The sequence below is a fragment of the Megalobrama amblycephala genome, linkage group LG24 (genome assembly GCF_018812025.1).
Source record: "Megalobrama amblycephala isolate DHTTF-2021 linkage group LG24, ASM1881202v1, whole genome shotgun sequence".
Lineage (NCBI taxonomy): Eukaryota > Metazoa > Chordata > Actinopteri > Cypriniformes > Xenocyprididae > Megalobrama > Megalobrama amblycephala.
In genome coordinates this window covers 22,035,516-22,107,604 of record NC_063067.1, presented here as the reverse complement: position 1 = coordinate 22,107,604, position 72,089 = coordinate 22,035,516, and the positions used below count along the sequence as shown (strand labels likewise).

General features: G+C 41.1%; 3 protein-coding genes and 2 pseudogenes across 3 annotated transcripts; 2 read left to right on the top strand and 3 right to left on the bottom strand.

The window, feature by feature from the left end:
• Window positions 1-31,505: 31,505 nt before the first annotated feature.
• On the bottom strand, window positions 31,506-38,133 carry LOC125260786 (ankyrin repeat and IBR domain-containing protein 1-like). Its single transcript, XM_048179313.1, has 5 exons — window positions 38,051-38,133; window positions 37,621-37,823; window positions 37,354-37,454; window positions 32,352-32,522; window positions 31,506-32,246 (listed from the first exon to the last, which is right to left on the bottom strand). Exons 2-5 carry the CDS (start codon window positions 37,793-37,795, stop codon window positions 31,803-31,805), a joined length of 891 nt encoding a protein of 296 aa, XP_048035270.1. The 5' UTR covers window positions 37,796-37,823; window positions 38,051-38,133; the 3' UTR covers window positions 31,506-31,802.
• Window positions 38,134-38,184: 51 nt separating this feature from the next.
• Window positions 38,185-39,280, top strand: LOC125260455 (NEDD8-like). Its single transcript, XM_048178835.1, has 2 exons — window positions 38,185-38,493; window positions 38,753-39,280. The coding sequence occupies exons 1-2, from the start codon at window positions 38,346-38,348 to the stop codon at window positions 38,875-38,877; spliced, it is 273 nt and encodes a 90-aa protein (XP_048034792.1). The 5' UTR covers window positions 38,185-38,345; the 3' UTR covers window positions 38,878-39,280.
• A 3,292-nt stretch (window positions 39,281-42,572) lies between these two features.
• LOC125259775 lies at window positions 42,573-45,815 on the bottom strand (annotated as a pseudogene).
• A 5,545-nt stretch (window positions 45,816-51,360) lies between these two features.
• On the top strand, window positions 51,361-52,925 carry LOC125259774 (ubiquitin carboxyl-terminal hydrolase 12A-like). The gene is made up of 6 exons (XM_048177699.1): window positions 51,361-51,697; window positions 51,784-51,914; window positions 52,011-52,081; window positions 52,187-52,306; window positions 52,395-52,490; window positions 52,743-52,925. The coding sequence occupies exons 1-6, from the start codon at window positions 51,666-51,668 to the stop codon at window positions 52,923-52,925; spliced, it is 633 nt and encodes a 210-aa protein (XP_048033656.1). The 5' UTR covers window positions 51,361-51,665.
• An 18,931-nt stretch (window positions 52,926-71,856) lies between these two features.
• Window positions 71,857-72,089, bottom strand: part of LOC125260273 — a 5,007-nt pseudogene continuing 4,774 nt past the window's right edge.

Below are 72,089 nucleotides of genomic sequence, written 5' to 3'. Positions count from 1 at the left end.
AGACGGTGCAACGCACACTCAATAATTCCACATCCAAGGACGGGCTTCACTCCATGGAACGAGCACGGCTCACACAGCGACTGTCAGCAGACCCTCTCTCTCTCCCACGCTCCTGCTTCTCCTGGCATTTTATCCTGTCTCCACGCCAATTACTGGAACAAGAAACAGGTGTTCGTGATTTACATTCAACCCGTTCAATCACCGCACATCCCCAGACGCTCCCTCCTGTTGCAGACCCCGCTAAACCACGCCCCCCTTGCCACAATGCCATTCTTATTCTGATGTACAGGTATAACTAGGAAATGTTCTCGGTTCCGGCCGACCTAATTATTGCAGCGTAACAATCCTTTAACGGATTTGAAAAATGTTAATGTATTGATAATGTGTTATGTGTATGCAAGAGCAAAGAGATGTGTTTTTAGTCTAGATTTAAACTGACAGAGTGTGTCTGCTTCCCGAACAATGCTAGGAAGATTGTTCCAGAGTTTAGGTGCTAAATAGGAAAAGGATCTGCCGCCTTCAGTTGATTTTGATATTCTGGGTATTATCAACTGGCCTGAATTCTGAAATTGCAATAGATGTGAAGGACTATAATGCACCAAGAGCTCGCTTAGATACTGGGGAGCTAAACCATTTAGAGCTTTATAAGTAAGTAGCAAGATTTTAAAATCTATACGATGTTTAATAGGGAGCCAATGTAATGTTGACAGAACTGGGCTAATATGGTCATACTTTCTGGTTCTAGTAAGAACTCTAGCTGCCGCATTTTGGACCAACTGTAGTCTGTTTAAAAGCCGAGCAGAACAACCACCCAGTAGAGCATTACAGTAATCTAGTCTTGAGGTCATGAATGCATGAACCAACTGTTCCGCATTTGTCATTGAGAGCATATGTCGTAATTTAGATATATTTTTTAGATGGAAGAAGGCGGTTTTACAGATACTAGAAACATGACTTTCAAATGAAAGATTGGTATCAAAGAGCACACCCAGGTTCCTAACTGAGGACGAAGATTTAATGGAGCACCCGTCAAGTGTTAGAGAGTATTCAAGGTTTTTTCGTGAGGAAGTTTTTGGTCCAAAGATTAGGATATCAATTTTTTCTGAATTTAATAATAAGAAATTTCTTGTCATCCAGTTTTTAATGTCAGCTATGCATTCTGTTAGTTTTGTGAATTTGTAGGTTTCGTCGTTTAATTTATCCAATGATAAATTAAAAAGCAGGGGTGACAGGGGACATCCCTGACAAGTGCCCCTGCCAATACAGAAGGAAGGAGAAATAGAAGCACCAGTAAGTACCCTGGCTGAACAATTAAAATAAATAGTTTTAACAGCTTGCAAGATAAAAGAGCCAAATCCAAAATGCTCTAGGACAGACCACAAAAAATTCCACTCAATTCGGTCGAATGCTTTCTCTGCATCCAGAGAAAGAACTGCAGAAGAAGCTGTATAGGAGTCTGCTTGTTGCACAATATGAAGAAGCCTATGTATATTGTCCGCCGCAAATCTCCCCCTTAGAAAGCCAGATTGATCATGGCTTATCAAATCTCCTACACATCTATTCAATCTTAGGGCCAAAACTTTTGCCATCAGCTTAGAATCTGTGGACAGAAGGCAAATTGGCCTATAACTAGAGCATTCAAGTGGATCCTTCCCTTTCTTCAGCAGCAAAACTATTAAAACTGTGTTTTGGTCCCTATGTAAAGCACCTGTTTCTAAAGCAAAGTTAAGAGAGTTGAGAATCAAGGGTGCTATTATATCCCATAATATCTTCAGTAACTCTGGGGGAATCCCATCTAACCCAGGGGCTTTATTAGTGCTCATGGAGTCCAGGGCAGATTTTAATTCCCAGATTGTCAATGTGCTATCCAATATATTGCGTTGAGAGTCATTTCATTTAGGAAGACTGATGTTTAAGGAATAAATCAAAATTAGTTGGGTCAGTGCTGGATTCGGAAGTATACAAATGTCTTTCTGTAGTAAATTGATTTAATTTTCTAATTAAATTTTACGGCTCTCTCTATGCTTTTTATTAAAGGTACAATTTGTAAGATATTCACAGTAAAATATCCAAAAACCACTAGGCTAGTGTTATATATTTTGTCCAGCTGATTACTAACAATATCTCTAATGTTTTCAACTACTTGTAAATCATGAGAAAATTCCTTCAAGCAGTTCCTTATTTACTTCTTGCATGTTTTATGGTGGATTGTGTTACTTATTTATGGAACATAATTACTGTTTACCATCTGCCGCTGGTTCTGTCGACAAGGACAGCTCCCGTAAACGTAAGCGTACGGGCCAACCAAACGACCCAAGAAGAGTTTGGGACAAGAGGAGAGAAAGAACGAGGATCAATATCGGTGTTGCGTTTTCTAGATGGAGAGAGCTTCGCGACAAACTTCACCTAGAAAGAGATGCTGATCTCGCTTGTGTTTTACTCGACAGGTGATCTGTTTTGACTGTATGTTTACAGAAAACGTATGACATTATACCGATCAACACGATTAGTATTATGGGGCATACACGCCAAACACGGGACATCGCATCTGTAGATCCGCACGAGGACACGTCTGATCCATAGTCTGATAGCGCCTTTGCATTGACTTTGTATGTAATCTACTCGCGCAAATCGTTGAACTCGCGTTTGCTATGTATGCCCAATTATTGTGTTTGAGTGTACACGAGTGTATATATTTCACGAGTTCACACTTACAAATAATCAGACAGAAAAATGTATGTGTAGTAGTATGCGTATTTGGCGTGCTGTCCGAGGAGAGGGCTCCGGGCTCGGTATTTTGGCCCGAACCCAGATTACTCCCCCCCATTCTGGTTAGTATTCTGGAAAGTAACCAGAGCAGGTGTGAGGAGACGGGGTGGTGGAGGGATGCTGTCAAACTGTCGAGGAATATGGGTGAGTCGACCGTGTCTTATATATATGCTTTCACTTGTGCTGATTGGGTAGATATGTTGATTACTGATTGCTGACAGCTGGCCGAGATGACGTGATGATTAGTCAGATTATTTGAACGTTGCTCCTCCCGAATTTTGTTAATAAAACATAATTTCACGAGTTCACACTTACAAATAATCAGACAGAAAAATGTATGCGTAGTAGTATGCGTATTTGGCGTGCTGTCCGAGGAGAGGGCTCCGGGCTCGGTATTTTGGCCCGAACCCAGATTACTCCCCCCAAAAAATTGCAAACCAATGCAGGACAGCAGCCGGAACATTACTGATGACCCCCAAAATTGCCTTGCTTAGGCTGAATGTGCTGCTAGAAGGGTTAGTAAAGGACCGGTAGAGTTATCGTCATATGGATGAAGACATTGGACAGCGCTGAGCTCCTGTGGGAGCAGAGGTGACATCACTGCTGCGGCAGTGGAGAAATGGCTTGAAGAACTGAGCTCCTGCGGGAGCCGAGGTGACATCACTGCTGCGGCAGTGGAGGAATTGGCTTGAAGAACTGAGCTCCTGCGGGAGCCGAGGCGACATCACTGCTGCGGCAGTGGAGGAATTGGCTTGAAGAACTGAGCTCCTGCGGGAGCCGAGGTGACATCACTGCTGCGGCAGTGGAGGAATTAGCCAGAACTGAGCTCCTGCGGGAGCCGAGGTGACATCACTGCTGCGGTAGTGGAGGAATTGGCTTGAAAAACTGAGCTCCTGCGGGAGCCGAGGTGACATCACTGCTGCGGCAGTGGAGGAATTAGCCAGAACTGAGCTCCTGCGGGAGCCGAGGCGACATCACTGCTGCGGCAGTGGGGGAAATAGCCAGAAGAACTGAGCTCCTGCGGGAGCCAAGGCGACATCACTGCTGCGGCAGTGGAGAAATTGTCCTGAAGAACTGAGCTCCTGCGGGAGCCGAGGTGACGACACTGCTGCGGCAGTGGAGGAATTAGCCAGAACTGAGCTCCTGTGGGAGCCGAGGCGACATCACTGCTGCGGCAGTGGAGAAGTTGGCCTGAAGAACTGAGCTCCTGCGGGAGCTGAGGTGACATCACTGCTGCGGAAGTGGAGGAAATAGCCAGAAGAACTGAGCTCCTGCGGGAGCCGAGGCGACATCACTGCTGCGGCAGTGGAGGAATTAGCCAGAAGAACTGAGCTCCTGCGGGAGCTGAGGTGACATCACTGCTGCGGCAGTGGAGGAAATAGCCAGAAGAACTGAGCTCCTGCGGGAGCCGAGGCAACATCACTGCTGCGGCAGTGGAGAAATTGGCCTGAAGAACTGAGCTCCTGCGGGAGCCGAGGTGACGACACTGCTGCGGCAATGATAGAAAGTTTCCGTTGTATTGGAATGATGGTATTAGTTGAGTTGGATATGGCGGCTTGCAGGTATGTGTGAGAGAACGAGCTGGAGATAAAACTAGCTGATAGGGGTTCGTTGGGCTTCTTCAATATGGAAGCGATTAGATTGGATGTAGTTCTTGAAAGCTTCTGATGACCAGTGACCAAATGTTTGAATCTGATGCTGGGAGAGGCCTTTTTGGGTGGCTGTAGTAGCTGCTCCTATGCAGAATGGATTGTAGGGTTCTAGGGGAGACAGCTTGAAGAATGTAGTTGAGAGAAGTGTCAAGGATAGTTTTAAGTAGGTGGTTTATGGAAATATCAGCTCTGAATAATAAGGTACAGGGGTTGAGAATGGGTCCACATTCCAGGCAATTCTTGCCAACAGCTTGAATTTCTAAGAGGATCTGATGTTGTTGGCAACGGGGTTTGGTTCCAAGGCTGTAGCATTTGGTGGGATGGGCATCAGTGTTGTAGTAGACAGGGTGAACGGCGTTTTGCTTATGGGAAAGTGCAAGGAGGAAGAAAGGCTGGGACCGAGGCCGTTAGCGGAGGCAGCCTCACGCTCGGGACGGCCCCTGGAGCCAGGGGAGGGATGAGGAGGTTAGAAAAGAGGGAAACTGAGAAATGGAAATTGAGGTGTCCGGGCCTGCACCGTTAGCAGAGGCAGCCTCTTGCTCGGGTTGGCCGCTGGAGCCTGGGAAGGAACAGGGTGGTTAGAAATAGAGGGAAGCTGGGGAAAATAGGACGTCTAGGCCTGCGGCGATAGCGGAGGCAGCCTCACGCTAAGGTCCGTAGTTGACACTGTAGACCAAAGACAAAAGAGAGGTAGGGTGAAAGATGGTGGGATGAAATGGCTGAGACGGCTGAGCTTGCTCCGCTAGTAGAGGCGTCATCACGTTAGGAGGGAAGGCATTCACCAGAGGGGCAGGCATTGTTGGATGGTGTGCGGCGCCGGTGAAAGCCACGGTGTGTGGCTAAGCGGAGGGAGGAGGAAAGTGGGGAATCTGGGGCACGACCCAGGCTTGCTGCTGCTGTGGCCTGACGCTTGTTTCTAGCACATGAATTGAAGATACAAGAGTGAGGATGTAAGATGAAAGACTGGCCTTGTGGAATTACTCGCATCATGAAGTTTAAGAAGCTGAGCGAAGATAGTAATTCCTGTTTAGAATAGTTTGGACTGTTTAGGAAGGTGGAAGCGAACATGAATGTCCTATTGATTCCTATTGATGCCTGGAAATTAACTGTATTCGATTTAAATCCCAGAAATTCAATGGACGTGGCTGGACCCATCGTTTATCCGGGGCGACTGGAAACCTGAGCTCAGCGAAACAGTGCAGGGCCGAGAGATAGATTATTAAACTTTGTACATATTCTTATTTTCTCAGAAGCAGCCTGAAATCCTTTAAACCTGCATATATTCACCTCTGACACAATGGTTTGATACTGTAAATGACAGTACTGTTTGTACTATCATTGCTGTTTGATGATCATTCAACATCAAACAAAGTACAATATGATTTGGATGATCCTTGTTCTTTAGCTGTTGCTGGTTTGAGTCACAAGCGCCTTAATTTAGTGAAGCTCAAAAGAGACCCATTTGTAAAAGACAGAGCTTTGCATAATAAAAATGTGCACCTTGAATTTATTTAATTGTTTTCAACAATCACTAAAATTGTACCATGAACACACTGCTTGTATAACATTGTTCATTTATATTTATTTATGTTGGTTTCTTTTCTATCCAGACCTGGAAATTACTCAAATTCCATACTTCCAAACTGCAACGTAATAGTTTATTCATTGGTTATCTGTCTGGTTTGTTAAGTTACTTACAAATTATGCTCGTTATAAAACAGATACAGATGAAAAGGGAACGGTAAGATTTATTTAAATGCATCAAAATAATGATTTGAAAATAATTTTTCCTACCAGTCTCTGCGTCTCCAATATTGAAGCAGTGGTTATACTTAAACAGAAATACATATTATGATTAAGTTTCTAAGCGATTTTGTTGATAAATCGCTGGACAGCGAGGACAATAAGTTCCGAGTTTCAATGATTCTGTATGCATGTAATATTAACGTCATACGAGCATCAGCTGATTGAGTGTTTAAACCACAATCGTGCCGTAATTTAGAACGGCAAACTTTACAGAAAAGTTTAAAACGTGGATTCCCTCGATCAACATTGATACAGATGGCATAACTGTGGAAATTAATTCAGTGACAGAAAACGAGAAGGATTTTAACTGTGCTTTTGCTGGGTTGAGCCGATGGGGTGGAAAGTGTCAGCTGGCTGGGACTGATATCTGCACTGCGGCGCGGCTTTGCTGAAAGGCCTGCTGCGGCGGCCTGATGCTGGAGGAAGGCCTGTTTCTTCACGGGAAGAGGCGAAATTGCCCGAGACTCGAGCTTGGTGCTCGACTGCCTTGTTGTCCATTTCTTTATGGCGGGAAAGATAGACTGGGCAGAACTAGGAAAATACACGGAAGGAGATCACGGAGGTTTTGACCGCAGTGACGAAAGTCGGCCTCGGCGTCTTGGCATGCGGGGACCGTTTTGTTTGGGCTGAAGTGCCCCCGAGATGAATCGGCGGCGGTGTAATTGCTCCTAGTAAGGCCAGAGGATTGTGGCAAAGATACCTTGTGGACGAAAGATTCTTCATCGGACACACAGAGAATAATTTCGGACACGGTGGGAACTTAGGGCGGGTCAGATGCTGTCAAACTGTCGAGGAATATGGGTGAGTCGACCGTGTCTTATATATATGCTTTCACTTGTGCTGATTGGGTAGATATGTTGATTACTGATTGCTGACAGCTGGCCGAGATGACGTGATGATTAGTCAGATTATTTGAACGTTGCTTCTCCCGAATTTTGTTAATAAAACATCATTTGTTGAACAAGTGGTAATCGTTTTCATATCATCTGACTAAACAGTAATCAATTAATTTGTTAATTGTAATGAATGCGGACTCAGGCAGGGATCCATTTGCAGCTTTTATTAAAGTGAGAGTGGTCGTACAGGCAGGGTCAATCAGGAGCAAACAGGAACCACAAGGGACAGGCAGAATCGTGGTCAAGGAACAGGCAATGATCAGGACAGGCAGATATCACTCACAAGATGGTATACAAAGCACAGGTCAGGACAGGCAGCAATGGGTCAACAACGGGTAACAGGCAGGAACAATAACAATAAACAGGCAGGATATAAACGCTTAGAATTGTAACAGGAGTTAGCAAGACTTCGCGGTGAGGTGGTGTGTGTGAAAGTCCTTTATAGTCTTGGTAATGAGCTGCAGCTGGGTGTGGTGATCAGTGTAGTGTGCTAGGCTGTATGTGGCAACAGGTGATTGGTGTGGAGTGAACATGTGACTGACAGGGAGGATAGTGGGAAGTGTAGTCCGGGAACTGACAGGAACAGACGATGATCATGACATAATGCCCCCCTCCCGGAAGGCGCGTCCTCGCGACATAAACGGAACAGCTAGGGAGGGGGGGTGGGTGCATTGGAGACCTGCATGTAGACAGGAACGGGGTCCCCAATGCAGGTCCAGGAACTTGGGCAGCCACGGAGGGTCAGGTGCCACAGGTGGCCATGGCGGGTCAGGTGCCACGGGCGGCCACGGCGGGTCAGGAGTCTCTGGCGGCCACGGCGGGTCCGATGGCTCAGGCAACCACGGCGGGTCAGGTGGTTCGGGCAGCCACGGCAGGTCAGGTGGCTTGGGCGGCCACGGCTGGTCAGGAGCCACAGGCAGTTCGGAGGCCGCTGATGACCACGGCCGTGCAGGGCTCCCACCCACAAGCTCCCCACCCTTAGGTATACTACCCCCCAAAAAAAGTTCTTGGGAATTTCAACGGGGTCCGTAGCGGGCTCGTGGGCAAGGAGTTCGAGTGGCTCCGGCAGGGCAAGGTGTTTTGGCGGCGCCGGCAGGGCAAGATGCTTAAGTGGCGCTGGCAGAGCAAGGAACATGGGCAGCGCTAGCAGAGCAAGGAGCTTTTACATCATAACCTCACAATAAAAAATTGTGCTGTCAATACATATGATACATATGGTAAAGCGGAAGCATAATAAAAGTCCCGCTGCTCGTGAGGCGTGTGTTGCGCAATCGCTCCAGCAACCCCATTCAGCTCCCACAACACTCAGTCCTGCTCTGTTTTATACTACAGTAACGTTAATAATCGCATCCATTAACATGTTTTCTTCCCAAGTCCTATTGCACTGTCTGTTGAGGTGGAGACCACATGTCCCAAGATTCCACACTCAAACTTGCCGTCATCAAGCTACGCCTTTGTTTTGAATAGGCCTCTAGCGACCTCTAGCAGACAAAATTATTACATACTGCACCTTTAAAGGATGAAAAGCTTATACATTTACCCCTAATAAAACATTTAGTAGTTTCCCACAATACCTGGTGGTTAGAGACTGAATCTTTGTTGATCTGCAAAAACTCTGTCAAGGAGCTGCGTAGTTCAGCCACAAATGTACAGTCCTGTAACAGGGAGGTTTTAAATCTCCAGCTCTGGAAAAGTGGGAGTGTAGAGGGGGGAAGAGGAGGGGGGAACAACCAATGAAGCACAGACATAGAACACACTCATTATACTGAATAATGAATATTAATATATGAGCACGGAGAAAATGACAACAAACTCCCAAGCACAAGGGAGAAATGCGAAAGAATATTTAATAGGGCTAATAATAGGCTACTTTGATTACATTTACGAGCACTGCAGTCTCAAAATCAGTCTTTTAGAATAATTGTGTCGTCGCGTTCAGATAGGCTACACCACTGTATCAGTGTCCAGTTTGCACATATAATTAATTTAAAGAAGACTTGATGAAATATGTGTGCATAACTACACCCTGCTGGTTAATGTTTGGTGCAGGAGAATGTGTGAAATAAAAACTTTAATCACGGATACTTTATTCTGTATGAGCTATGTGTCACGTGTCTAGTGTTATTAAACTCATCGCGGAGCTCCGCGCTGAAACCGAGCATATGCACGCTCCGCCTGTATATCATAAAAACAATCGTATTTTTCATGTGTTCGTATTCAAACTCCAGTTCTGACCGCATCGCGAGCAAAATACAAACAACATACGTGCTGTGCTGAGGGAAACAGCCTACGGCTCGCGTGTTTGAACGCAGCTAGAGCAGGAAGAGGTGAATGAACAGCACTTTTGTGACATTTGAATTCTCCGCTGTAATGCGATCTCACGCGAACATATTTTCCATTTGTGCTGGTAGATCACAGCAAAACAATCCACATGCACACTAACCTCTGCTCTGGTCGCGTCTCAGGAAAACACACTGTGTTGAAGCACTGAGGAAACGAACACCAACGATATGTCTCTGAATGACAAGAGACCGAGGCGAGAGAAGTGATACTTCCTCATGCATAATACTGCAATTATAATCTTATGCATACTACAGTGCAGTGATTGGATTGAATGAGCTTTATGTCATGAATATATATGTCGAGAATCTACGTCAGCATGTTCGAAGGTACACGATGACGTCAGATTTTGTGACGTTGCTCCGACTTTTCAAACAGGAAGACAGAAATCGCTCTGAAAAATGCAAAAATAACTATTTTTCACCTATGAATAACATTAATGAGTACCTTTAGTGTTTTCAATGATGTGCAGCCTATACATATCTGTTTACATCTCAAAAAAAGTGTTTTGGGGTTTCATGACCCTTTAAAGATGTAATTACTGGAGAATGATCAGATAAAAGAAGTGGCAGAATATTAACTTTACTAATAAAAAGAATAAGAGAAGGGGACATAAGTAAATAATCAATCGTTGAATAGCTCTTATGACGAGCTGAAAAAAATGTATAATCCTTAACACCGTCATTTTGTAAACCTCAGACGTCACATATGTTAGTGTGTCGCAAAAATGAATTAAAACACCCAGAAATGATTGAATCAGCCCTAGAGGCATGAGATCTATCTAACTGGGGGTCCAACACAGTATTAAAATCGCCCCCTAGCACCACAAGACAGTCCTCTAAACTCACAACTAAACGTAATAGTACTTGAAAAAATAAGGGATCACCCTCGGTGGGTGCATATGCAGACACAAAAGCATATTTAGTATTGTTTTAGTAATTTAGTATTATGGAACCAACAGCATAAGTGATTCAGCCTTCTGTATCTCCACCCGATCTTATAATTGAAAAATCAAAATTACGCTTAGACACAATCAGAACCCCTTTAGTTTTGTTGGCGGCCGAAGAGGAGCATATAACTTTAAAGTATCTATTTTGAAAGCGATGCACGTCAGCTGCTTTCAAATGAGACTCTTGTATAAGGGCGAGATTGTCATTTTTGCATCTTAGGTAATCTAAGCATTTAGTTTGTTTAACAGGGCTATTTAACCCATTGACGTTCCACGACAATATATTTATAGTCATATATTACTAAGGAAGAGCAGACCAACCAGAACTGAGGCGGGAAGAGAAGATAGCGGTGATCCCCCAGAAAGATAGCGGAGATCAGTACAAATGCATAAATGTACATGTTCATAAACATACAAACATTACACATAAAAATACATGCATAATACAAGTTAAACTTACTTGGACGGTCTTGGGCATAAAACAAAAAGCAAAACAAGAACAGTAACAAAATGGGCAGTAAGCAAAGAGTTGGAACACACTCTTCTATCTGCCCTGAAGTAACATTATTTGGATACGCGGCCAATTTAGCAGTGCGGCTCGTCCGTCATCACCCAACCCAGTCATTTTCCGGATGAAAAGACAATCAAATTTTCTCAGTAAGGTCCTCCATAGGTACTGCATATTCGTCTTCATTCACCTCAGATTCTCATGACGCAGCCGATACAGCTCCTTTCAGAGAAGATTTTACGGCGGGATCCAGATTGAGAGCGAACTTTTCAACCTCCGCTGGTGTCTCAAGAAGTGAAATCTTCCCTCGATGAGTAACTTTCACAACCACGGGGTAAAGCAAAAAGGACGTTATTTCCAGCTGAGTTAGCTTCTTTCTCGCAGATGTCATTGCTCTCCTCTTAGCCGAAGTATGGTGTGGCGAGGGGGGCGTGGTTCAGCGAGGTCTGCAGCGGGAGAGAGCATCGGGAGATCTTTGGTGAGTGAGCGAGTTAAATGTAAATCACGAACACCTGTTTCTCGTTTCAGTAATTGGCACGGAGACAGGTTAAAACGCCGCGAGAAGCAGGAGTCGGTGAGAGAGAGGGGGACTGCTGACTGAGCTGCTGGTGCACGACAAGTTGGAGTGAAGCCCTTTGTGGATTGTATATGCCGTGACTGGAGTGAAGCCCTTTGTGGATTGTATATGCCGTGACTGGAGTGAAGCCCTTTGTGGATTATTTTGTTTTGTGCCTTGCACAGTTTTTGTTTGACATTTCTGAATTTTGAAATAAAGCTCAGTCAGCAGTTAACCGCCGACCCTGTCCCCTTCCTTCCTACACTAACGAACATTGTTTGTACTACACTGGTGCTGAAACCCGGGAAGGAAGCTGGGTGGCCTCCCCTTCGACATTTGCGGAAGTCATCGCCTCCCTCGCGGTCCTGCATCAGGAGCAACATCAGGCCCTGCTGGACCTGCGCACCGACCAAGAACGCCGCTTTCAAGCCATCGTGCAGGCCCAGCAGGAGGACCGCGAGAGGTTCCGGAGCTGGATTGACTGGGAGGTTCGCCAGGAGACCATCGGGCAGCCGGCTGCGCCTACCCACCTGCCGCTGAACAAAATGGGGCCATGTGACGACCCCGAGGCCTTCCTCGACTTGTTCGAGTGGTCAGCCGAGGCAAGTGGCTGGCCGCGGGACCAATGGTCCATGAGGTTGGTCCCGCTCCTCTCGGGGGAGTCGCAGGTGGCGGCGCAGCAGCTGCCAGCAGAGAACCTCCTGGTTTTTGACGATCTTCGGCGGGCCATCGTCCAGCGGGTCGGCCGGACCCCCGAGCAGTATCGTCAACGCTTCCGTTCTCTGGACCTGGGCGAGTCCGGCCGGCCCTTCGTGTTGGCCCAACAGCTCCGGGACTCATGCCGCAAATGGCTACTGGCTGAGGGAAGCGACGTGGACCTGGTTATCGATCGCGTGGTACTGGAGCAGTTTATCACTCGGCTCCCCAAGAAAACCGCCGAGTGGGTCCAGTGCCACCGCCCCACGTCGCTGGACTCAGCCATCGAATTGGCGGAGGACCACAGGGTGGCGTGCCAAGGGGTCGGCGAACCCCTACCATCTGCCTCTCTCTCTCCTCCTTTTAATTCCCCCTCTCTCTCTAAACCTGTCCCTCTACCCAGGTCTCGTCCGCCCGGCCCGCCACGTGTTCCGCCCAGGGGGGCGGGACTCCCTGCCGCCAGGCCGGACTCCGCTCCTGCTTCTCCCCTCTCTCCGCGTCAACCATTTAACCCGCTCCCTGCCACAAGAGCGGCGGGCAGGTCTGGGCCGGCCTGTTGGCGTTGCGGGGACCCGGAGCACTTTGTGGACAGGCGTCCAGTGATGGAGGTTGGGACGGTGATTAGCGGAGAGGATGATCTCGGGCCAGAGGCGAATATCAGAAAACAATCCCTCGCTCTGGCCCCGGGGGGAGATCACCTCTCGCCCTCACAGCTCACTGATTTATCCAAGTTACAAGCAGAATTTGCAGACGTGTTTTCTCCCCTACCGGCCGTACAAACCTCATTCAGCACCACATCGAGACAGAGCCGGGCGTGGTGGTTCGCAGCCGGCCGTATAGATTGCCTGAACACAAGAAAATGTAGTTCAGGCAGAATTAGAGGCTATGCTTGAAATGGGAGTAATAGAAGAGTCCAGCAGTAATTGGGCGAGCCCGATAGTTTTGGTTCCCAAGACGGACGGCTCAGTTCGGTTCTGTGTGGACTACCGCAAGGTGAACGCAGTGTCGAAGTTCGACGCGTATCCAATGCCTCGGGTGGACGAGTTGCTTGACCGGCTAGGTACGGCTCGATTTTATTCGACACTGGACTTAACGAAAGGGTATTGGCAGATCCCCTTGTCGCCATTATCCAAAGAAAAGACAGCTTTCACGACGCCGTTCGGATTACACCAATTCGTTACCCTTCCGTTCGGGCTGTTCGGGCACCGGCTACCTTTCAGCGTCTCATGGATAAAATTTTGCGGCCCCATGGTGCATATGCTGCTGCCTATCTGGACGATATTATCATCTTCAGTAATGACTGGCAGCAGCATATGCAGCATTTGAGGGCCGTCCTGAGATCGCTGAGGGGGGCCGGGCTCACAGCCAACCCGAAGAAGTGTGCGATTGGGCGCGTGGAAGTAAGGTATCTGGGCTTCCACTTGGGGCAGGTGCGTCCCCAAATTGATAAGACGGCAGCGATTGCGACCTGTCCGCGCCCCAAGACCAAAAAGGAGGTTAGACAGTTCCTCGGGCTGGCGGGATATTACAGGAGGTTTGTTCCTAATTATTCGGCCTCACCAGCTCATTGACTGATCTAACTAAAAAGGATGCGCCAGATACGGTCCAGTGGACGGAGCTGTGCCAGCAGGCCTTCACCCAGGTAAAGGCTGCTCTATGTGGCGGGCCATTGCTTCACTCTCCTGATTTTTCTCTCCCTTTTCTGTTGCAGACTGACGCGTCGGACAGAGGGCTGGGTGCTGTCCTGTCCCAGGAGATAGAGGGTGAGGAGCGGCCGGTGCTGTACATTAGCCGCAAGCTCTCAAAGAGGGAAGCTAAGTACAGCACCGTTGAGAAAGAGTGTTTGGCTATTAGGTGGGCCGTCCTCACCCTCCGCTATTATCTCCTGGGACGGGAATTCACTCTCTGTTCGGACCACGCTCCCCTGCAGTGGCTCCACCGCATGAAGGATACCAATGCGCGGATCACTCGTTGGTATCTGGCATTACAGCCTTTTAAGTTCAAGGTGGTCCACAGGCCGGGTGTTCAGATGGCTGTGGCCGATTTCCTCTCCAGGAATGGGGGGGGGGCTGCTGGCCGGACGGCTCCCCGGCCTGAGTCGGGCGGTGGGGTATGTGGCGAGGGGGGCGTGGTTCAGCGAGGTCTGCAGCGGGAGAGAGCATCGGGAGATCTTTGGTGAGTGAGCGAGTTAAATGTAAATCACGAACACCTGTTTCTCGTTTCAGTAATTGGCGCGGAGACAGGTTAAAACGCCGCGAGAAGCAGGAGTCGGTGAGAGAGAGGGGGAGTGCTGACTGAGCTGCTGGTGCACGACAAGTTGGAGTGAAGCCCTTTGTGGATTGTATATGCCGTGACTGGAGTGAAGCCCTTTGTGGATTGTATATGCCGTGACTGGAGTGAAGCCCTTTGTGGATTATTTTGTTTTGTGCCTTGCACAGTTTTTGTTTGACATTTCTGAATTTTGAAATAAAGCTCAGTCAGCAGTTAACCGCCGACCCTGTCCCCTTCCTTCCTACACTAACGAACATTGTTTGTACTACATATGGGTGCTGTAATCTGGGAAGAAAAGCAACTGTGTTCACATATGAAGAATTTGTCCAGGGGCACGGGCTTCATTCAGGATCGCATTCCGATCTTGATAACGTAGCAACTTGAAGATGAATGTACGAGGGGTTGTTTTTGAGCGTTCGCCGCTATATATACATGGTGGGCTCTTTCAATCTCCATTATTTTGCCGGCAAGGGAGGGAATCCATTTAGGGAGCTGATTTTGTATAAATCTTAGAGTGTCATCTCCTTCCACACCCTCTTTTAGCCCTACTAGACGGATATTGGACTGGCGACTTTTATCTTCGATTCTTGCCAACTTTTCCTGAAGGGAGTCCACCGCTAGCTTAATCTCAACGGTGTCTTTTTTTGCATTATGGAGGGCTGCCTGTCAAAATTATTTCTTATCCGACAAACGTCCTCTTCCAGACCTCCAAGCCTCTCCGCAATCGGGGCAAATTCTTCTTTAAACAGCTCTCTAATGAAGCTGAGGTGCATCTTTTGCTCATCGGCAACAATGGCGCGAAGTTCCCCCTCAGGAACACAATTAGGGTCTTTAACTCGCTTTTTCTCCAGGGAAGCCAGTGTTAATTGACGTTTTGCCATCTTTATTCATTGCCCCGTTAGCAAAGTAATCAAAAACGAATCAAGCGTTGATGGTTTACTGAGAACAGATAAATTCAGGATACCGAGTCTGGGAGCAATCAAACTACACCGCCATTGCTATCGGTTGGTCACGTGATCTCCTCCCGTTATTGATTTTTTTAATAGAATACCGAGAGACAAACTTCAGTGCATAAACATTACAAACTTTTACTCCAAAAGTGCGCACATATGGAGAAATACACGTTTACCTCATATTTCATTACCAGGGCCGTACACTGAGTTTCATAATTACTGAGGTCACAACAGTAGTTTGGCAGGGGGGTTCGGGGGCATGCTCCCCCAAGAAAATTTAGATTTCCCTCGTGTACATATGTGCATTTTAAGACGTTTTAAGGCCAACAAATTGGATAACAATAGCTTTAAAACCATGTCAACAAATACATACATGCATGCACAGTTTTGAGGCAGCTTTAATCGCATGTTTGGTAATTTCTTGATTCAATTTACAACAGAACAACGACGGTCATTGCTCGTAGTTTCTTTTGCGCTTCATTTAAGCTATAATAAAGTAATTATGCAGGGTGCGCCGGCGCATTTGCGCATGCAATTCTTGAGTGCGCACCACAAGCACACTATAGCGGCTGATTGGACAGTCATGTTAATTTTTCTGAATTTTACTGACATAGCCTGACTCATCTGACCGCAGTTCACTGTTGTTCAACTGAAGCTACCTCGTCGTCACCTAACGTTACCTTTTCCGCACTCATTTGACTTGCGCTTGGAGCTGAGGCGAAGTCGGAATGCGCGTCTGAAAGTGTCCCGTTTGTTGTGGGCACAAAAAGACATTTCTATATAAACGCAGCGTTTTACTTGGCGATGTTTTAAAAATAAAATATTTTTGGTATTTGATGTGCTCTGTTGGTGGTTTGTGGAGTAGCATCACCCGGGGGATTTTTTTTTTATCCCCACTGGGGATAAAAGAGAGATGGTTCGGAGAGAATTCACATTGTAATCGGGTGGGATGATTCAGGGATGTAATCCACATGTACCAGATGTGGGCCGGATCTGGGCCACACTACTTTTGTCACAGTTCCCTTGTCTCCCAGACTCTATTTCCCATGTTCCTCTTGTCTCCACACCTGCACTCACTTCCCTCGTCATCTCCCCATCATCACGGATCACCTGCACCTGGACTTCCTCATCAGCACTCCCTATATTATGGACTCACTCCTTTCACTCCCTGTCCATTCTTGTTGTTGCTTTAATGTTATGTTAGTGTTGTTATGTGTGATACGTTGTATTATATTCCAGAATTGCTATTAAAGCTTGTCGTTAGTGGATCTCCGTACTCGCCTCATCTCTCCAACATACACCACTGTAACAGAAGAATGGACCCTTAAAAAGAAACGTCTGGATATCCACTAAAAATGGATTTATTTCATGTCTCTGAGGCTCTAGCTCCTCCCGTGCCTCCCACTCCAATGTCGGCGGCAGATCGTCTCATAGGACTCTTACAGGTTGGACGTTCGCTGGAGAGGTATGTGGAGGAGTGTATTGAGTTGGCTTTTCTGACTAATTGGTCAGACGCTCGTTTAAACGCCCTGTTTCTGGATGGACTGGACGAGAGCACAATCTGTTTTGATGAACCTGGCGATTATGTTTCCTTAAACTATACTATTAATCTGATTTTGTATTTAAATGCCTCCAAATTTGTTGTCAAAGAGGTTCTGGAAACTGTGTGCATGTCTCGTCCAGCTCCCCCAGAAACACGGGCGGCCTGGCCAGTTTGTCAGTCTCCATCTTCCTCCACATACCCCTCCAGTGAATGTTTCCCCTGTGTCCTGCTGGACCCACAAATCTCTGCTGGGTCCAGAAAATCCAAGAGGAGGAAGAGGAAGAAGGGCAAGCTCTCTCCAGTCTCATCAGAGCCCTCTCCAGTCTCCACAGAGCCCACTCCAGTTCCCATTGGGATTTTAATTGTGTACGAGGGAATGGACTGGACCCCTCTTCAAGCCGCCACCACCGAGCCCTCTGCTCCAGCCGCCGCCAAGCCAGTCTCTCCAGTCTCAGCCGAGCCAGTCTCTCCAGTCTCAGCCGAGCCAGTCTCTCCAGTCTCAGCCGAGCCAGTCTCTCCAGTCTCAGCCGAGCCAGTATTTCTCAGCCGAGCCAGTCTCTCCAGTCTCAGCCGAGCCAGTATCTCCAGTCTCAGCCGAGCCAGTCTCTCCAGTCTCAGCCGAGCCAGTCTCTTTAATTATTTTTTTTGGGGGGGCTAATACCAGTGGGTGGGGAACATGTGGGCGGGGTTTCCAAGACTCCTGACCTTCCATGGCCAGCCAAGGCTCCTGACCCGCCGTGGCTCATGGATCCGCCCTGGAGACCTCCATTCCAGGCCGCTCCTCTCCCTGCACCTGCATGAGGTCTCCAGTGCGCCCAGGGGGGGTAATGTCACAGTTCTCCCGGACTCTATTTCCCATGTTCCTCTTGTCTCCACACCTGCACTCACTTCCCTCGTCATCTCCCCATCATCACAGATCACCTGCACCTGGACTTCCTCATCAGCACTCCCTATATTATGGACTCACTCCTTTCACTCCCTGTCCATTCTTGTTGTTGCTTTAATGTTATGTTAGTGTTGTTATGTGTGATACGTTGTATTATATTCCTGAATTGCTATTAAAGCTTGTTGTTAGTGGATCTCCGTACTCGCCTCATCTCTCCAACATACACCACTGTAACAATGCTGCTGTCTGGGGAGTTTTCAGCCGTCTTTTGAATATTCTGCATTCCAGATGAAGGCAGGAAGATTGTTCCACCAGCAAGGAACAGTGAACCAGAATGTCCTGGAGAGTGATTTTGTGCCTCTCTGTGATGGTACCACAAGCCTTCGCTCATTTGATGAGCGTAGGCTTCTGTTAGGAGTGTAGACTCGTAAGCTTGTGTGTCAAATCAGCGATTCGGAGCACCAAAGTCACGTGATTTCAGCAGTTTGGCAGTTTGAAACGTGATCCGAATCATGATTTGACACAAAAGATTCATAACGCTCCGAAGCTTCCTGAAGCAGTGTTTTGAAATCAGCCATCACTAAATAAGTCATTATTTTCTTTTTTTTGGCGGACCAAAAATATTCTCATTGCTTTATAATATTAATATTGAACCACTGTACTCACATGAACTGATTTAAATATGTTTTTAGTACATTTATGGAGGCCTCACGGATCCATCTGAATAAATATATTAATTTGTGTTCTGAAGATTAATGAAGGTCTTACAGGTGTGGAACGACATGAGGGTCCTGATTTGACAATGAAATTCGCCTATTTTGGGTGTGTAAGATGTGAAGGATTCTATGGTCCAGTTAGTATTTTCACCCCATAATGGCGGCCATGTTACCGGAGCGCCATCTACTGGCTGTTACCAAAAAAAAGGATAAGAGTTTAACCTCTTGGCTTCTATACTCTTAGTATAGAAATTATAGAATTAATTTTTTTTTTCATTTTATTTGTCTTATCCTATTATTTTAGTGAGTAGAATGAGTCAATTAAGGCTAAATAATTTTTAACACTATACTAAAAAACCAAGAAACCCATTCTCTCCCAAGTCCCAACTCGCAAATATTATGAGGATTATCTTCTCGTTCCTTCCTGCTATAGTTGAAGCTTATGCTAAATAGCAGGCTAACTAAACTAAATTGATATTTATTCATTGTTTTTTAAAATAAACCCACAACTAAAGGAGAGGAGGCTCTAACTCTGACGCTTCATCCATGAGATTTCCATGTTCCACTTTTAAGTTACATGTCACCTACCCATAGATCCCAACATAAACAGTGATACATTATAATATTTGTTATTAAAGTTATTTACCACGCTGCAATCCGCTTTGTGACTGGAGCCTCATTTAACACTCACCATTGCCACCTGTATTCTTTACTGAATTGTCTTCTCTCCGGGTAGACAAATTCATTGGATTCTGTTTATTTACAAAACTCTTATTGGTAAAATTCCATCATATTTACAGTCCCTTTTAACTGTTTATAATACAAGTCGTAATCTGTGCTCTAGCAGTTTCTTTAATCTCTGCATACCCAAAGTCCGTACCTCCTTTGGTCGTTGCTCTTTTCAGTTTTCTGCTGCATGTGATTGGAATCATCTGCAGCAGACTCTAAAGCTTAGCTCATTTATATTGCTTTCTTCCTTTAAAAATTCAGTTCAGTCAATAATTCAGGATCATTGTACTTGTTTTTAGTTATTTGCTTGTTTTTATATATCACTGTTTATAGCTGTGTTATTTGTATCTCTTTTGTTTTTTTTGTATTGTACTGGTTTTTTATGCTGCCTCTTGGCCAGGTCATCATTGTAAATGAGAACTGGTTCTCAATTGACTCACCTGGTTAAATAAAGGTTAATAATAAGTATCAACAACATTCATTTTTATAGCCCATTTAAAGTTTTTATTACCATTACACCCCAGGATGTATATCGTTCATTTTTTGGTAATTTTGTGAATATGTGTATGTGACTGTGTTTCCCTGATGCCCAACAGCCTGCTGGGAAGTGTAGTTTTTCCTGTTTTCCTCTGCTCCTCCCTGTCCTCTTGCAGGAGCCCAATTGATGCCACCTGTTCCTCGTTAGAGTTGTGGAGAGGAGCTTGCATTTATACAGAGGGAGCTGGCTGTTCACCTGAGAGAGCCTGTCTTCCCTCCCAGAATTAATGTTGTATCTGCTGTAGTGAAAGCTTCTTCAAGAAAAACTTTTGTATATGTTGTAGTGACAGTGTGTAATTTCCCCATTATCACTGCCTGTAGACGCATTAGGGAGGTGGGTGCCTTTTATTTTTACTACTGTTTTCTCCTGTTTTTGGTTAGTAAGGTCGTCAGGTAAGAGATTTGTTGTTTATTTGATGTTTTGTTTTATAGGTTATTTAGACTCCCTTACTCCAGAGGGCTGTTTCATAAAATAAGATTAGAAAACAAGCCAGGCTTATTTTACTTAGTCAGACTTGTTGTCAGCGAATTCTGTTTCATAAAACAAACTTAAATTAGTTCAAACTCAGTTACTCTGGCAACTTATGCTGGGAAACTAGCCTGGTCCAGGGCAGGCTAACTGTTAGGCTAAGCTGAGCTCCTCTAACACTGACCAATAGGAACGCAATGATATTACAGCTGACTCTCTCACATACAATTATTTGACTTTATTAACATATATATATATATATATAAAAAAAAAAAAAGTGGTGTAAGTTTAAGGCATTTTATTAAAAGGTAAGTATGACGAACCAAAACATTTAAAGAGAAGTAATTTCTTAAAAATTAAGTGTTATATATCCCACTGAATCATTCTCAGACTTACTGCTGACACTTGGGAGAGAACTGTCAGGAGACTTATTTCTTAGCACAGAAGAGGACAAGAGGATCACCAAATCATTGTTTTAAGAGTGAAAATATAGCAAAAGTTACACAGAAATTCAAAGTCAATAGACCTGTGACAAGGCCCCTGAAACAATCAGGCCTTCATTTGTAAGCTTTCATTAAGTGATGAGTGATTTTTTGCTAGACAAAGAGCAGGAGAAATACCAAGTGAGTGTTTCAGAGCCAGCAAAAGCTATGAAAAGAGTGACAGAGTAAGATGCAGCCTGCAGAAGTGATATGCATGGTTGTTGTCCACACTGAAACTACCCACTGTAGTCAAAGCACAATAAAGTCAGCTAGCCTTTTCCAAGGCCCATATAATCTATACTCTGGATATATATATATATATATATATATATATATATATATATATATATATATATAAATCATAGTGAATTCAGGTTGATTGGGACACTTTTTGCTATTGAAATGACTGGGAAAATGTGTCCTAATCAACCTGAAAAAAAAAAAATGTGTGTGTGTGTCTTACAGGTTTTCTTTTTACTGGCTAAATGTTTTGTGCCCAGTATTTAATTAGATTGTTTTAAAATATATGAATACATTTCTCTCTGGTTTTGTTTGGCAGTAGTACTCTTTATGGTTATTAGAAGAGCAGAAATTAAAATCACAAAATTAAAAATTTAAAATAAATATGCACAGACTAAATTTTCTAATCTAAACTCCGTAATTGGCTCAAAGTATATTGTTTTACCCCATTACAATAGTCCATTTACAGTTACTATCATAAAAATACACTTACTTGTCCGTCTAAAATTGTACATAAGGCACATTTAATGTCCAACATCAAGTATTTTAGCGAAATGTCTATTTTAGAATTATTGCTTCTATTGCGTCCCATCTGTTTAGCGCGCATGCGCGCAGCAGCGCTCGTTCACTGTGAAGTTTAGTAGCAAAATGGAAATATTTGCATGACTTTCTAACATTTACAGATGGAGAATAAACTTGTGAAAAGTAAGTTATGCACTGAGGAAAACATGTCTCAAACGCACAAAATGTATGCCGTTTCTTATGGTGAATCGATTTGATCCATGATCGACCTCTAGGGCTGCTTAAAAAAAAAGCGTGCACGCGAAATTATCTTGACTAGGTGAACCTGGATCGAATTAGCGGGACTGCGTGAACTTCAATTACCTTTTATGAAACCGTTTTAGCCCCTGCTCATTTGTTAGGTTAATTCAAGTCAGGTTTTGGAGTTTAATCCTCGCTTTTCTTAGCATCTTTTATGAAACAGCCCTCAGGTAGCTTACTCCTTTTGTTTGTTATTTTGGCTTTAACCCCCTCCCGAGGGCTGTTTCATAAAAGATGCTAAGAAAAGCGAGGATTAAACTCCAAAACCTGACTTGAATTAACCTAACAAATGAGTTTGGGCTAAAACGGTTTCATAAAAGGTAATTGAATTTCACGCAGTCCCACTAATTCGATCCAGGTTCACCTAGTCAAGATAATTTCGCGTGCACGCTTTTTTTTAAGCAGCCCTAGAGGTCGATCATGGATCAAATCAATCCACCATAGGAAACCGCATACATTTTGTGCTATTTTATGCGTTTGAGACATGGTGTTTTCCTCAGTGCATAACTTACTTTTCACAAGTTTATTCTCCATCTGTAAATGTTAGAAAGTAATGCAAATATTTCCATTTTGCGGCTAAACTTCACAGTGAATGAGCGCTGCTGCGCGCATGCGCGCTAAACACACGGAATGCAATAGAAGCGCAATGATTATAAAATATACATTTCGCTAAAATATTTGATGTTGGACATTAAATGTGCCTTATGTACAAGTTTAAACCTACAAGTAAGTGTATTTTTATGATAGTAACTGTAAATGGACTATTGTAATGGAGTTGATGAATATACTTAAAATTTAGTCATGCATATTCATGCAATATTTATATTGATTTCAATTTTTAATTTTGTGATTTTTAATTTCTGCTCTTCTAATAACCATAGAGTACTACTGCCAAACAAAACCAGAGAGAAATGTATTCATATATTTTAAAACAATTAAATATTGGGCACAAAACAATTAGCCAGTAAGAAAGGAAAACCTGTAGGTTTTACACACACACACACACACATATATATATATATAATTCAGGTTGATTAGGTTGATTAGGATTCCCAGTCATTTCAATAGCAATAAGTGTCCCAATCAACCTGAATTCACTCTATATAGATAGATATATAGATATATAGATATATATAGAGAGAGAGAGAGACCAGAGTATAGATTAAATATGGGCCTTGGAAAAGGCTAGCTGACTTTATTGTGCTTTGACTACAGTGGGTAGTTTCAGTGTGGACAACAACCATACATATCACTTCTGCAGGCTGCATCTTACTCTGTCACTCTTTTCATAGCTTTTGCTGGCTCTGAAACACTCACTTGGTATTTCTCCTGCTCTTTGTCTAGCAAAAAAAAAAATCACTCATCACTTAATGAAAGCTTACAAATGAAGGCCTGATTGTTTCAGGGGCCTTGTCACAGGTTTATTGATTTTGAATTTATGTGTTACTTTTGCTATATTTTCACACTTAAAACAATGATTTGGTGATCCTCTTGTCCTCTTCTGTGCTAAGAAATAAGTCTCTGACAGTTCTCTCCCAAGTGCTTCCATTGTTGTCAGTATTAAGTCTGAGAATGATTCAGTGGGCTATATAACACTTAATTTTTAAGAAATTACTTCTCTTTAAATGTTTTGGTTCATCATACTTACCTTTTAATAAAAAAAAAAAAAATGCCTTAAACTTACACCAATATTTGTTTTTTATTTAGCACTATTTAGTAAATGTGTGCATATTTTATATATATATATATATATATATATAAATAATATATTATACACATACATACATACATACATACATATACATATGTGTGTGTGTTAATAAAGTCAAATAATTGTATGTGAGAGAGTCAGCTGTAATATCATTGTGTTCCTATTGGTCAGTGTTAGAGGAGCTCAGCTTAGCCTGACAGTTAGCCTGCCCTGGACCAGGCTAGTTTCCCAGCATAAGTTGCCAGAGTAACTGAGTTTGAACTAATTTAAGTTTGTTTTATGAAACAGAATTCGCTGACAACAAGTCTGACTAAGTAAAATAAGCCTGGCTTGTTTTCTAATCTTGTTTTATGAAACAGCCCTCTGAAGCTAGAAGCGTCTTCTCATTATTTATAATTTCTTATTTGAGTTCTCTCTATAGTTTTGCCTTTATTCTTAATTGTTATTAGAGACTTTACTTTGAATAAAACCTTGAAGAGTTAATCTGTGTTTGAGTGAGTTCTGGGAATGCCGACAAAACCATCTCTCTCTTGTTTTTGGCCCTGTTTTTCTGAAGGGATATGTTTTTATTAATCTTTATTTCTATATGTTACTTTGCCGTCACCCCTAAACAAAAGGGGGACGTAACATATTTGGGGGCTCGTCCGGGATTCCAGAGAGGTCCTGGGTTCAAATCCTGGACGCCCAAATATATTGCCCTCGATGACCTTACTAACCAAAAACAGGAGAAAACAGGAGTTAGTAAAAACAAAAGGCACCCACGTCCCTAATGCGTCTACAGGCAGTGATAATGGGGAAATTACACACTGTCACTACAACATGTACAAAAGGTTTTCTTGAAGAAGCTTTCACTACAGCAGATACAACATTAATTCTGGGAGGGAAGACAGGCTCTCTCAGGTGAACAGCCAGTTCCCTCTGAATAGAGGGTATGCACGTGACGTCATCGTCGACCGTTATGACTGCGGTCACGTCCACTGAGGTGCACAAAGACTGAGCGGCAGCATTGGTTTTCAGCGTGAATGCCGTGAAAAACACACAAAACACATCCAAAACGAGAAAGAGCTTTGTGATTGACTGTACAAATAGCTTTGATACAAAACCTGAGGTGTATATATATATATATTAAAAATTGCCAAAAGATACAGAAAAAAGAAAATGGATCACTGCAATTCACAGAAACAGCTGGACTCCAGCAGAGAAACAGGTTTTGCAGTTATCATTTTATGTCAAATAGTTGGATTTTGAGGTAAAATCATACCGTATATATTGTATTGTTATATATTGTGTTGACAACTCAATTAAATATTTACCATCTTATATTCTGCATAATTTGGTGTTTTTAAATAAACACCGACAAAAACTATACAAGTTTTAGGGCTGGACAATATGACGATATATATAACATTAATATGAGTGATTACTCGGATTTAAACCTACCTATATATAAAATATTCACAGGCATATTTGCTTTATGTATTTCCTGTTACAGTACAGATGGCTCAGAGACAGGAGGTCACAGTTAAGGTATTTATTAAACACAAGCAGATGAATCGTCCAACACAGGTGAGTCAAGCAGGCGTTGTAAAAGTGACTGAGTGATGAATGAATACTGATATTGTCCTTTGTGGATTGCAGGTGATTGTCTGTAGAAGATCGCTGGAGCAGAGGAGAGCTGGGAGACTGAACACACTCGATGGAGACACATGAGGAAACTGGGAAGCACTGGAGACGGATAAGTAACAACAGGAGTCCTTGAGGTAAGCATACAGGTGTAGTCCTTTGTGCAAACGAGACCGGACAGTGAGTGAGTGTGTGTGAGGCCCAGTTTACACGTACATGGTTATTTTGAAAAACGGAGACATTTCCCTTCGTTTGCGCCCTTCGTTTACACGCAAACGGAGAATTTGCCTCTGAAAACGAGTCTTTCTAAAAACTACGGCCAGAGTGGAGATTTTGAAAATCTTCGTTTGCACGTAAACTGAGACAAACGGTGTTTAGGCAGCCAACGCCACAGTATGCGCCAGAGCTCGCACCTATGTCAAAAGTGCGACCTATGTTTACATGTGATCATGGAAGCGTTAAGAGTAGCAGTCGCATTTATGTTGGTGCAAACTCTTCTCGTGTGTTTGCATTTGCAAATACAGCTGCTCCATTATGTCGAGGAGCAGAGACGAATGAGTGCTCGGAGATCAGCAATTTTGCAACAACTTCGAATCACTTCAAGAGGAATTCGGGATTCTTTTTCGCGATTCTGATTGGCTTACGTGGGCTTGAGCTGCTCGTTACACTCTTGACGGCATATATACACGGGTACGTGTAAATGAACACTTTTCTGAAAACTGACATGTGTGCACGATGTTATTTTTGAAACCGGAGAGGTTGAAATGTCCGTTTATGAAAATAGCCGCCCATGTGTAAACGTAGCCTGAGTTTCTTTTATGTGCGGGCTGATTGCTCAGGTGATTGCGTGCAGGTGTGAGTGATCAGTACTCGGGTGAGGGAGTGCGTCGTGATTGGCTGATGTTGGAGCCTGGCGTTTCTGTGACATTTCCCCTGCGTCGAAATCAGGCAAATATAAATGTCAGGAAACACGACTCCTGGCTGCATGTCAATATCCATGGATTAGGTTTATTTGACAAGTTGTAAGAAACACTTTTGAGCCAGTGTTAATTTCGTTAACGAAAACTATGACGAAAAATGTTCGTTGACGACCTTTTTTTCCATGACTAAGATGAGACGATGAGAGACGACACCAATTTCATTTAACGATAACGTGACTAAAACTACACGTGCAATATCGTTGATGAAAAAAGACGAGACTGAAATGTGGCTAAAAGACTAAACACTTTTCCAAAATCACTCTTTTGAAATCACTTTTTGTTTTTGTCGGATAAAGGAGACAAAACATTACAGACTGTCTTTACGAGCGTGACCGCTTACGGTTGCCAGATTTCCAGAATTTAAATCCACTTTCAGAGCTTTTCTGTTACAAGAACACGTTTTACTTCATCTTTGCTATCTGGCAACCCTGCACACGAGCCCTCTCTACACTGAAGCTCAGATGATCTGAAAACACAAGTAAGCTAAAGTTCAGCACTGTTCATTTGAGATTTTCTACTTAAATTAAAGTGTCTATATTGCACTGCTCGTTTACTGACTAAATCTGGGACCAAAGTGCAGACTGATATCAGCAGTGGTTCTGCTGGTTCTCAAACTGACGTTACGTTACGCGAAAAATGCCATTCATTTTATTCTACTCCACCTTAAAATAACATGAAAACTGAACATGTATTTCTAGCAGGTAAAATGTCATATATACACAATATTCAATCAAATGACCTCATCTTTCGCGGTCAAAACTGACTGCACCCACACAAGCCAGCATCGCTACATCAGTGCTGTTCTCGACAATAACATTACCTTTGTAAAAGTGGGGATTTAGTACTTACTAGCATAATGAACAAATATAGACGTAGACTGCATGTAGATTTAAGATTAAAACTCTCTTCGATACAAAAACATACCCTTCTGCGAGTTACTGTTTTTAATGTTGATCCTATACCAGCAATAATATTGCCCAAATATAATATAATACATAATTTCCCAAATATTGATTTTGTTCAACAAACAAAAGGGTAATATGTGCATTTTAAAACAGTATTGTCAGTATTTTTGCTCTATTTTGCAACGAAAGCCACAGCAGAACTGCAGCACACAAGCTGTGTTTCTAATGAATCTGTGGCTTTGAACGAATTGTCAATGATTCAATGATCCATTCATTAATACAGCCGCTTGCTTTGATACTGAAAGAATGGATGACTCGATGATTCACTCATAAAAACAGTGACTTACCGCCACCTACTGGCGGTTTTAATGTTATATTTAAAAGTATCACTTCGTTTTTATCATCATTGTATTTATTGAATTTTTTTTTTTTTTAAGTTAAGGCATTATTTATTTTAGAAAGGTATTTATAAAAGGTAAAAAATGCACTAGAAAAATCGATTTAAGAAGGCAAATCTTGTCCCTTAATGGAAATGTATAACTGCAGTCTAAGTGGAAAAGAGAGGGTACACAGAAGGATGTATGACATTCTAGAAAGTTTGAGAACCACTGAAAGAGGATATGTACATTTGCACCAGCTGCTGCTGCTATGAGTGCAATGTCAATACAGCCTGTTATCTTGATTCAAATTTTTCATAAACTTAAATGAATTGGTCTAAAGAGAAAAATTGACTATTTTGTCTAAAGACTAGATATAAAATAGCTATCAAAATTAATGTTGGCAACTAGTTTGACTAAAAGTAATGACTAAGACTTGAAAAAAATGTGATGACTTTTCGTCGACTAAAACTAGATTAAAATATGAAAGACTAAAATGACTAAAATGTGACTAAGACTAAGGAGCATTTTCGTCTTAAGATAAAGACTAAGACTAAATCAAAAATGGCTGCCAAAATGAACACTGTTTTGAGTCCAACCTCGTTAGTTTTACTCACGTTTTCGCAGTTTCCTCTATTAAATCCAGTCACGCAGCAGGTTCTTTTGCCACTCAGTCCAGCTGAGGGAGAGTTCGTCGGGAAAGTGACGTCGATGCATACCCTCTATAAATGCAAGCTCCTCTCCACAACTCTAACGAGGAACAGGTGGCATCAATTGGGCTCCTGCAAGAGGACAGGGAGGAGCAGAGGAAAACAGGAAAAACTACACTTCCCAGCAGGCTGTTGGGCATCAGGGAAACACAGTCACATACACATATTCACAAAATTACAAAACAATGAATGATATATGTCCTGGGACATAACAATTACAAACAAATTATTAAATGATTATTTGAAATGAATAAATGTAACTGAACAAAATTTTGTATTGCATTTACTGTCCTGTGAAAAACCCCACTTCCCGCACCTATATATAGCCACCATAGACATTTAGAGGTACTCCCTAAAGTCCCCCCAAAAATTAGAGATGGCCAAATTGTCCTCAGTATTTTATATTCTTGATGCTGCTCTGCTGCACTTCTTTACACGCATGCTCTGTTTGATATTTGGATGACAAAAAGTTTTAAAAGCTTTTAGGTTGCTCTGTCTTAATAGTATAACAGCGCTCATCAATGTCAAAATGAGTGAGATGGCCAATCAAATAAAAGAAGGCGGGTCTACAGAAGAATATTCCAGAAAGCATTAGTTTTATCTCTGAAAGAGTGCATGGAAAGTATCAGCTAAACATTAATATTTAACTGCTTATAGGAAAGGATTGCTGAACGACCCAGAATAATATCCAGCAAGCAACTTAACTTTTTTTAAAAATGTCACTGTTTTAAATGTAAAATATGGTATAATTTACATTTGATTCATATAACTCATAACTGAATGTGACAAGACAAGAAATGTTTTTGCAAATATCAGTAAGAGTGAACATGGCCATTAAACAAAATATTATTTGCAAATAATTTAAGTTGATTAGGCCTTCTTCAGCGGTAGAACTTATTTTACATTTTTTACATTTATCTATTCCCTAAATCCTTTTAATATATTACTTAATAATTATTTAATTCCTTTAGAACCCCGCATGTCTGCCGGTAGGTGCTGATGTTGTTGAGTTTGTCATGTTGCTGTAGATTCATTAAATGTTTTTCTCAGACTGTTTCTCTGTTCGATCTGTTCTTCTGAGTAACAATCAGTCAAATCAAGCTTCAAAACTGATCATTTACTGACAAGTGTGATGGGAAAAAATCATTTTATTAACAAGCTAATGACAAAATTAGACAAAAGTAACAACAATCAAATGAAATATTGAAATTCTCAGTTTTTAAGAGTAAATGCAAAATTATATTCCTAAAAGACAGTGTGTGAAAAACTAAACATCATTAAAACTCAGTGAATCTCATAAAATCTGCTCATATTTCACCACAAAATCACAAGAAAATAAGACATTATGAAACTGTTTTTAGGACTGTATACAATATTAAAAATGAATGTTCTTTAACAGCGTTGATAAATTACACTAACGGTTCTCTAGATTATTAAAATGGTTGTTTTAAGAACGGATCACTGAAAGATTCTTTGAGAAACCAAATATTGTTTTATGAAATCACTGAATAAAATCATTTAGTAAGAAGAGAGTGATATTACACTAATGAGAAGAAGAACAAACGAGTTTCGAGTGAATCAACTGAATCACATGATGTTCGTTCAAGCGTTTGTTCTTCACTCAGTTTACTGTCAAACGCTGTTATAGGGATTTTTTGGAGACACTTTAAGGACTTGTTTATCAATTCTACTTAATGCATCAACTAACAATGAAAAATACACTTTTTAAAGCATTTATTAACCTTAAAGGATTAGTTCACTTTCAAACAAACTTTTCCTGATAATTTACTCACCCCCATGTTTAATAAAGGTATTTATTAAACACAAGCAGATGAATCGTTGAACACAGGTGAGTCAAGCAGACGTTGTAAAAGTGACTGAGTGATGAATGAATACTGATACTGTCCTTTGTGGATTGCAGGTGATTGTCATTCAAGATGTTCATGTCTTTCTTTTGTCAGTCGAAAAGAAATTAAGGTTTTTGAGGAAAACATTTCAGGATTATTCTCCATATATTGGACTTTAATGGACTCCAGAAAAGTTTTATTTGAAAGTGGACTAATCCTTTAAAGGGACTTTTCTACTTAGATTGAAAAAGGGAATAAACACAGTTAACTGTAATAATATGGATTAACTGCAACTAAATGGTTATTTAGTTGCAGTTAATCCATATTATTATGGAGTTTTTATACATTTTATTTCCATTGATTATATTATGCTGATTAAGTGAGTAATGTGTCTCAACAATATTCAATCGGCTTCTTCAGATACTGGATGGCTTGAAATAAATGAATTTAAAACTTTTGTACACTTTTTGGAGAGTTTTTAAAATCTATATTTCATCAAATTAGATCACGAAGATCAGATTACGTCTTTTCTTCTCTGTCTTGATTGTCTCTTCTGTCATTGCACATGCTCGTTGACACGCAGGGCGCGCAATGACAAAGAGCTCTCATTGGTCAATCACTAATCTTCTAAATAGTATAAATTCACTCATTTTTAAATGTTCTTAATAACTTTAACACTTCTTTCCAACTTTTATTAGAGAAATATGATGTTACTAAACTGAATAAATTAAATAATTCCATTCAATTAACCTGGGTTACAATCACAGTTTGCAATTGTGCTCATATTTGTAAAGGTTTTACATCCAATCAAATTAATGATGTTAACAAAGAAGTCAGACAATGCAATGGCAATTTAGCAATATCCCTGCTGCTGTGGTCTTGTTCTGTCTTGAAATAAAATCCAGAGTCCTTTTAGTCTGAGACAAAGACAAGACCGAGAACAAATGTGGCCAAGACAAGACCAATACCTTCAAAAATGGTCTTAAGACTGGTCCCGAGTACAACAACATGCCTTCCTGTTCGTTCAGTTTGATGAGGAGTCTTGTGCCAGCCAGACAGACATCATACTGAGGCTATGAATTTAAGAGGAACATCCAATTGAAAACATATTCTTGTCTTCAATGTGTCTTGACCTTTATAAAAAGTCTCCATCGTCTCTGCTGTTGTCATATAAATTCTCTTATTCACAGGCATATTGTTAAATAGGCTACTTAATTACATGCAACTTAAAAGGATCTTTCTCAAGTCTTTCATATTTTATTAGAGACAAATAGACAGTGATTAAAATATATTAATGCATTTTGAAAAGCCAACTATTTCCACTCCAAGTGATATGGCTGAAATAACATGACAGACAAAGAAGGTAGCCTGTCATATTATAAAATGACATAGAGAGACAGAGATGTGATGACTTCACAAACCTAAATAAATAAATTGAGAGTGTGCTAAATGAGCTCTTCATCATCAATGGCAGGTGTTAATCTTCAGTACTCTAATCTGTATAACATGGCAAGCACATGTGGCACAGTCAATAGCTTTATCTTTGCAATTTATTTTGTATTGTTTGATTAACAAAACATTATATGGCACTTTATGAAAATACAGTCTTTTTCATGTTTAGTCTAATAAACTCAAAATCATTGTTATTTCGTGCTGTATTAATCATATTTTCATATACCATTTTAATAAAAAATGCTGTTTAAATAGCCTATTTGACAACAGCATCATGTCAAAAAATAAGTATAAACAACAAGAAAAATGTTCTTGTAGTAATTTAAAGAGCTAGACGAGTCACGTCTTCCAAGTCGCTCGATCATATCTCTCACACATTATCTCTTCCAAACTGGAATTTCAGTCTGCCGTTGTGCAACTGAGCAGACCTTAAAATAGCCATTGTTTGGAACAGAACAAATCCTTGTCAGCTCTAGACAAAGGAAGCAAAACTCCACCTTACAGCGCTTACACATAATGTTTTTACATTTGGTCCCATTGTGTTCTATAAGAAGTCCACAGGTTGGGCAGGCACGAATTGAAGGACACTCTACATTGTCCACACTAGACAGCTTGATAGTACTACACTCTGCTAGCTTGTCAACTGGGTTGATACAGTCTTCATAACTACAGCGGACAGAATGAGCAGCTGGCCCTTTCCATTCCCTCAGACACTCCCAGCAGAAATGGTAGGTCTTCTTTTTTACAGCTGTGCAGATATTGCATTTCACACAGAGGTTGGTCAGGTCTTTTCGCTCAATGTAGGACTCACAGCTTGGACACTTACAATATAGAGAGACATAATTATATATTAATTGTCACTGAATTCACATTATCCAGTAGACATAAAAAACACATGAGAGTATTGAAATGTTATTTATACTCACTGATTTGAACTCGCAGTACTCAGCTTCTGCTGCCAGACGAGCCATTTTCTCTTCAAAATAACCCCGCTCTGAATCACTAAGCCCTGCTGCTTTCCTGACCTCTGAGTATGACCACTCCTTTTCACATTCTATGCCATCTGACTTAGCTGGGCAATAAAATTTATACTGACCCTGTTAGAATGAACAGAATAAAACAAAAAAGATTAGATAGATACCAACTGAAAGTACAGGCACCTTCTTGTGAAAGACTGATATTTTTATTTTTTTTATTTAGCCTGAAAAAACAAACAAACAGATGACAGGCTTCTGGATGCCAAGTTCCGCCTCCAAGTTATTGATAATTGTTAAGAGAGCTTATGTAATTGCATGAGAAGCAAATATGTCTGCCTTAGTTTGACAATGTGTAGCCTGAAAAGACATCTAGAGAGACAAAGACATTCACAATAATCTGTAGGCGGATTGCATAATGAGAGGAGTTTAGGCTGGGTAGAGAGTGTGTTGATATGATGGCGACTATTGACAGAAGATGGCGGCGGCTGTTGTGAGTGGTTTGGGAGGCTCCACTCACGAGTGCAAATCAGGACATATTGCCGCCTATACAGTTTCCAACCAGCTTATAACTGTATTTTAAAGTTTTGGCATAACGCTTTATATGATATCTACAAATGCTTTCTCAAACAAAAGAGAAACTGCAAACATGAGTACGATAACTACCATATTGCAGTCTTGGCTACCTGTTGCGTTCTGGCGCTTATGTCTGTACTGTTCATATGTGATGTACCAACAAAAGCGGGCGAAAATACTAACCGTGCTGCTGCTGATCAAGATCCATTCGGCAATCGGGGTGAGAAAGCCAAACTATATTTTTTTGGTTTTGGCTATGCTACCATCTTCTCCCACACCTTTGCTGCCAATGAAGCACAGGCATCCAAAAGACTGAACCAACACAACTGCATGAGCAAACAGAAGCATGCTCCTCCAAGAGTAATTAAAACTCTAATGTTGTTGCTACTTTTGTCGGGAGATGTATACCTAAATCCCGGGCCTCAACGTAAATTTGATGTACCCCAACACATCCTTGAACAGCAGTACCAAGCCAACGATTAACTTCCGGAAGTTATTGTGACAACAAATGTACTCTCTTTGACTAAAAAAAATGTGGGTGAGATGGGTCATCATGTCTCACAAGTGGAGGCTGCAGTTGACGTGCTTTTTCCTGTTGCTGAGTCCGTTGGGGCATCTGGACATCTGGGTGCGTCCGTCGGCGGGATGGATGGGGCAGTTGCTGGCGCTGCCTTGCTGGGGCTGCAGCGGACGCGGGGCCTTGGTTGCGGTGGGGACCGGAGCGTTGGGGAGTACCGTCCGGGTCTGGCGGCGGGGTCTCAGAGCACCGGTGTCTGTGGTCAGGATTCGGACAGTGCGGTGAGTTTTGATCTACACGGCGCACGCATTACAGTAGATGCCGAATGGAAACAACGACGGCAACTCATAAGGTCCAAAAATCAAAACCGGGCAGCGCTCAAGCAGAAAGAGCTGAAGATCTTCCAAACTGTAAATCATGCCCAGATTATTTGGAATCCCCAAACAAAACCAAAGGGGATTTTGGGAGGACACATTAATATAAGGAGTATTTTACCAAAAATAGATCAAATTAATAGACTGTTAACTGACTCTAACCTGGATTACTTGTGTGTGACTGAAAGTTGGCTAAATCCATCCACTCCTACAGACCTAATCAACATACCTGGTTTTAAGTGTTACAGGGTCCAAGGAAGGGGTGGGGGTGTGCTATTATACATTAAAGAAACATTTAAGTGTGAGAAAGTTAACATTGATATGAAACTGGAATGCTTGGGGCTAAATGTAATTTTGTCTCCAACAATGAAATTCAAATTAATCGTCATTTACAATCCACCTTCACATGGAGCAAATTTCGATGATGATTTTAAGAGTCTTCTATTGAATATTGACAATTGCACTGAATGTATAATTATGGGTGATTTCAATATAAACTGGCAGGAGAAAAACAACAGCAGAATAAAGTTGAAATCTTTGATGGATAAGTTCAAATATAAGCAAATAATTTACAAACCTACTAGAATTACCAGACATAGCGAAACATTGATTGATTTGATTTTTGTAAATAGACCAGAAAGAATAACTTAAACTTATAACCTGATCACAGGGCTTACCGATCATAACATGACATTAATTGTTAGAAAGTTGACTAAAAAATGTTTTATTAATCATAATAAAGCAGAGAACAAAATGAAAACAATAGGAATTCCTAAAGAAAAAATAAACTCCTTTGAAAATGAATTAAATCAAATTAATTGGAATAGTATTATTGCTGAGACTGATTTAAATTTGAGTGCATCCAAATTTGTCACTAAACTAAATGATGTAATAAATAAGTATACCAAGAAAGTATTCTCTTCCATGGTTCAACAAAGACATTTGGCTAATGGCTAAAAAAAGGTGACCTTGCACTTAAAAAGTTCTTAAAATCTAGGAATAATACTGACCATCTAATTTTCACTGGTCTTAGGAACAAAGTCACAAGTGAGCTGCGCAAAGCAAAAACAAAATATTTTATAAAAATGATAGAAGAAGCAAATGGAAGCAGCTCCAAACTATGGCAACATATAAACAAATTGACAAGTTCTAATAGGATAAACCATCAAATGACAGATTGCCTTAAAATTGATAATAATTATGTTAATGACAACCAGTTAATTGCTAACGAGTTCAACAAATTTTTTGTTGAATCAGTTTACGATCTAGCTAAACCTTTCAAGGGCAAATTACCTTTTGAAAATAAAGTTCAGCTTAGCAGTACAGATCTTTTAAAAATCAGAGAAGTTTCGCACAATAAAGTAAGGAAAATTATTGTCAATATGAAAAATTCTACATCAAGAGACATACATAATCTTAATGTAGATCTAATTAAAAAACATCTAAGCAGTTTACTCGACCCCATTACTTACCTTGTAAACTTGTCAATACAAACAAATACTTTCCCACAGAGCTGGAAGATTGCTGTAATCACTCCAATTTACAAGTCAGGCGACAAAGACCAAGCCTGCAATTACAGGCCTATTTCCATTCTTCCTGTCGTTTCCAAAGTGTTGGAAAAAATTGTGGCGGAGCAATTAATAGAACATCTTGAAAATAACCAATTGTTGCACCCCCAGCAGTTTGGGTTCAGACAAAAGCACAGTACAGAAACCGCCAACTGTTTCTTGTTGGAACAGATCAAAGGTTCACTGGATAAAGGGAATGTCGTAGGCGCTGTGTTTTTAGATCTGAAGAAGGCTTTCGACACAGTGGACCATTGTATCTTATTGCAGAAATTACAGCAATTTAAATTTTCAGCTGAAGCTCTGTTATGGTTTAAGTCCTACCTGGAGGGTAGAGAACAATGTGTGAAAGTAGGAACTGTTAAATCTAACCTAAGTCCTAACGACTTGGGAGTGCCTCAAGGGTCAGTTCTAGGACCATTATTGTTTTCACTGTATATAAATGATCTCCCAGATTGCTGTCAGGGTGTAAATTGCCAGCTTTATGCTGATGACACAGTTATCCATGTGTCAGCAAAAACAACTGCACTGGCTGGGTAGCAGTTAACACAGGCTTTACATAACGTCTCAAGATGGCTTCAGCTGTCCCATTTAACTCTAAACACACAGAAAACTTTCTCAATGTGTTTTTCTATCAACCAGAGGTCCATTGACAGCATCTTTGAGGTTCATCTAGACCATGAACCCATTCATGAGGTTCATGAAACGAAATACTTGGGCATAATCTTGGATAAACACCTGAAGTTTCAAAGTCAAATAAATCATGTTTGCAGGAAAGTCAAATCAAATCTGAACTGTTTTTGTTTTATTAGAGGAGAGTTGTCACATCACGCGGCTGTATTGTTTATGCATGCAATGGTTTTTTCACATTTGTCATACTGTATAACAGCATGGTCACAAACATCAGTGTCCACATTGAAACCAGTTATTTCTCTATATAAACAGGCAATTAAGATATTTGACAAAAAACCAATGAGATGGCATCATTGTGATATCATACAAAAGCATAAGCTTTTTACTTTTGAAAATTTTGTAAATTTTAGTATTTTGAAATTGACTTTTAAATGTTTGAACAACTGTGTGTCACCACTGTTCTCTGGCCTCATGGAGAGGCGTCGGGGCTCTTTTAGACCTTCCACCAGAGCCTCAGTTAGTGGGGATTGTGTGCTCCCGAAGTTTAGAACATCTTTTGGACAGTCTAGCTTCTCCTTCAAAGGGGCTACACTATGGAACTCTCTCCCCACAGGATTCAAATTACAGAACAATATTAACATCTTCACCAGAGAGCTCAAAAAGTGGCTTAAATCGGGCCAAAGTTGTTCCCACGTGTAAATTGTGCTGTGTTTTGTTTAATAATGTATTTTTTTTTCTTTTTTCTGTTATAAAAGTCCCTATGGACAGGTGTTGAAAATTAGCACATGTGCTATAACACTTTAAACAATGCATCTGGTTTGTCCAATGTTATTGTTATGTCCATATTAAATAAAATAAATAAATGTCATTAAACTAAGTGATGGACTCACATGATAGACATAGACCACTTCTCAAAGAGGGTCTTTTTGTTGACTGAATATCCATCAATCCATGTGTCAAGAGCATATAACACTCTTTCACCCAGAGCTGACATTTAGCAGATACACTCAGAAGCTTGTGATTGGTTTCTTTTGCCAGATAGAGACACATGGTCACATTAAAATGCTTTCAGATTTAACAGTGTACTGTCTAACAGGTTTGTGCACACCAACAAAACTGAGGCAAACAAAGTTATCAACTTGCCCACCCCTTAGGCCTCACCCTAAACCTGACCCTAAAATTCACAACAAGGATTGATCCACAAACATGTTTGGCAAAATCATGTTAAACTGATGATAAGAATATTACATTATTACTGTCATTATTATTATAGAGTATTTCTGACCTACCCGTTCCAGCAAACAGCGACACCAGGTAGATACTGATTTTGGGGACACAGCATGGCCACAAGACATTTCTACTCTCAGAACGTTGGGGTCATCATCTAAAGCTAAAGGTCATAAACCAATGTCAGCAGTTGCACTGAAAACACCAACACACACCCTTTGTGTGTAAACCTATTATTTATGCACAATGGTGACAAAAGTTTCTTGTTTTAATTTCTTTGAGTATTGTTTTAACCTGAGAGATTATTTACCCATTAAAAAAATACTTACTTATGTCATCTTTCCGTCTGACAAATTTCGGCTTTATATCATTGAAGTCGCTTTGTCCACTGCTTTGTTTGCGTCTCATCGTGATATCATTAAGGTTGTTTTGTCCACTGCTTTGGTTGCGTCTCATCGTGATATCATTAAGGTTGTTTTGTCCACTGCTTTGTTTGCTTCCCATCTTGATGGAGGCTCCTTGTTAAGTTTGTCTAGAATAATTACAAGCATGAATGAGAAAGTTTGCAAGTGGACTGTTATCTTACTTATGAAGTGAACCAATAATGCCTTCGCTTTCAGTTTGTAATAAAAAAAAAATCTGATAAATTATGAAATATGAAACATTTTAAGAAAAACACATTTTCCTCAAAGATAAAAGTAGAAGTTAGAGAATACATTTATCATCATATAAATAAATAAATAAATAAATAATAGACACCTGCGTTATGGTAAGAAGAATCCTTTATTCTTCAGAACTGCGCAGCTATCTTCGATATAACACAAGTTGTCCTACTTCCTGCTTATGAAGCATTTCCGAGAAATCACACTCTTTCTGGTAAACGTCAACCGACAGCTATTTGAATGTGAGTTTAGGTTGGGTAAGCTCTGTTTCCTACCATCCCATGAATGTCTTTCACTTTGATAAGGGCACTCCTTCAAAACTTGTTTCGTTCACATGCAATCAAAAAGAAAAGTCTGCATCAGTCCTTATGCCCTTTGTGCGTCTGTGAGATATGGGGAAAACATATCAAGTGATTGTGGTTGGAATACAAGGCAAGAAGAGAGTTATAGATGTCGCAGATTCAGAGGAAGATTTCAATAACACGACAGTGGAGAAATTCAAAGAAAAGCTTGCTGAAAAACTGCCACACGAGGCATCAGGTACTGTGTAGCCTACATTTATCTTACTTCACAATGTTTATCTTATGAATATTCGGCTATTTTATTCTTGTATCAAACTGTCATTGTTAAGCATGAGCACTACACCAAGACAAATTTCTTGTACATGTAAACCACTGTATTCGGCAATAAATGTGATTCTGATATGATGACTTTTGTCGACTGGATCATATACATTATGATGTTACATTATTGTAATTGTTGCTGTAATGTAACATTTCATTTTTCTTCTTCCACGCAGACCTGTCTGAATTACGATTACTCTACATCAATAAACAACTAAATGACGACGACAAGTTTTCTGACCATAAGATCGAGAATAATGCAACCATCTGCGTCATATTGCGGTTGTCGGGTGGAAGATAAACCAGAAGTTATCAGGCTTGAAGGAGAGGCCCTACAGAAGACAAGTGTGCTGTATTCAATCTTCATGAACTATATTTATGCTTTCCCTCTGAGATTGGTGATCCCATTATTACAGCCCAAGCTGTTTCTTCTTATAAGTTTATTTTATGTTAACAGAGATTTCTAAATGTATCAACAGTCACAACCCTCTCTCTCTCTCTCTGTACTGTCTAGTTTTTACCAGATTTTTCATAATTGATTTTGTGCAGTTTTCACCCTTTTGTAAAGATTTGATTAAATAAATGTTTTGAAACAAATATCAAATCTAAATGTTTCTATCACAGTATCTGTGACACCCACTTCATGTCACTGTTATAATGAGCTGAATCTGTTGTGCTAAATAAATATCTATAATGTGCATTAAGTATGGTTTATGGATTTGTTTGTTCTTGGTCAGTGTGTGTATGTCTGTGGGCATTAGGGGCCTCATTTATAAAGCATGCATACGCACAGATTTGATCTCAAAGTGTGCGTACGCTTAAATCCTTGCCAACATTCATATTTATAAAAACGATCTTTGACGTGGAAAAGTGCTTAGAGGCACTGAGGTCTGAACAGACGTACACACTTTTCCTGGTCAGATTACTGCAGGTTTTTGGAAATCTAAGCTATTCTTGGAGCTCGCCAAGGATTTGGATGAGTACTGGTGATCTTTTATATGCAAATGGATTTAATTAGGTGTCGTTTAAAACACACCGAACACTAGACACTAGAACTGAAACCAGCTGCGAGCAAGTTCAAGATTATTTGTGATTTATAGATTTCACATCTAAAAAAGAGGCGTACGCTCGTTTTCTGTGTGTACATTCATTCTACTAATAAATAGGAAACAGCCAAAGCGAAAGTTCAAGTAAAACAACGTTAGATGTAAGTCTCAATGGCGTGAACGCAGTTGATTACTAGGTGTTGTTTGGAATCTCGTCTTTGCACTTTCATTTCCGAGCAAACTGATGAACTGAATGAGACGAAACACATGAGAGAAGAGGACAGGTGGTATACGGTACGTAGGCTATTAGGCTATTTCTGTTTAGGGATGAGACATAACTTTGGGGAAACAAACTAATAAATGGTACTTTGTAATAGAATGGGTGTGTAGGCCCTATTATTTGTCAGTCAGTAGGTTATAAGCAGTTAAATAACCCGTCCTCTTCTGGGGACATTTTCTCGATGAAAAAACGCAAAAATGCGTTTTTGTGAAAGCGAAAGCTAAATTAATGTTTTGAACTATTCATTGGTTTAAGCCTAAAGCTCTATTTTTGCTTTCATTTATCTAACAAGATGTTCTGCACTAAGGACAAGTCACGCGAGGTAAAAGGTAAGCACATACTTCAAACACCAGCTGACGGTGGGAACAATTTCCATAACTGTAACTATTTAATGTATTAATGTAAAGTTAAATGTCCAACTGTAGTTTCGATTTTCATGTTGACGATCTGTTGATAATAGTGAGTTACATGGTCAGATGGTCTAACCTTATTCAATTCAATTCAATTCACATTTATTTGTATAGGGCTTTTCACCATACATTCGCAGCTTTATTATTGAGGTTATTATTTTATAATTCGCAACTTTATTATCGAGGTGGGAACTTTATATGTCTAACGTTATCTACTTTTCTAGAAAGAAAGAAATTGCACACACACACACACACACACACACACACACACACACATTCAGCAGCTGAATGTCATTTGCCCGGTTAATTTAAAAGAGACCTCCGAGTTGTTTCTTTTTCGTATCCAAAAGCCTCACTGTAAACTACTCTCTCTCGCGCTCTTCATTCAAAAATTCTAAAACTGATAACTGTAGATAAAATATCAAACGCAAATTAGCCTACCTTTATTTTCCGGTCTATATCCGTTCAGTCAGAATTCGCGCTGCAATACATGACACTGACAGCTGTTAACTTATCCATTCTGACAGGTAGGCTAATCATAGCCAAGCGATGAATAGGTATATAGTCTAAATCATTTTAATAGCACGGCAATTCAAAGCCGAGGGTCTGCTATGTGCATGTAAAACTGTCAATGACAATCATTTTGGGCACGAAGTTAGCACAGATATCGATACCAGTGGCGTCTAAAGTCAATGTGAACACACTGGCCAAAAAATCGGATATGATCAAAAGATAGGGTAACACTTTAGAATACTGATCCTTCATTAATGAATAACTACACAGAAACAAATGAATAATGCATTATTAACACTCTAGTAACTACTATTAACTAACAAGTAACTCTGATGAATGAATTAGTAAGTAATAGTGCTCAGTTGTAGGTGGTAGTTCACTATTAACTAATCAGTAACTACTGTTTTTTCATACCTCTAAGAGAACTACTAAGAACTACTATATACAGGTTCATAATTAACATGAATGATGCATAATGTATAATTAATTCTAGAGTAAAGGCTTTGGTAAACCACTAGTAATGACTGAAGTATTACTAAATACTTAATAAAGAATTACTAATTATTTGGATCAGTATTCTAAAGTGAAAAACATGATAACTCTCTAGTAACTACTAGTCATTGTAAACTTTTGATGTTTTTGTACAGTAATTCCTTATGATATATTTGGTAACACTTAAGTAATTACTAGTGGGTTACCATGATCTTCACTTTAGAATACTGATCCAAATAATTAGTAGTTCCTTTAGAAGGATGTAGTAACACTTGAGTAATTACTAGTGGGTTACTATGATCTTCACTTTAGAATACTGATCCAAAAAAGTAGTAGTTACTTTAGAGTTATATAGTAACTCTTGAGTTATTACTATCCAATACTTTACAAAAATCTCAAAAGTTTACAGTGACTTCAGTAGTTACTAGAGAGTTATCATGTTTTTCACTTTAGAATACTGATCCAAATAATTAGTAATTCCTTCTTAGGTATTTGGTAATACTTCACTCATTACTAGTGTGTTACCAAGGCCTTTACTATAGAATTAATTATACATTATTCATTATTCACATTAATTACGAACCTGTATATAGTAGTTCTTAGTAGTTCTCTGGGAGGAGTGAAAAAAACAGTAGTTACTGATTAGTTAATAGTGAACTACCACCTTCAGCTGAGCACTATTACTTACTAATTCATTCATCAGAGTTACTTGTTAGTTAATAGTAGTTACTAGAGTGTTAATAATGCATTATTCATTTGTTCCTGTGTAGTTATTCATTAATGAAGGATCAGTATTCTAAAGTGTTACCAAAGATAGGATCTGTGCATTAAGACTTGCAGTGCAAATGCAGCCACATAATTTCAAAGCAGCTTTGCATGTCAACATTACAATTTAGAGAATGCAGTTTGCTAATAATGTAATAATTTAACAAATAATTAATTTATAATCACTGTTAGCAGTTTAATTTAAGGTAGAAGCAATGAGCTCCTGGAAATAATCAATTAGCCTACATATTACCAATAATTAGGATAGCCAATATAGAAATCTGGGAATGTGCATGTTGATCCAGTTGTTGCATCTTCTGAGGTCCTCGCAGGAGTTAAGCGCAGTCTCTTCACAGGTGTTTGTCATCTGAGATCTTCTTAAGAGGCTGGATCCAAACTGAAGCTGATGTAGCTACCCTTTAGTCACATAAAACAGAAAAGCAAATGATATATTAAGCAAAGTATGCTATGCATATAACATTCAAACACTTTACAGATCAAGTCTGCTAGGTGGTTTACGGATTCTAACAGGAAATCTTCTCACATTTGGGGAAGAAGCAATAGCTGGTTCAACAAGTTTGGTTACATTCTGGTCTAGAGCATTTGGTTCGGTGTCATTAGATGTTAAAGACAGTTCTTGTCCCTTATCATCCAGAGTTTGTGATGTACTATTCTCTGCTGGTAGTGTTTCAGTGTTTTTTGTAATTTCTGGATGACAGTCCAACATTTGATCTGCATGTCTTTTCCAGCTTTGTGAACTGTCCACCTGAACCGTGTAGGACACCGGTCCTGACTGAGAAGAAACAGTACCTGTTTTCCACTTCTCCTCTCCCCGTCGATAATCTCTGACCAGCACCGAATCACCCACGTGGAAGTCTCTGTGTTTTGCATGGAGGGAACGGTAAGAACATTGAACTTTTTGTGCCTGCTCCACAGTTCTTTTCACACTTGGTTTCAGCAGATCCAGCCGTGTCCTCAATCTGCGACGTAAGAATAACATAGCAGGTGTTTCTTTTGTTGTGCTATGTGGGGTATTCCTGTACTGTAGCAAGAAAGAGTCTAATCTCTGCTGTAATGGTACTGGTTCTTTAGATGCTTTCAGTGAGTGTTTAAAAGTCTGCATGAAACGCTCGGCCAGACCGTTGGTGGCTGGGTGGAATGGTGCAGAGCGTACATGTTTAACACCATTTGTTTTTAGAAAACATCCAAACTCCTCCGAAGTAAATTGTGGGCCATTGTCGCTCACTAGGGTTTCAGGTATACCGTAACGACTAAATAGACCACGCAGAACTTGAATAATCTTGGAGGAAGTTGTCGAATCCATCACATGAACTTCTGGCCATTTTGAGTGTGCGTCAACAATTACTAGAAACATTCGTCCTTCAAATGGTCCAGCGAAATCAACATGAATCCGTTGCCAAGGAGCTTCTGGCCATGCCCAGGGATGTAAAGGTGAGAGACATGGAGATTTTTGATTTTGTTGACATGACATGCAGGTCTTTGATTTTTCTTCAATTTGAGAGTCAATATTTGGCCACCAGATGTAGCTGCGTGCTAAAGCCTTCATTTTTAATACACCTGGATGTCCTGTGTGTAAATCTTCCAAAACTTGTTGTCTCAGATTCGATGGAACAATAACTCGCTGTCCCCACATTAGACAGTCCTGCACCAGTGAGAGTTCCTCTTTCCTTGTGAGATATGGTTTTAGTACATTTTCTGAGTCTTTGGTAGATGGAAATGATCCAGTGGCTACCATCTCCTTCACACGACAGAGGATCGGATCTGCTTTGGTCTCTTTCCTGATATCGCTGCTACACACTGGAAGTGCATCCATTTTTTTTATGAGGTAAGTGTCCACTGCATCTTTCCTGTCTCTGTGCTGTACAGGCAGTGGCAAACGCGATAGCCCATCCGCGTTTCCATGATCGTTAGCACTTCTGTATTGAATTGTGTAGTTGAGTGCAGCCAGCAGAAGAGCCCACCTCTGAAGTCTGGCAGCAGCCATGGATGGAGTTGCTTTGTTAGGATGGAGTATGGTGGTAAGAGGACGATGGTCTGTTATTAATGTGAAGTGACATCCATATAGATAAGTATGAAACTTCCTTACTCCAAAAATGATCCCTAGTGCCTCCCGTTCTAGTTGCGCATAATTTTGCTCAGATTTACTCAGGGTTCGGGAAGCGAAGGCTATAGGTCTTTCATGCCCATCCGGCATCATGTGCGAAAGCACAGCTCCCACCCCGTAGGGTAAAGCATCACAAGCCAAGCGAACTGGGAGTCTAGGATTATAGTGTGTGAGTACATTGGGTGTTAACAGCTGCATTTTAGCATCTTGAAAAGCGTTCTCACACTCTAGAGACCACTTCCATTTTGCATCTTTGTGTAGCATTGCATTCAGGGGGTGAAGAACTGTGGCCAGATTTGGTACAAATCTTGCATAATAATTAAGCAGACCCAGGAATGATCTGAGTTGGTTAACATTAACAGGAGCTGGTGCTTCGGCGATGGCATGTAGTTTGTGTGGGGACTTGTGAAGTCCTGATGCATCTATCACATGACTTAAATACTCTAGTGAAGTTTTGAAAAACTCACTCTTCTCTCTTTTAACCCGAAGTCCGAATTTCTACAGCCGACTCAACACAGCCTCCAGGTTAGACAAATGATGGGCATTGTCTTTTCCTGTGACCAGGATATCGTCTAAAAAACAATGTACGAATGGCAGTCCTTGTAACACTTGTTCCATGACTCGTTGAAATATTGATGGAGCTGAAGTAATGCCAAAGGGTAACCTGTTGTATACAAACATCCCTTTGTGAGTCGTGATTGTAAGATATTTACGTGAATCTTCATGCACAGGAATCTGCAGGTAAGCATGTGAAAGGTCGAGTTTGCTAAATCTTTGTCCTCCAGCCAGTGAAGCAAATAGATCTTCTATTTGGGGTCATGGATAATGTTCTGCACACAGAGCTGGGTTCACAGTTATTTTGAAGTCACCACAGATCCTAACATTACCACCCTTTTTTATTACAGGCACAATCGGGGTTGCCCATTCACTGAATCGCACAGGTGAAATTATTCCTTGGTTCAGCAGGCGATCAATTTCTTCCTCCACCTTGGGTCTGATGGCATACGGTACCACTCGTGCTTGGAAAAATCTCGGTTGGGTTCCTGGTTTCAGGTTTAAGGTAGCTGTATACCCATTGAATGTTCCTAGATCTTCTCTGAATACTTTGGCATATCTTTTTAAAAGACTGTCCAATGTCCCTTCATTAGCATGATGCACAGCTCTTACAGTTTTGATCTCGCGCCAGTCTAGACGGATTCTGCGAAGCCATTCTCGTCCCAGCAGTGGAGCTGCGTTTCCTGTAACAACATACAAGGGTAAGCGTACGCTTTGTCTGTTTAACTTGGCGCGCACCTTGATGACACCTTCTGGCGAGATTACTTCGCCTGTATACGTCTTGAGAACAACGTTCATCTGGCGTAGTCGAACATGGCTCAGTTTATCTCTGTACAGTTTGCTAGAGATAATAGAGACCGCCGCCCCAGTGTCCACTTCCATGTCAATTGGCAATCCCTCAATTTTTGGTTGCACTTTTATTACAGATGATACTGAATCCGTTTCACTTTTCATTATGTTCACCCGTGAAGAATTGTGCAGTGTTGCTGTGACTTTGTGTAGTGTCAGTTCAGCATCTGTGTCTGAATTTGTCTCTTCCTCACTCTTTTCCATATTAGCGTCCATTCTGTGAATTGGTCTTTTCTTTATCTGTCCCTTCCATTTTACATTATTTTTCCCTTTTACTGTAGTTCTAGGTATTTTCTCCTCTGTCTTTTTATCTTTACACATTCGTGCAATGTGGCCTTTCTTTCCACAGTTGTGGCACAGTTGGTCTTTGTAAAAACACTCATTTTTTGGATATGGTTGGACTTCCCACATCTATAACATTTCTCCTTAGGCGATTCTGACGACAGGGACATGGCATTTACTTTCAATGAGTTGCTCAGATGCTGTGATTCTCTAGATACAGCCTCCATTGACATCGCTATATCCACAGCCTTTTGATACGTGAGCGGCGATTCAGTCAATAATTTCCTCTGAATTGACTCGCTACTCAGGCCACACACGAATCTGTCTCGCAGTGCATCATTTAAATTGTCGCCAAATTCACAGTGCTCTGCCAGTTTCTTTAACACCGCCACATATTGTGCGACACTTTCCCCCTCTGCTTGATTACGTTTGTGAAATTTGAACCTCTCTGCAATCACAATGGGCCTGGGGGTAAAATGTTCTTGGAGTGCGTCCACAATCTCATCATATTTCATAGTCCCGGGCTTAATAGGAGCAATGAGACTGCGTAAAAGTCCATAAGTCGATGCCCCCATTACACTGAGAAAAACGGACACTCTTTTCTCTTCGCTAATGCCATTAGCCTCCACAAAGTGTTCAAAACGTTCTACATACGTAGTCCATTGCTCTCTTGCCTCGTCGAACGGCTCGACATGTCCGATGATCGTAGCCATCTTTTTCTCTCGACCGACAGCTCAATGTTGGCTGTGGGAACTTTGTACTCGTCGCCAATTTGTGTTATATCTGCATCAATATGCTGTAATAACTCTTTATATTCTATTCCGTTTCAGAGCATTCACGGAGAGAACAGGAGACATGACTGCACCGCTTTTGCACTGGTTTACTCGGCACACAGCAACAACAAGAACTAACGGTAAGGGAGTGCCATCTAGTGGCCATCAGGTATTGTAACATCAACTCAAATACATTACATACTGCTTACAGCGTCTGTTTTTACAAGAATAAAGTTCAACATAAGCATATGTTATTTAAATAACAATGTAGTGGGATCTACGTTTTTTAACCGTTTTATTTTGATAAACATGACACAATACAACATCGACTACATGAAAAGAGCTTTAACTGTCATAAAAACACAGATTTTTGAGCATTAGTGGAGCTGAAGGCGTGACAATAAACACAAAACACAGGTGATCGTTGTCATGTGGTGAATCCGGCCAATCATGAAACAGCTGTGTCATCAGCGCTCGTGCAGCTCCTCTTGAGAAACTGCGCTGGCTAACTCAGGCGGCTGATCTCGAATCGCTCTCGCGGTACTTTAAAGCCACACGTCACAGTCACATGATGTCAGCGCTGTCTCAAGTCAGACAACATTTCTTACCGGCATGCACTGCTTCAAGTCAGCCGCCGATCGGTCTTTGCGGCGCTGCATCAAGTCGAACAAGCCTTTTATCTAGGCCAAGGTTTCACAAACTGCGGTTCGCGAGGTCGCGAATTGCAGGAGGTTCGTAAGTTGATGACCAGCAATTAATTAAATTATAATTAAATTATTAAGAATCAAACAAATATGCTAAATAATATTCAAATAAAAAAATACAAATAAAAAAACATGCTAACAAAAAATATAATTTTATTTCTTTACTCCGCATGTCATGACGTGTCAGCGTACGAGAGTCGCAGACAGATCAGCTGCAGGAGTCAGATTTCACCTAACTTCGCCTATTTCGCCTCACCTTTGACTGATAAGATGATGGTGGAAGATTTGGTTTCAAAGCGAAATGTAAAAGCGCCTTAAGCGAGTTTGTCATATGTTTTGTTGTGTTTTTCATTAAGAATAATAATGAACCCATAATTAAAATGCGTTCACGGTCGTTTAACCGTGCGTGCCATTTTACTTTCACTTTTGAATTAGCAATTTAAAAGCTCCCGCCGGTGTTGTCGATTAAACAGGAAAATTTCTTCACCATCACATCCAAAGTTCAAATGTTTAATAATAATAGCAAAGTAAAATACTGATAAAAACTTTAAAAATATAAATAATCAATGTTTTTGAAGTAAACATACAAATGTGCCATTAAATTATTGAAATATATACTTAAAATCCCAGGGGGTGCTTTAAGTAAATTATTGGGCCAAAGGGGTTCGGCTGACAAAAAAGTTTGAAAACCCCTGATCGAGGCCTATATCAGCACTGGAGTGAACAGTGATGTCATCATCCAGCTCAGTTCTGTTAGTATACAATGGTGTCGATCAGTGATGGGAATAACGGCGTTATAAATAAACGGCGTTACTAACGCCCTTACGTTTTTCAGTAACGAGTAATCAAATGAATTACTTTTTCTCCCGTTACAACGCCGTTACCGTTACTGACAAAAAAAATGCTGCGTTACTATAATTGAGCTCACTGAAGCGGTTTTCATCCGAGTAAGCTCTCTCTCAGCCATAGGACCTGCAAAGTTTTTTTCGCTGGTGTGTGCTGCGTAAGTCATACACAAATATAATTTTAAACTGATAATAATGTATGATGCGCTGTGTGTGTGTCTGTCAGAGCATGCGCGCGAAGCGCGAGCTCAAACCAGAATACCCTTTTTGATGCTTGATCGAAAATATGTGAAATGAGTTTTTTTTCTAGTCGACTAGTAGTTGTTCATTTAAGCTATTAGTTGACTAATCACATTTATATTAATTTAATTTCTTAAATACTGGAGAGAATAAACCATAATAAGGAGCGTTTACATAATATAGGCTATATACTGTAGCACTCAAGGGCACGCATAATTGCCATAAAGAACCGGAGTAATGATTATGAGTGTGACAAAAACAGCAAGGAGACATTTTAATTGTTTATTAATAAAGTAATGTTTTCTGAATCAGTGTCGGCTGCAAAGATGAAGTTGACATTGCTGACTCTCATTGCTGATCATCTGCTCACATGGACGCGCCTAGAGAGATAATGCACATTTCATTCGTATTAGGCTATATAATCAGAGTAGCCTCTTTCTTTTCGTGTTTAATTACTTCATTTTCGTTAAAGTAGATATTTCAAGCATTCTATAGATATATTTCTCATGTCTGCGAGGCAAGCAGCCTCTGAGTTTCGGTTCATTTAGCCTATAAGACGCGCTCCAGTTCACGCGCCAGTGATCGCGCCCGCGCCTCCATGTCATGATTTTATTGTCTGCTATATTTGCTTGTTATATATTAAATCAAAGCAATTGGTTGATGAAACATTGATTAAAATTAAGATACAATTTTTACAAAACGAAATTCACTTTAAAGAAAGGCTTTCTATAAAACAAAACTTAATGAAGTGGTCAAAATCTTATCTGACCCACTCCATGTCTCCCGATATATTTGCGCATCTTACTCACGCTGTTCACTAACTTTTCATAATCGAATAAATGGATTTAAAACATAACATAGGACTATTTAAACATAAATATGAAACTACGTTTTCTTTAATGGCTTCCAACACAGTACAGAGAAATTTCATGTCGTGAGCAAGAGCGGATCATGAGTCAGGAGTCGCATCAAGAATAATTTATTCTTAGACTTATATGTAATATTGGGGGCATTCAATTTATTTGGCATATTTTTTATTTTTATTTTATTTTTTTAAAGTAACGCAATAGTTACTTTCCCTGGTAATTAGTTACTTTTATAATGATGTAACTCAGTTACTAACTCCGTTACTATTTGTGAGAAGTAACTAGTAACTATAACTAATTACTTTTTTAAAGCAACGTGACCAACACTGGTGTCGATGCAGGCAGATCAAAACACTGTTAAAAGCAGTGGTGTAGTCTACGTGATACGCAGGTATACGCCGTATACATGCAGGTATACTTCCGTAAATATATGAATATAACAGCTTGATTTTGCAGTGTTGTCTAATGTCCGTTAAAGCAAAAGCTAACATTACACACTGTTGGAGAGATTTATGAAAAATGAAGAATGAAGTTGTGTATAACGATCACCGTCTGCTCCTGTCACTCCCCGGACTACACTTCCCACAATTCTCCCCGTCTGTCACATGTTCACTCCACACCAATCACCTGTCGCCACATACAGCCATGCACACACTCTTCAGTAATCACCACACCCAGCTGCAGCTTGTTACCTGGACTATAAAAGGACTCTCACTCACACCATCTAATCACGAAGTCTTGTTTACTCTGTGTGACATTTCCGAGCATTATATCCTGTCTGCCTGTTTGTTGTTACCGTTCACACTCATAATCATTACTCCGGTTCTTTATGGCAATTATGCGTGCCCTTGAGTGCTACAGTATATAGCCTATATTATGTAAACGCTCCTTATTATGGTTTATTCTCTCCAGTATTTAAGAAATTAAATTAATATAAATGTGATTAGTCAACTAATAGCTTAAATGAACAACTACTAGTCGACTAGAAAAAAAACTCATTTCACATATTTTCGATCAAGCATCAAAAAGGGTATTCTGGTTTGAGCTCGCGCTTCGCGCACATGCTCTGACAGACACACACACAGCGCATCATACATTATTATCAGTTTAAAATTATATTTGTGTATGACTTACGCAGCACACACCAGCGAAAAAAACTTTGCAGGTCCTATGGCTGAGAGAGAGCTTACTCGGATGAAAACCGCTTCACTGAGCTCAATTATAGTAACGCAGCATTTTTTTTGTCAGTAACGGTAACGGCGTTGTAACGGGAGAAAAAGTAATTCATTTGATTACTCGTTACTGAAAAACGTAACGGCGTTAGTAACGCCGTTTATTTATAACGCCGTTATTCCCATCACTGGTGAGCACAAGCGCTGCAGGTGTCTGTCAAGAAACAGAAGAGTGTACAAATGTATTCAGGGTTTGTATTTGTTCAGTACAGTGTTGTTCAGTGCAAGATTTTATTGTCATTAAGCTAACATAAAGTAAGGGAAAATACTTCCACTAAATGTTAAAAACTAATAATGTATGTAACAATGAGAGATTTTTATTTTTTGGCAAAATAAAGTTGATCTATAGCTCCAGTTTTTTGTTTATTTCTGACCCCTCCACGCCACAAGTGTTGCTGGTTTTGTTCCTAAATTACTAATTTTTTTTATTCCATGCACCTTGTTGGATGTGAGAAGTTGCACCAGACTATTGCAATTAATAGTATTATCTTAGTAGTATTATATTAGGCTAGTATATTAGTAGTATTATATTAGTAATAGTATTATATAATTATATTACACTGTGTAACAATGAGAGACACACTGCTGTTTACATTTAGTATGTTAAATAAGATATTTATAGTATAGGTATAACAATATTTTAGTAGGCCTAATGAAATTTGAAGTAAATGAGAAATAATGCAAAGGAAAGTAAATTTTCTGAAATGTTGCGCTTTCTTGCGCTTGAATGTTTATATGGCCCTCCTATGAGGTGTCAATCACAGAAACGGACCCCCGCCAATTTGAGTTTGAGACCCCTACCTTAGACTGATTCCCAGTGGTCATCCTCCCTGCCTGTCATCGTGTCGTCTGCCCTGCCCTGCTGTTTGACTGTGTCACACCTAAATCTCCCTGTTGTGCCTTGTCTTTAGTGCTAATAAAATCCCTTCATTGCTCATTCTGCGCCTGGGTCCTCACTCCTGCAAAACCTGACATTAGGGTGCTACTACTGATCTTATTATTGTTTTGTTAACATTGTATTCAGCATCTGCTGCTTCTCCTCAGGTTCATACAGAGGTTTGAGCAATCAAGGAGCAACCTGCTATTTGAATGCAACCTTACAGGTGCTCTTCATGACCAAATCATTCAGAGAGAGAGTGATGAGGTTGGTCTTTTATTTATTTGTCTGAAATGTTAGTGGCTAAAATGATTCATTGTGCTGAAATGAAAAACAGTTGTTTAATTTTTTAGAGCTTCCAGTGACACAAATGAGAATTTAGTGTCAGCATTAAAGAAAATATTCCAAGAGCTCAGCAATCAGTACAGTGGTGCTCCGAGTGTCTCGACTCGTGGAATAATCACTTCTCTTGGTATACAGAATGGTAAGTTTATCATGGGAATAATATAATAATTTGTTGAAACTGTACTGTTTTTGGTTTGTGTGTATGAAGTGTGTTGTATTTTCTCTTTAATTTTAGTAAATGAGCAGCAGGATGCTGTGGAATACTTCCAAGATATCCTAGAGAAAGTAGATTCTACTTTGGCCGAGGTAACCTATTCCTGTTCCTGTTCATTCAATATGTAACAATGCAGAAAAACTAACCAGAACTTCTGGTAATAACTCACAGTGATTCTCTGTGATTAACTGAAACAGGACTTTAGTGGAACTCTGAGGAACATCAGAAAGTGTTCACATCATCACGTGTCCCATGATGACAGCCCATTCAAGTCACTACAGATTCCTGTTATCACAAGAGATGGACAGTTCAAACTTGTGAGGGAAAATTCAGTGACTTTCTGTATTCATGATTATATGGTAAAAGAGATGCAGATCATAATAAAACATTTTATTTTGATTTCAGGAAGATGGACTCAAGAAATATTTTGAGTCTACAATATTAGTTGAAGATGATCAGATGTACTGTAATGATTGTGACGAGAAGAGGGATACGACACTGGTAAAGTGGATTTTTGCTGCTGATGCATTTCTATATAAAGTTCAATGTGTTTAAAAGCCACATTTTTCCAAAGCTAGTATACTAATGAATAGTGTTTAAATGACATTGGTACTCCATTTTCTCTGGGGCATTAAATTAAATTCAATTGTATTTGTATAACGCCTTCACAATACAAGTTATTCTGAAGCAGCTTTACAGGTTTGCAATGAAGGTGCCTTACAAATCCCAAAACACTCTCACTTTTCTGCACAGAGTATTGAAATACACGAGTATCCAGAAATACTGCCTTTGCACCTTAAAAGGTTCGAGTATGACTATAGAGTTCGTGGGTTTGTGAAAAATGATTGCCCCATGGATGTGCCGCTTCATTTACCTCCAGAGGTACGTAACCCCACTAAACTACACAATAAACCCTCTTATTTTATTCTGCTATGATAGCATGAAGTTATATCAAGCTATAAGGGTTAGAGAATACAGTCAACTGTAATATATTTTTAAAAAAAGCATAAGTTTAGTGACGGTAGTAAAACCTGCTTTATGTTGTTTCAGGGGCACAAGTATTCGCTCTATGCTGTGATCAATCATACGGGTACACGTTTTAGAGGTCACTACACTGCTGTCATCCGATCTTTTACAGATGACAAGTGGTACCATTTTAATGACAGTCGTGTCACACTGGTAATGTGTTATTATTTCATATTTTAATGTTTAAACTTTTTACTGTTGCTCAATATTCAACTGTGCTCTTGTGATTTTCTTCAGACTGATGAGAGTGAATTGAAAGGGTATGTGCCAGTTACGCCAAATTACTCTTTATTAATTTCTTAATCAATTGAGGATAAAAGTAATTATAGTTTTTAATCTTTTAATGTAGGTCTGGGGAAGCTTACTTGCTCTTGTACCAGAAAAGTGAGTAGATTCACAATTCTCTTGTGTTCTCGTGTTGGTGGCCTAAGAATGCAAACTTTGAAATAGGTTTCAATAACAAGTTTTGAAAACAATATCATTATTATCTCCTTAAAATATACACTTTTGTTTGTATGCCATGCCTAATATGTCAAATGAAAAAAATGTTTCTTGTTAGGAAATATATATTTAATTCAAAATGGCCATATTTGTGTGAAAAGCTGGATCACTGGAGGTTACTGTCAGTCTTTTAACATTTGTCACAAAACAGCTGTCATGTATAAAATATTTAATATTTTCAACTTTTAAATGTACGCTTTGCCCAGAAATTCATGCTCTTCTGCGAACAGTAAACCTGCCTACTTTTATTTCATTGGCGTCACCCTAACAACATACAGAACACTGCGTAATGAAGTGCAGCAGAGCAAGAATTTGCTCCTGAGAATGCAATAGCTGCTGATAATACTGAGGAGCTTATATATATTTCTTGCCACTGTAGATCCCGTGATCGGTGTTGTATTCCTATAGTTAGACGTAAGTCACCTGGGAGTCAGCTGATGCGAGCTTGAGTGACGTGACCTGCCAGAACTGATGCTAATGCTGAATCATGAACTAATAATGAATTGCACTTCTACAGCATTTATTAATCTTTGTTAATGTTAATTTCAACATTTACTAATACATTATTAAAATCAAGAGCTGTATTTGATAACATTAGTTAATGCACTGTGAAGTAAAATTAACAAACTATGAACATCTGTAACTTTTTTTACTAACAAAGATTAACAAATACAGTAACAAGTGTATTGCTCATGGTTAGTTCATGTTTGTAAAGTGTTTCCACAAATTCAACACAAATAAGATGCTTGAATACACATGTAAGATCCAGACAGTTGAAACAGAATATTTTTTGTTGGATTCATAAAGACTTCACTTGTTTCTGAAAGAATGATTCGGTGATAGACACATTTTTAAAAGTAACTTGTTGCATCTCTCTCTCTCTCTCTCTCTCTCTCTCACTCTCTGCATTGGTATCTGATGTATATGAATAGCACAAGGGCTTTTCAGTGCATTCATATCTATGATATGCATTTCCCCCAATGTGCCTTGGTTCTCATGCTCCTGACGACAGCCCCTCCCTGGCTAATTCCTCTGTGGAAGGACCTCTTTTCTCTGAGAAGGGGCACAATTTGGCACCCATGCCCAGACCTTGAGAAGCTCCACATCTGGCCCCTGGACGGGACGTAGAAGGCTTAAGTGGGTTATCACCAGCGGTGACGGACACCATCACTCAAACTATGAGGTGCACTTCTGCTTTGAAGTTAAGTCTGTATGCTAACTGGTGTGCTTCCTGAGGGAAGACCCACAGAGGTGCACAGTCTGGTCTCTACTTTCATTCCTTCATGGGATCTCTCTGCTGTCTAGCTGGGCTTACAGAGAGCTCCTTTTGAGCTAAGGGCCCTCTCAGCACTTCTGACAGCGCTCACTGAGACCTGCAGGTGTTCTCTGTCAGCAAAACGTGCCTTGAGGTCGGTTCGATTATACTCTCACATGACACTCCAGCCGTTCTACATGCCCAAAGTTCCCACTACCTCCTTTTAGGGATCAAGTGGTGAACTTGCAAGAACTGCCTCGAGACAAGGCTGCCCCAGCCTTATCGTTGCTGTGTCCAGTACACTTCTTTAGTTTGTTTTGGTTGACCCACTGGATCATAGATGCTATTGCCTTGGTATATCCAAAGGGAAACGTGCCCTGCCCCTTCAGAATACAAGCTCAATCGTCGAGGAGTGTTGCATTCTCCCGGGTGCTAACTTATGGCGCCTTTATAAAGCCCGGGATACACTGCACGATTTTAACAATCCTTTAAGATCATTACATTATCACACTATGCAACATGGATGTACTGAACTTGAGCATGACATGCATGTAGACTGTACGATGATGACACCTTTTGACTCGTAGGCTACAATGCAAGTTTCTATAGAAGAATAAAATGTCATCAGCATGTGCTAGTGGTTAACAAAAACACCATGTTAAATCACACTTTGGCAGTTGTAGCTTTTATGTGTGCTGAAAAAAAAAAAAGTTTTACGATGACAATGAATCTTTCATCTGGGACAGACAAAAATAGTGCAGTGTATCCGGGACTTAACAGACATCTCCAGAGGGTAAGCTGGGCAACACCTTATACCTTCACACAAGATTTTACAATCTTCAGGTTAAGCCGATTTAATTGTGTAGTCAGGTGAGGTGAAAACAAGCACTTTTTGTCCACGGAGACGGTGAACACAGGATCTACCTCTAAATCTAACTAAACTCTACTGGTCATGGCCCTCCAGGAATGGAATTGAATAGCCCTGATCTATCATATTGAATTTCGATGGAACATTCGCCAGGTCCAGTACTCAAGATGCATGTTGTCAGCAATGTCAGCCCATTTAATGGAGCTAAGCCATATACCCACATGTAGTGATTCCCTGGTGGTAATTCATGGGAATTTTTCCATGTGTGGTACTTCCTGAATGCAAGTCCATGTGATGTATTCTCCACATACTAACCTCCCCTTTGGTGAGGATGTGGTCTCCATAGTGGTGTTGCTTCCATCAAGGAACAGAGGTTATAACAGTAAACATGATGTTCTGTTCATGTTTCTGAGTTATAATTTTCGGAGTGTTTTGTTTTTTCATTTTGTAGTTAATTAAATCGTAACTGCCTGTGCATAGATTCTGCTCATCTCATCATCGCAACCAGAAACATGCAGGTGTATATCATGAAAATACTGACATTTAACACACTTGTTAAATGCCCTAAAAGTATATTCCATACGTATTAACAACATTTGCATTAGTGTGAAAATATATAACTAAACTTGAAAAATAATCCTGTTGGGAGTTATTTACATCCATGTTGTGTATGTAATATGAAATGAATTTCCTCAAGTACATATAAAAGCATTACACTTCATCAGAAGATAATTAAGTGAAGTGTAGTAATGTTTGTAGATACGGGAAGAAGGAGGCGGAAACCGGCGAACTTTAAACATAACTTTAATATATAAAATAAACAAATACAAAACAAAAGTAAATGCCAGCAGACCCTCACGGACATCTGCCGGCCACACAAACATAATAAAACAAAGTCTAGGCCTGGTCCTCTCTCATCCTTCACTGTCGTCGCTCCCCTTTTATGCTTTTGGAGCTCCTCCGTGAGAGATGTGAGACCGGTGCAACACACAGCACCGGCCTCGTGCCGTTCCCTCATGGCTCTTGCCCACCCTGCTCATAACATGAAGCAACATCTGTGTCTGATTTTTGTGCTTTATTGCTTCATCAGATAAAAGCATGAAGAACGTGAAAAAAGATTCCAATACGAAAACTGATAAATCAGAAGAATCAGTAGAAGCAGACATAGCAGAGGTGATGGAATTTGAATTAATTAATCATTTAATAAAAATGCAGCTTTGTTGCAGTTATTGCTGAAAGTGATATATTGAATGACTGCAAATGGTGTTTTAAATCCTTTCTATATTTTTCCTTCTGACTTTTTCAACAGTGTGGTGGAGCCCATAATAAACCACAACTGGAAGGTAAGGATGGAGAGGCCATATAAAAATTTAACATGAAAAATTTATTTTATTCTGTCCTCATGACACAGGAAATTTTGATTTACTAGCAAGATATCAAGATACCAAGATATTCTTAAAAAAAACCCTACATAGAATACAGAGTGAATGTTCTTTTTAATCAAATTGTTCAAAAGTAAAAAAAACCCAAAAACTAGTAGACTGGTTCCTTCTCCTTGGTTGGTAACAAAATAGCAAATAATAACAATCTTTATTTAATAATGATGTCTTGAGGAAAATTATTTTTTAAGTTTTTTAAGAACTTAATATGCACTAATATTTCATTCCACGTCATGAATGTTTAAATAGTCTGTTAAAGAGGTGGTTCAGTGTTTTTTTTCCTAGGCTTGATTGTGTTCTTGGGGCGCAGTTTAACATGTCTTAATGGTTTTTTTTTTTTGTATTTTTCATATATTTTACCTTTTATTCTACACCTCTGTTTCCATTGTCATATGAACAGTTCTTGAACTGCCATTTGACTTCCTGCTTCTGTGAAGCCACTCCCTCCGAAATACGCAATGTGCTCAGATTGGTTGGCAGGTTGGTAGCTGGCCCAGTGTATCGTGATTCGCTGAAGCGTCCAGAATGCCATGCCCCTTACCATTCGTAGTTATTTGTGCTTTAGTGGAAATGTAAATAATGGCGTCTATATTGCTGTATCAAATAGACCCAGATGAAGAGAGTCAAGCAGAACCTCTGCATCCAGTGTAGAAAATATCACAGATTATAATGGGTTCTATATCTTTTAACACGTTGCGTCGCTCTCGTCCGGTGTACACAACTCTTCTGCTTCCATTAAACTGTGCCACATGGCCTCGCCCACTTTGTTGCGTGTTCCCGGGGGCGTTTTGCAGGGTTTATGATGTCACCAACCAGTTGTAGTCCAAACCGGTCGTTTTTGTAGGCATTAAACTGCCATCTTTAAAAGAAAATATCTCTCTTTGCATTGAACTTTGAGAGTCATAACTTTGCAGATGTTGTTTATGCTCAAGCAGCAACATTACACACTAACTAAAGTTAAAAAAGTGAAATCGCAATGAACCACCCCTTTAATATATGCTCTGGATATTTGTCTGCTGTGACAGAACCTCTGAGGATCCTTGTGCTGAGAAGATCACAGACTGATGCAAAAAATCTGGCAGAGATGATTCTGAGGGAAGTCTCTCCTGAATCAAAGCTGTGGCATGGTGAAACAATCAAAGATTCTCTTGAAATGTGCAGCCCTGGTCCCCACATGATTCTTTGGTTGGCCCCATTAGAGTGTACCAAGAATGATAAAAAAGCATTTAAAAAAATCTACAAGTTTCTGGGAAAGCCCAGTAAATATATCATGACTGTCTTCATTTGTAAGGGTCCTCCTGAAAAAAGGCATATAAAGAAAGCAAAGGCGAAATATGCAGGAAAAAAACAAAATCATGTTCTTGACATTGGTGCAGACTTGACTGTTCAGGTAAAATAACTTGTTACCAAATTGATGAAGATGGTAGATCGGAACCATGAGCTCGGAAAGCCAATTTATGTCATGAAACAAAAAAGAAAACTGTGGCCACATATGAGGAAAAAAGTAAAAAAACAAAAGTCATAAAATCATCAAGAGAAGAGAGAGAAATCTACATATGAATCAGAATGAAATTGAAAATTGACTTGGTCAATGACATTAATTAGATTGAAATGCTTTGCTGAACTCTGATAGTCAGCTTGATAAAGATGTAAAGTGTCATGGAGAAAAGAGACTTTGAGTGATAAATTGGTAACTTTTTGTCAATGATTCGTATTTTTTCATATATATTGATTTTGGAGTATACAGTAACTACTGATCTGTTAAGTATAATTATATAATGTTTACTATGTGACATTTGTTTGAAATGACATGTTGAAAATTCAAACTGTGCATAATTGTGGGATCTCTGCTATAGTTAACATGTAGTCTTGGTAATCAACCAAAGGAGACTCCCCTTTGAAAGTGCATTTGTAATTATGTATTTAGCATCTTCAGAATAAAACCTGTTCTTGCATGTAGTATTTTCTATTTCTATTATTAAATACTGTAGTATTTTTGTTCATTTATTACAAACGCCAGCAAAAAAAAAAAAAAAAAATGTTTGGAAGATGCTGTAGAGGAAGTTGTGCCAGTTTTTACTCAAAGTGACTTTAAAGGGATAGTTCACCCAAAAATGAAAATGTGATGTTTATCTGCTTACCCCCGGTACATCCAAGATGTAGGTGACTTTGTTTCTTCAGTAGAACACAAATGATGATTTTTAACTCCAACCGTTGCCGTCTGTCAGTCAAATAATGCGAGTGAATGGTGACACAATCTATACGAGTCAAATAAACATGCACAGACAAATCCAAATTAATGTGACGACACATTGATGTCCTAAGACACGAAACGATCGGTTTGTGTGAGAAACCGAACAGTATTTATATCATTTTTTACCTCTAATACACCACTATGTCCAACTGCGTTCAGCACTCGTTTAGTGAGGTCTGATCGTGCTCTGACAACGGCAGTGATGTCTCGCTCTCATTGAAGTATATGCACGAGACATCACTGCCGTCATCAGAGCGCGATTTTTAATCTTGATTGATAAAAGCCAACTTCTTCCTATTTAGGCACTCCTTAACTTCCTTTGTTATATAACTTTTGTTATTAGGAAATACAGTTGTAGTTTTCTTTTCAACAACTGTGTCCACACAAAAGTTAATATAGGCCTAGTCCGTTATTGTCTCTGTGGCATCCTCAATGTCCATTGCATGAAACACTTCCCAGTCGGTGCAAGCAAAGCAGCCCTTTAAACTTTCGATACTGTCTTCCGACCAAACAGATGCAGTCTTTGTCTGTGGCTTTGTCCTTTTTAAAAGGGTTTTATAAATAGGAATCAAATAAATAACATTATGATCACAGTTCGACAAAGGGGTTTTAGGCTTGGCCACATATGCATCCTTCATGTTCCCGTAACATTTGTCTAAAATCTTATTGCCTCGGGTACCACATTTAATATATTGTTCATACCCTGGAAGTGTGCGGCCCAGTTCGCAGTGATTAAAATCACTGAGTATAAAAATAGGAGCTCCTCAGGTATGTCCATTTGTAGCGTTGTCCTTGCAGGCCTCAACAAGAGCAACTCCTCTCTGCTATAGTAGATCGGTAGCATATGCTAACTGTGCGTACAGGTGTCACTTGATTCAGAGTGGACACCTCCCTTCCGACAAGTACCAGCAAAAAAATATGCCAGTATCATCTTCATTGTAGTAAAACTCAGCTCAACTTGATTAACAACTTAATAAAAATATATATATAAATAGCAGCATTAAACAACAAACAAACAAACAAACTGGCCAGTGTTCATGCGTCCGAGTCGCCAGCAGAGCAGCGCCACCGGAAGTTTTTGTAATATAACAACAAAAACAATACAATTAGTGTATATTAAGCAGTATCAGAGTATACAAATGTAACATATATATCAGTAGGTCCAGTTTGTATTAGTAAAATAAACTGAAACAAAGTAATAGCACATGAATGGTCAATGTGTAAACCATGGATAAAAAAAAATAAAATAAAAAATTAAAAGGACAAGGGGTTCATGATAGATCCAAAAAAATATTCCAGTTCTCTAAGATGTGAGCTTTGTGTTTTAAACTGTATGTTAAATATTCCATGTGTAGTGTGTCGTTTATAATGTGTTTAAATAATTCAAATGTTGGTGGTTGTTCTTTTTTCCAATTCAGTAATATACATTTCTTAGATACATAAGAAATCAGACCTATCCTTTTTATAAATACAGAGTCTGAAGTTTCATTTAAGTCCACCCCAAAAAGATATATTAAAGGAGTCTTGAGATATGTTTAGAAAATAGCAAAAGAGGATTTGGACACGCCCTGAGTGCACCTGCGCCGTGCGCTTTACACTTTGCGTTTAGATCGTTAAAATAGGGCCCTTAGTCACATAACACACATGTTCACATACGGCAAAGCAATTAACACGATAAAACATACCTCACTGGCCTCTCTAACTCAAGAGGAATAAATTTGGAGGGTTACAGTTTCTTCTTCTTAAACAAAAAGACAATATAACTTCTTAGCACTTCTTGCAAGCGTAACTCTTACAGACATGTTACGAGTGCAGCACCTCGTGTGGCTCTTCTACATGTAGTGCACCGGAAAAAATATCCTGATAGCAGCAATTAAATAATTCCCTAGCGGAACAAAAAGGAAATAGGTTCCCTCCTTTTTCTATGGTTTTAGATCAACTGGAAGTAGCGGAATTGGATGATATGACATGCATTCTGTAGCATCTTTATCTTTCTTATGGATTAAAGTTATAATGGCAGTCTTCATTGTTTGAGGAAGACTGCCATTCTCAAAGAAATCATTCACCATTGGCATAAAAAGGGGTTCGATTTGAGGCCAAAATGCCTTATAAAATTCTGAAGGGAATCCATCTAATCCAGGGGTTTTCCCTGATTCCAAGGATATGATAGCTTCTTGTACTTCAACTGAGGTGGGTAAAGCATCCAAATATGCCCTATTCTCCTCTGCCAGTGATGGTAAAGATATAGAGTCCAAAAAAGTTTGTATATTTGAATCAGATGGGTTCTCAGAGTAATAAAGCTTATTGTAAAATTCCGCAAAAGCTTGATTTATTAATTTTGCATCATAAGTCAACTGGCCATTAGAGTTATGAATTACCTTAATTATACGTTCTGCATGTTCCTTCTTCAGTTGGTGAGCCAATAATCTACTAGATTGTTCCCAAACTGAAAATACTTCTGCTTCGTAAAGGACAGTAATTTCTTAGTTTGTTCAGTCTGAAGAATATTTAATTGGTTTCTAATGTCCTGTAATTTTTTTTAAATTGTCTTCTGAAGGATACTGTTTATGAAGTTGTTCAAATTTAGAGAGTTCTGACATTAGCCCCATCATACGCTCCTTTGTTGCCCTTTTTCTTGCAGATGTGTAAGATATCAGGTTACCGCTAATAACTGCCTGGTCAAACATCAGAGGCAGCATTATCAGTTATATAATATTTTAACCTTTCTTTAATGTTACTACATCCATCATTATTATCAAGTAATGAGGAATAAAACCTCCAGTGTTTATGCTGAGGTAAACCTTGACCTATAGACAGATTAAGATAGACTGGTGCGTGATCTGATATGAGGATTGATCCGACACTACATAAGTTTACAAAAGGAATATACTCTTGTGGCAAAAGAAATATATCTATGCGTGAGTATGATTTATGTCTTGTTGAATAAAATGTATAATCTCTGGTTCCAGGGTTTAATTCAATCCATATATCAACTAAGCCTACTTCACTGGAGGCCAATTTTAGGGCTTTAGATGAATTGTAATTACACAGTGAAAATGTGGACCTGTCTAAATTTGCATCAAAACAACAATTAAAATCCTGTGTCTATATTGGGAGCATAGATATTCATTAAAGTAATTTCTTGACCATACAGGGTACCTTTGATTAAAATAAATCTTTCTTCTCTATCACTCTGTTTTTCTTTAAGTAAAAAAGGTACATTTTTATGAATGAGTATAGCTGTTCCTCTTTTTTGAGTTGTATAGCTAGAAAAGAATACTTGGCCCACCCAATAACTCTCAAGTTTTTGATGTTCTATATCAGACAGATGGGTTTCCTGCAGAAAGGCAATATTAACTTTTTCTTTCTTAAGAAAAGTAAGCACTTGTTTGCGCTTGATAGGGTGGCCTAACCCTTTGATATTCCATGTTATCACTTTACATACATTTTCCATTTTACAGTGGTGCTTGGATTATACAGATTGACCATTTGTACACTCAAAACTAAAAGATTAAATACAGTACACTGAACCGAACTACAAACTCCCGTCTCCCTCCCACCCCCTTTCCCTTTTGGCACGAGCCCTATCCCCAAACGACAAGGCAGGCCCGTAATCGAGCGAACTCTGGACATATAATAACCAGTGAAATTGTGCTCAAATCTCACAGGACACAAATTTACACTAAGAAGAAAAAAAAGGAGTGACCTTGTCAAGTCAAAGACTAACAATGCAAAGGCATGAGAATATAATACTGATGATGTAACAAACATATTTATGCAAAAGTTAACATAATACGATATTTTCCGTCTTTTTCATTCTTAGCAAGCTCAATATTTATACCCTAACTAGTTTATTCATAACTTAAATCCGATCCACAGTTACTCACACGAATAGTTTAGCCAATGCTGCGATAGAACTCCTCGGCTTCTTTGGGAGATCAGAACAAGTAAATCTTTTTGTCATGCAGAATTCACAGTTTACAGGGTTGAACGAGGAATCCACAATACATCCCTTTATCAACTAACAGCTTTTTGACATTGTTAAACTACTGGTGCTGTTGCATAATTTCAGCTGAGAAGTCCTTGGAGAAAAATAGCCTCATTCCATCGTAGGTGATTTCTTTGCGTCTTGTAGCTGAAACACTAGTTCTTTTTCCTGAAACTTAAGAAAGCGGATAAGAACGGGTCTGTGTTGGTTAGGTTTGGCTGGGGCTAACGTTCTGTGAACCCGCTCCAGAGAGAACGGCGTGTCAGGTGTTGTGTCCGTCCACCGAGGCAGCATGTCTTTGACAAAATCCATGAGCGGCCTTGAGCCTTCTGCACCTTCACAGAGGCCGAACAGTCAGAGATTCTTTCTCCTGCTGCGGTTTTCTAAATCGTCAACCTTTGCCTCCAGAAGATTCAAGCGTTTAGATGCTGAAGTGATGAAAGAGTCAGCTGTATCCAGTTGGCTTTCCACCGCCACGATGCGGTCTTCCGCGTCATCGATTCTTTTTTCGTTGGATATTACCGCAGTTTTAATTTCTGTCAAGTTGTTCTCTAATGTCTTATCGGACAATGAAACTTCACTTATTTTTTTTTCAATGCTGTCCAATTTGGTTCCAAGCTCCGTTCTCATCGTTTTTAGTTCAGCTAACACATCTGATGTGTCCGCCATGGCAGCCAGGTCTGGGTCGGCCTGAGATTTCAGTTTTTCTGTTCCTGTTTTTCATGCTCTAGTAAAAATGTCACACTGTTTTGCAGTAAGATGTTTGGACATGCTCAAATTGTTAGTTTTGATCGGAGTTAGTTAAGTTTACAGGGGTATTATAAATTTTTTTGTGTGCAGGTAGTCAGAGCAGATCAATCAACCAGCCATCTTCGCCAGAGCCACGTGACACCCCGTCCCCATTTTTTAATTAATAGATAATAACAAATGAGATTTTGGTGGTACTTTGACCACTCAATTAGGAAATGTCCCCGGTTTCCATTTCAGAAATCTGGTCACCTTACTCTGTGAGAAAATGTTAATATAGTGTGAAAAGACATCTACAATATCAGTATTGCTTGCGTGATTGCTTGATTTACACAGTTTATTGAACATGTTGATCGCCTGATACAATGTTACACACACACAAGCCAAGTTGATTCAAGCTGATATTTAATCTTTTGAATGAAGATAACATTATGATCAAATGTTTAAATAAACCTTTTCAATTCAATTCACATTTATTTTTGTAGCACTTTTCACAATACACATAATTTCAAAGCAGCTTTACAGAGAATGCATGACAACATTACAATTTAGAGAATGGAGATAGCAAATAATGTAATAATTTAGGCAATTCATTTACAATCACTGTTAGCATTTTACTTGAAGGTATAGAAGCAATGAGCTACTGGAAATAATGAATTACATATTAACAATTGTTAAAAATGCAGGACCCAGAGGCGAGAGAGTGCGATAATCACAGTTTAATAGTCTCTTTCTCTTGAAACAACAACCAAAGCAGATGGCCAAGTGCAGCTTCACACACACACTCGCAGCTGGTACGAAAACGAAAAGACCTGAGCCGTGGAGCATGGGAGGACCTGAGCCATGGAGCGTGGGAGTACCTGAGCCTTGGGAGTACCTGAGCCTTGGGGCGTGGGAGGACCTGAGCCTTGGAGCGTGGGAGGACCTGAGCCTTGGGAGGACCTGAGCCTTGGGGCGTGGGAGGACCTGAGCCATGGAGCGTGGGAGGACGTGAGCCATGGAGCGTGGGAGTACCTGAGCCTTGGGAGGACCTGAGCCATGGAGCGTGGGAGTACCTGAGCCTTGGGAGGACCTGAGCCATGGAGCGTGGGAGGACCTGAGCCTTGGAGCGTGGGAGGACCTGAGCCATGGAGCGTGGGAGTACCTGAGCCTTGGGAGGACCTGAGCCATGGAGCGTGGGAGGACCTGAGCCTTGGAGCGTGGGAACCTGAGCCATGGAGCGTGGGAGGACCTGAGCCTTGGAGCGTGGAGGACGTGAGCCATGGAGCGTGGGAGTACCTGAGCCTTGGGAGGACCTGAGCCTTGGAGCGTGGGAGGACCTGAGCCTTGGAGCATGGGAGGACCTGAGCCATGGAGCGTGGGAGGACCTGAGCCTTGGAGCGTGGGAGGACCTGAGCCTTGGAGCATGGGAGGACCTGAGCCATGGAGCGTGGGAGGACCTGAGCCTTGGAGCGTGGGAGGACGTGAGCCATGGAGCGTGGGAGGACCTGAGCCTTGGAGCGTGGGAGGACCTGAGCCTTGGAGCATGGGAGGACCTGAGCCATGGAGGGTGGAGGACCTGAGCCTTGGAGCGTGGGAGGACGTGAGCCATGGAGCGTGGGAGGACCTGAGCCTTGGGAGGACCTGAGCCTTGGGAGGACCTGAGCCTTGGAGCGTGGGAGGACATGAGCCATGGAGCGTGGGAGTACCTGAGCCTTGGGAGGACCTGAGCCATGGAGCGTGGGAGGACCTGAGCCTTGGAGCGTGGGAACCTGAGCCATGGAGCGTGGGAGGACCTGAGCCTTGGAGCGTGGGAGGACGTGAGCCATGGAGCGTGGGAGTACCTGAGCCTTGGGAGGACCTGAGCCTTGGAGCGTGGGAGGACCTGAGCCTTGGAGCATGGGAGGACCTGAGCCATGGAGCGTGGGAGGACCTGAGCCTTGGAGCGTGGGAGGACCTGAGCCTTGGAGCATGGGAGGACCTGAGCCATGGAGCGTGGGAGGACCTGAGCCTTGGAGCGTGGGAGGACGTGAGCCATGGAGCGTGGGAGTGCCTGAGCCTTGGAGCGTGGGAGGACCTGAGCCTTGGAGCATGGGAGGACCTGAGCCATGGAGGGTGGGAGGACCTGAGCCTTGGAGCGTGGGAGGACGTGAGCCATGGAGCGTGGGAGGACCTGAGCCTTGGGAGGACCTGAGCCTTGGAGCGTGGGAGGACCTGAGCCTTGGAGCGTGGGAGGACCTGAGCCTTGGAGCGTGGGAGGACGTGAGCCATGGAGCGTGGGAGGACCTGAGCCTTGGGAGGACCTGAGCCTTGGAGCGTGGGAGGACCTGAGCCTTGGAGTGTGGGAGGACCTGAGCCATGGAGCGTGGGAGGACCTGAGCCTTGGAGCGTGGGAGGACCTGAGCCATGGAGCGTGGGAGGACGTGAGCCATGGAGCGTGGGAGTACCTGAGCCTTGGGAGGACCTGAGCCTTGGGGCGTGGGAGGACGTGAGCCATGGAGCGTGGGAGTACCTGAGCCTTGGGAGGACCTGAGCCATGGAGCGTGGGAGGACCTGAGCCTTGGAGCGTGGGAGGACCTGAGCCATGGAGCGTGGGAGTACCTGAGCCTTGGGAGGACCTGAGCCATGGAGCGTGGGAGGACCTGAGCCTTGGAGCGTGGGAGGACCTGAGCCTTGGAGCGTGGGAGGACGTGAGCCATGGAGCGTGGGAGTACCTGAGCCTTGGAGGACCTGAGCCATGGAGCGTGGGAGGACCTGAGCCTTGGAGCGTGGGAGGACCTGAGCCATGGAGCGTGGGAGTACCTGAGCCTTGGGAGGACCTGAGCCATGGAGCGTGGGAGGACCTGAGCCTTGGAGCGTGGGAGGACCTGAGCCATGGAGCGTGGGAGGACCTGAGCCTTGGAGCGTGGGAGGACGTGAGCCATGGAGCGTGGGAGTACCTGAGCCTTGGGAGGACCTGAGCCATGGAGCGTGGGAGGACCTGAGCCTTGGAGCGTGGGAGGACCTGAGCCATGGAGCGTGGGAGTACCTGAGCCTTGGGAGGACCTGAGCCATGGAGCGTGGGAGGACCTGAGCCTTGGAGCGTGGGAGGACCTGAGCCATGGAGCGTGGGAGGACCTGAGCCTTGGAGCGTGGGAGGACGTGAGCCATGGAGCGTGGGAGTACCTGAGCCTTGGGAGGACCTGAGCCTTGGAGCGTGGGAGGACCTGAGCCTTGGAGCGTGGGAGGACCTGAGCCATGGAGCGTGGGAGGACCTGAGCCTTGGAGCGTGGGAGGACCTGAGCCTTGGAGCATGGGAGGACCTGAGCCATGGAGCGTGGGAGGACCTGAGCCTTGGAGCGTGGGAGGACGTGAGCCATGGAGCGTGGGAGGACCTGAGCCTTGGGAGGACCTGAGCCTTGGAGCGTGGGAGGACCTGAGCCTTGGAGCGTGGGAGGACGTGAGCCATGGAGCGTGGGAGGACCTGAGCCTTGGAGCGTGGGAGGACGTGAGCCATGGAGCGTGGGAGTACCTGAGCCTTGGGAGGACCTGAGCCTTGGAGCGTGGGAGGACCTGAGCCTTGGAGCGTGGGAGGACCTGAGCCTTGGAAGACCTGAGCCTTGGAGCGTGGGAGGACCTGAGCCTTGGAGCGTGGGAGGACGTGAGCCATGGAGCATGGGAGAACCTGAGCCTTGGAGCGTGGGAGGACCTGAGCCATGGAGCGTGGGAGGACCTGAGCCTTGGAGCGTGGGAGGACCTGAGCCTTGGAGTGTGGGGTCCCGGTGCACTGGAGGACCTGAGCCTTGGAGCATGAGAGAACCTGAGCCTTGGAGCGTGGGGTCCCGGTGCACTGGAGGACCTGAGCCTTGGAGCGTGGGAGAACCTGAGCCTTGGAGCGTGGGAGGACCTGAGCCTTGGAGCGTGGGAGGACCTGAGCCTTGGAGCGTGGGAGGACCTGAGCCATGGAGCGTGGGGTCCCTGAGCCTTGGAGCGTGGGAGGACCTGAGCCTTGGAGCATGGGAGGACCTGAGCCTTGGAGCGTGGGAGGACCTGAGCCATGGAGCGTGGGGTCCCTGAGCCTTGGAGCGTGGGAGGACCTGAGCCTTGGAGCATGGGAGGACCTGAGCCTTGGAGCGTGGGAGGACCTGAGCCATGGAGCGTGGGGTCCCGGTGCACTGGAGGACCTGAGCCTTGGAGCGTGGGAGAACCTGAGCCATGGAGCGTGGGGTCCCGGTGCACTGGAGGACCTGAGCCTTGGAGCGTGGGAGAACCTGAGCCTTGGAGCGTGGGAAGACCTGAGCCTTGGAGCGTGGGAGTACCTGAGCCTTGGAGCGTGGGAAGACCTGAGCCTTGGAGCGTGGGAGTACCTGAGCCTTGGAGCGTCGGGTCCCGGTGCACTGGAGGACCTGGGCCATGGTTCAGGGTGTACTAAGGGCAAGACAAGGCTCTGGCATGGGATGGCGAGCAGAACAACCACCCAGTAGAGCAATACAGTAATCTAGCTTTGAGGTCATGAACACATGACCTTTAGGTGACCTTGAGGGTCCTGAAAGGCGCCTAAGAAATAAAATGTATTTTTATTATTATTATTATTACATGAACTAACTGTACTGCATTCTTCATTGAGAGCATATGTCGTAGTTTAGATATATTTTTAAGATGGAAGAATGCGGTTTTACAGATGCTAGTAACATGGCCTTCAAATGAAAGATTGGTATCAAAGAGCACACCCAGGTTCCTAGCTGACGACGAAGACTTAACAGAGCAGCCATCAAGTGTTAGACAATATTTTAGGTTATTACGTGAAGAAGTTTTTAGTAGTTGGAAATTACTGGTCATCCAGTTTTTTATATCAGCTATCCATTCCTTTAATTTAGCGAATTGGTAAGTTTCGTCAGGGCATGAAGAAATATAGAGCTGAGTATCATCAGCGTAACAATGAAAACTAACGCCATGCTTCCTAATGATATCTCCCAAGGGTAGCATGTACAGAGTGAAAAGCAACGGTCCTAGTACTGAGCCTTGCGGTACTCCATATTTAACTTGTGATCGATATGACATCTCATCGTTTACTACAGACTGATAACGGTCAGATAAGTATGATTTGAACCATGCCAATCCAATTCCACTAATGCCAACATAGTTTTTGAGTCTATTTAGAAGAATATTATGATCAATAGTGTCAAATGCAGCACTAAGATCCAGTAACACTAATAGAGAAATACAACCAGGATCTGATGATAAGAGCAAATCATTAGTAACTCTAATGAGAGCAGTCTCAGTACTATGGTACAGTCCTGAAATATGAACTAAAATGTGCTTTTAATATACTATCTCTGTATTTAAAAAATTTATTTAGATATCACTTATAGTACATTTGAACCCATAGTGTACTACAAGTGGTAACAATATATTTTTTAAATACAGAGATATATTAAAAGCACATTTTAGTTCATATTTCATGCTGTCTCAAAATAGCACAGTTGAGTACACTTAGATGTTCTTAAAGGTGCTAAAGAGGATGTTTTGTTTTATACATTTTTGCAATATTATTTGAAACTGTCTTTACTAACTGATAAAAGACTATTTATTAGGTGCACTGAAAGTAATAATATTAATATACATCATCTGTGCACAAGGTAGGGCCTTAAAAACATCAGCCAATCGTTTACGCGATGATCGCGTAAACGATTGGCCCTCTGGCTTGTCAATCACTGCCATGGCGATCCATGTGAGAGACGAGCGGGGCTGCGCGCTCCAATAACTTTCCACACTCCACAGGCGCTGCATGCAATGTTTTTGTCAGGAGACAGGAGTAACAACTGCAGATTATGAGTCACCTGCGGTGAGTCCGACATAGTGAATCCACGGCTTTAAGTCGCGCACACACTTAACGATTGTAAGGCCGATTATGAATGTAAATTGATACTTATGACTGATCGCGCTCAAACGCATCCAGTCAGAGCCAGTTGCTTTCAGTCTGCGATTATAGTCGGTGTTCAGATTCCATGTGAAAGTATATAAATCTGCTTCAGGAGCAGGAAACAATCGCTGTATGTTGAGCATAGTCAGAATGTTTTAGCTTGTCATTAAATGTGTGCCCGGCTTAATAACACAGCGAATGCCGGTGGTAAACACTCTCGTGCGCGAGTTTTGGGAGGCGTTCCCTCTAAATGAGCTGTGAAGGAGGGGGGTTGTTCTTACCCATGCGCTCATTTCAAAAACTCAGTTGACAAAAAGAACCTCTTTACCACCTTTAAGATGATCCTAAGAAGTACTAAAGAAGAATTTTTAGTATATTAAGTACAAAATTAGTGTGTGAAAATAGAGCACTTTATATTATGCATTATATGCATTATAGAAATGCACGTTTTTTTACGTGAAGCCCCTCAAGACCCATAAGTAAATAATAAACCGATGCATCCAGTTTTTGGCTTGTAACTTCATGAAACATCTGTTACGGTACGCTGGTGTTGAAGAGACAAGACGTAACGGATATCCACAGTTAGGGTACTTTTAATGAAGGAACACAGGAAAAGATACACACACAGGTACATTTAGACAACAACAAGATCCGACAGGGAGTGAAGGGAGTGAGTCCATTATATGGGGAGTGCTGATGAAGGAGTCCAGGTGCCGGTGATCAGTGATGATGGGGAGAAGACGAGGGAAGTGAGTGCAGGTGAGGAAACACGAGGATCATGGGAGATGGAGTCCTGGAGATGAGGGAACTGTGACAACATCATTATTTACAGCAGATTCTCATTATTAAAATTAGTCCAATATCAGCATAATCCAATAAGCCAATCATGTAATTACGACACATAAATCCCCACAGGTGCACAGATGCTAACTAAAACTAAAATGTAGTTATCACATGGCATTTCAGCTTATAACTTCATGAAACATGTAAGATTGTAGAAAATGGCACAGCATTACTTACAGTGGATTCTCCCAATTGAAATGAGTCCAAGGTCAACATACAGGTGCTGGTCATATAATTAGAATATCATCAAAAAGTTGATTTATTTCACTAATTCCATTCAAAAAGTGAAACTTGTACATTATATTCATTCATTACACACAGACTGATATATTTCAAATGTTTATTTCTTTTAATTTTGATGATTATAACTCACAACTAAGGAAAATCCCAAATTCAGTATATCTATTGATAATATTCTAATTATATGACCAGCACCTGTATATATATATCCACTGTGACTATAGGCTATTGCATATTTATATACTTAACATGTGCTTCAATACTTAATGTATAAAACCGTTTTATTAAAGCCACCATTTAAATGTTTAGGCTGATATTAATAACAAGTAGAAACATAATTTTGTCATTAAAAATTTATTAAAAAACATTATTATATATACCAGCTGTGGTTCCCTGTATAATTTACAGCATTAGTAGATAGATAGTAGATTTTTTCTTTGAGGAAATTTGCCATGCACCGTACCAAATTAATCATTATTGAATTGAAGGTAATCAAATCACAAGCTTCTGAATCAAAATCAAATCCAGTTGTGAAATTTGTGTCAATGCCCAGCCCTAGTATCAATAAATGTTTTTTTTGTTTGTTTGTTTGGTTTTTTTTAAGCAAATGTTGTTTTTTGTCAGAGTGCACCGGAATGCTTAGTTTATATGCTAAAATCACAAACATTTTCTCCTGGGGGAGGATGCCACCAGACCCCCCTACTATTATTTACTTTGTAAACATGTCACCTTTTTCACCACTTTGGAGTTTGCAGGTATTTAAGTCTTGGATATAGAAATATTTTAAACAAATATATAAAAGGTGAGAATAAAAAGAAGACATTTCTTATAAAGGAGAGCAGATTTCAAGTCATTTTATTTCACAGCCCAGGGAAGAGGTAGAACTTTTTAGACAATGTTGTTCTGTCTATGCATGGCATTTGACATGGATGATTCTCCTTAAACTTCTTAAGGACCTGTTTAAAAAAATGTTGGACAAAATAAAAATAACTAAACATACTAACATGGTCAACTAAAAAACGTGTTGTTCCTTTATTATGTTATTTTCCTTGTATCAG

Excerpts from the sequence above, each read along its gene's own strand:
- LOC125260786 (XM_048179313.1), bottom strand. The coding sequence starts at position 37,795 with ATGGGAAGCAAACAAAGCAGTGGACAAAACAACCTTAATGATATCACG. Across the intron at positions 37,455-37,620 it reads CAGACGGAAAGATGACATAA|CTTTAGATGATGACCCCAAC; the intron begins GTAAGTATTTTT and ends TATGACCTTTAG. Across the intron at positions 32,523-37,353 it reads GTCGCTGTTTGCTGGAACGG|GGTCAGTATAAATTTTATTG; the intron begins GTAGGTCAGAAA and ends TCATTCTAACAG.
- LOC125260455 (XM_048178835.1), top strand. The coding sequence starts at position 38,346 with ATGGGGAAAACATATCAAGTGATTGTGGTTGGAATACAAGGCAAGAAG. Across the intron at positions 38,494-38,752 it reads ACTGCCACACGAGGCATCAG|ACCTGTCTGAATTACGATTA; the intron begins GTACTGTGTAGC and ends TCTTCCACGCAG.
- LOC125259774 (XM_048177699.1), top strand. The coding sequence starts at position 51,666 with ATGACCAAATCATTCAGAGAGAGAGTGATGAG. Across the intron at positions 51,915-52,010 it reads TTCTCTTGGTATACAGAATG|TAAATGAGCAGCAGGATGCT; the intron begins GTAAGTTTATCA and ends CTTTAATTTTAG. Across the intron at positions 52,491-52,742 it reads AGAAGAGGGATACGACACTG|AGTATTGAAATACACGAGTA; the intron begins GTAAAGTGGATT and ends TTTTCTGCACAG.